At 29.8% G+C, this 66,466-nt stretch overlaps 8 protein-coding genes across 13 annotated transcripts in view; 4 read left to right on the plus strand and 4 right to left on the minus strand.

Annotated features, from left to right (window-relative positions):
- LOC113862740 (transcription factor CYCLOIDEA-like) overlaps positions 1-1,141 on the minus strand; it is a 1,630-nt gene extending 489 nt beyond the window's left edge. The window contains exons 1-2 of one of the 2 annotated variants that reach the window (XM_027495902.1): positions 136-1,141; positions 1-30 (exon numbers count right to left, since the gene is read on the minus strand). The exon at positions 1-30 is cut by the window's left edge and continues 87 nt beyond it. In XM_027495902.1, the coding sequence (XP_027351703.1) occupies positions 1-30; positions 136-967 (862 nt within the window). In that variant the 5' untranslated portion in view covers positions 968-1,141. The other variant, XM_027495900.1, reaches the window with a different exon arrangement.
- Positions 1,142-24,756: 23,615 nt separating this feature from the next.
- Positions 24,757-24,876, minus strand: LOC113863676. Its single transcript, XM_027497329.1, has one exon. It carries the CDS (start codon positions 24,874-24,876, stop codon positions 24,757-24,759), a length of 120 nt encoding a protein of 39 aa, XP_027353130.1.
- Positions 24,877-30,479: 5,603 nt separating this feature from the next.
- On the plus strand, positions 30,480-32,047 carry LOC113862936 (allene oxide cyclase, chloroplastic-like). The gene is made up of 3 exons (XM_027496248.1): positions 30,480-30,928; positions 31,053-31,174; positions 31,498-32,047. The coding sequence occupies exons 1-3, from the start codon at positions 30,688-30,690 to the stop codon at positions 31,897-31,899; spliced, it is 765 nt and encodes a 254-aa protein (XP_027352049.1). The 5' UTR covers positions 30,480-30,687; the 3' UTR covers positions 31,900-32,047.
- A 7,547-nt stretch (positions 32,048-39,594) lies between these two features.
- On the plus strand, positions 39,595-43,376 carry LOC113862563. Its single transcript, XM_027495643.1, has 5 exons — positions 39,595-39,852; positions 39,931-39,975; positions 40,076-40,335; positions 40,416-40,616; positions 43,155-43,376. The coding sequence occupies exons 1-5, from the start codon at positions 39,630-39,632 to the stop codon at positions 43,374-43,376; spliced, it is 951 nt and encodes a 316-aa protein (XP_027351444.1). The 5' UTR covers positions 39,595-39,629.
- Positions 43,377-45,289: 1,913 nt separating this feature from the next.
- Positions 45,290-47,059, plus strand: LOC113861162 (DNA-directed RNA polymerases I and III subunit RPAC2). Of its 3 annotated transcripts, none has more exons than XM_027493788.1 (4): positions 45,290-45,418; positions 45,532-45,646; positions 46,273-46,349; positions 46,696-47,059. In XM_027493788.1, the coding sequence occupies exons 2-4, from the start codon at positions 45,546-45,548 to the stop codon at positions 46,836-46,838; spliced, it is 321 nt and encodes a 106-aa protein (XP_027349589.1). In that variant the 5' UTR covers positions 45,290-45,418; positions 45,532-45,545; the 3' UTR covers positions 46,839-47,059. The 3 variants fall into 3 exon arrangements, with proteins under 3 accessions (XP_027349589.1, XP_027349587.1, XP_027349588.1); XM_027493786.1 differs by having other exon boundaries at positions 45,304-45,438; positions 46,696-47,029; XM_027493787.1 differs by having other exon boundaries at positions 45,304-45,432; positions 45,530-45,646; positions 46,696-47,029.
- A 324-nt stretch (positions 47,060-47,383) lies between these two features.
- LOC113861161 (60S ribosomal protein L30) lies at positions 47,384-53,953 on the minus strand. 3 transcript variants are annotated; one of them, XR_003504132.1, is made up of 6 exons: positions 53,893-53,946; positions 53,660-53,765; positions 53,212-53,313; positions 52,496-52,564; positions 52,311-52,405; positions 47,384-47,395 (listed from the first exon to the last, which is right to left on the minus strand). XR_003504132.1 is itself a non-coding variant. In XM_027493785.1 (5 exons), the coding sequence occupies exons 1-5, from the start codon at positions 53,911-53,913 to the stop codon at positions 52,302-52,304; spliced, it is 321 nt and encodes a 106-aa protein (XP_027349586.1). In that variant the 5' UTR covers positions 53,914-53,946; the 3' UTR covers positions 52,151-52,301. The 3 variants fall into 3 exon arrangements, 2 of the variants coding, with proteins under 2 accessions (XP_027349586.1, XP_027349585.1); XM_027493785.1 differs by lacking the exon at positions 47,384-47,395 and having other exon boundaries at positions 52,151-52,324; XM_027493784.1 differs by lacking the exon at positions 47,384-47,395 and having other exon boundaries at positions 52,153-52,405; positions 53,893-53,953.
- LOC113862564 lies at positions 48,941-50,032 on the plus strand. The gene has a single exon (XM_027495644.1). It carries the CDS (start codon positions 48,941-48,943, stop codon positions 50,030-50,032), a length of 1,092 nt encoding a protein of 363 aa, XP_027351445.1.
- Positions 53,954-56,626: 2,673 nt separating the features above from the next.
- Positions 56,627-59,985, minus strand: LOC113863125 (ethylene-responsive transcription factor ERF113). Its single transcript, XM_027496556.1, has 2 exons — positions 59,647-59,985; positions 56,627-57,501 (listed from the first exon to the last, which is right to left on the minus strand). The coding sequence occupies exons 1-2, from the start codon at positions 59,795-59,797 to the stop codon at positions 56,924-56,926; spliced, it is 729 nt and encodes a 242-aa protein (XP_027352357.1). The 5' UTR covers positions 59,798-59,985; the 3' UTR covers positions 56,627-56,923.
- Positions 59,986-66,466: the final 6,481 nt, after the last annotated feature.

A 66,466-nucleotide genomic window follows, 5' to 3' on the forward strand; every position in this document is an offset into this window, starting at 1 on the left:
GAATGGAGTTGTAGTCACTGTTGTTTACACCTGCGTCCTTAGGGATCACAACGTTTTGGTGAGTGGAAGACATCAAAGATTGCTTCAACTTTCTCTTGATCACAATGGATTCCTCAAAAACGTTGAAATCATTACCTCTTGGTTCTTCACTGCCCACAATCACAATTTGAGGATGTGGTCGAAGGGGTGACCTCAATTGGTGCAGGATTTGAGGATTTTCAGTTTCAGGGCACTTTTTCTTCATGTCTTGCACTTTCTTCGAACCTGTTATGTTGCACAATATCTTGCTACTAGCCCTTTCCCTAGCTCTTGCCCTTGCCTTTTCCCTAGATTCCTTCATCTTTGTCTTAACGCAAGCAGGTTCTTTCTCTGCCCCTTTCAACTTCATCTCTTTCAAATCTACCCGTTGTTGTTGTTGTTGTAGGTCTTGGTGAATCATTGAAACCACTTCAGCCTCCGAAGATGAAGAGAAGCTGTCAACGCTGTGCTTGCTTCTAGTTAGCTCCTTAATCGCTTTCTTGGACTTGGTGAAGAGCCAGTCAAGGGTGTTGCTGGCTTTATCAAACCCTAACATGTCTTGAAGATCAAAGAACTTGCGTGCGATCTCTATGGACAACCTTACCCTTCGGTCCCTCAAACCCTGAGAAGTGTGAATCTTGCTGTGCCTGTCTTTCTTGGTTGATTTCTTCGTTGGTTTCTTGGTAAGGCCATAAAGTGAAGCATTGAAATCTTGATTGAGCATTGCTGCAGCAGCACAATCTGCAACTGCCCAATTGGTTAGTGTTTCAGTGACTGGAACATGGTAATGAGTGGGTATGTAGGTAATAGAAAGTGGGTCATGAAGAAAGGTGTTGCTTGCAGAAGAATTTTCAGGGTTAAGGAAAGTAAAAGGAGGGTATGGTGAAGCAGCAGCAGAAGGGAAACAAGGGTGAGAACATGAGGAGGTGTAATTAGTGGAAGGGAACATTTTTAAATCTGAAGATTTTGTAATTTCCAACGGACAAATTAAAACCCTAGGTCGCTTAACGGATTAAGGACCACACAGAAAGAAGAAGAGGTATCTTATCTGTCTATTTTCCTAGCTAGCTCCTCAGCTAATAGAGTACACCTTTTTTATACAAATCTTTTTTTCTGAGGAAAGAAACTACATGCTAAGTACTATAACACATCCGAGGAAAAAGAAAGTGGTTTAAGAAAGTGAAGAGACGGAGGATTTTCATTTAGGCCAATGATGGAACCGTGATTTGCTTTGCACAGTTTTCATTATACTCCTCCATATTTATCAGGGTGTGCCGCTGCAGGACCATGTTCATTGGTATCAACGGGGTGGGGACTGTAGAGAGAGGGAGAGGGAGAGGGAGAGAAAGAGAGTGCACATAGTAGTAATAATAGTACAATAGGGTATAAGTAACACATAGGATAAGACACACATAATTGGTGGATTGTGTGCCTCATTATGTGGAAGCAACGTAAGCAAGAGAGGGTCAAATCATTCAGCTTTTCAGCTCGTTAAAATATGTGTACATGGGTGTGATTGTCTGGTGTGGATGGGTTGGGGGTACTTGGGTTTAGGGTTATTCTTGGTTCACGGTGAAGAACGTGAAGAAAGAGTAACCTATTTTTATATACCTTAAGATTCCCATTATATATTTATAATAAGAAGAGAGATAAGAAAAGAATGGAAGTTAAAATAAATAATTTAAAAGGTTTGTCTGTAATTATTGTGAAAATATTATTATTTTTTGAAAAATGAATTAAAAACACTTAAGTTTATGTAAACAATTGTGATTTTTTCACACATTGATAACATTTTACAGTTTACATTTTTTATTCATTACGTTACTTATTAGATTTACTGTTATTATTTTCTTGTTTTCCTCTTCTTACATACGATGCTATGGAACGTCAAATGAAGATTATTTTTACAGAAGTATCCATAATTTTATTTTATTTTCTGTAAAAGGAGGTCTATATTATAAGGGGTGGGTCTCGTACTTCTGAAGAAATTAACGAGATAGGGAGAGAGATTGGATTCATGTTACTTTCCCAAAGTCCACGAAGTTAAGAAGCTGTGAACAGTGAAACTGTTTCTTCTGAGCCGGACTTCTATTATTTTTCATTAAAGTTAAAGAAAAGAGAAATTACTATGTCTTTAGGATGAATTACCGCAAGTTTCATGAACATTTTAAAAATTTGTTAAGAGAATTACCGCAAAGAGATCCATCAATTAAAAGAAAAGATCACATGTTATCAAAAGAAATGTTCATAGTTAAATTTATTTATGGAAATATAATCATTTTAACAGAAATTAAATTTTTAATATAAAAAATTATATTTATAACATGATATATCGTACATATGAAAACCTATATAACTTTTATATTAACATAATTTTTTTTGGTATGAAGTATCACATGCATTGTCAGTACAGATTTATAATGCTTATCTTAGCAAATTATTTATTTGTCCGAAAAGATCGTACTTTCATAAACTTGTTTAACGATGAACAATGTTTTTGTCAGTAAATGTATTTTGTTTTATTTTTATTGTTTGAAAAAATTTTATTGGTTGATGGATGATGTTGGACATCTCACCAATTGAACTAAACTCGTAGCCTAGGTATCATTGCAATTAATCTGTTAATCATGTATATTGTATTAAAATAGTTGTTATTTAACGTTCATGCACAGAATCTTGCATTCATCGAATTCAAACTGTGTTAAAATTATATCAAATGAGGATAAAAGACAAATTGGTAATTACAAACATTTGTGTTCTTTTGACTGAGCCGTACCACCTACTGTCATTTTCAGTCTAGCTATAAAGCTCTTTCAATCTGACACAAATTGCTTGGCTGCACAGAGATGTGGGGGTTACTTCTTCCTTATCTGCAGTCGACACAAATTATGAATATTTAAGTAGTCACAATAAGATATGATGATGCATTTGTCTTTCATATATAAACTAGTTAATGATTTCAACTCCACGACTGAAGGGAAAAATATATGTATATATTAATAGTACTATTTGGGTATCCCAACTTGGATATGAAAATCAGCACTGTGCATTGGTAAATGATAGAAATTAACCACTCAACCAACACCCCTCCAATTTCCCTAACCAGCTAAAGAAAGTAAAGGTATGAAAGATTTCAGGTTACGTTTCTCCAAAGCCATCCAAAAACGGAATAGAAATGTCTCTCGACCTCATTCTTTTACCTCCCCTTTTGGTAAAGTAGTAATCGCATTTCACCATTCAATTCAGTGATTCACACTTCACAGGGAAGGCCATGCAGGTATAGCGTGATTTTATATTTGCTAATACATGCTACGAGTTTTTTACGCATTCTTATTGGGATAGTTTTGTAGAATTATGATATTTTCTTGAGCATATTAAAAACTGTAACTTGTCATTTGCTGAACAAGAGGTTTTCCATACAAATACACAAGTACTTTTGACATTTAAGACAATTCATGATTAAGGGTAGAAATATGTTGAGTTGGGGTAGGATTAATAAGGCCTAAACTTGACTCCTTGACACTAAAGCATGCTCGTTTATTTGATATGGGCCATGATTGCTCTTACTTCTTTCTAAAAATTATAATAGAGATGAATTTGTTGATGTACTCCTAAGAATCCACAGTACCATCATATATTTTCAAGTTGTTGAAAATTGGATGTTCTTTGGTAAGGATCTCCCATGATCCTTTTTGTGAAATAATGGAAGCATTCATCCCACCCCCTGTAGGTTGTTAGCTTTGTTGTATGGAGTTTCTCGGAAAAAGCGCTGTGGTGAACTATGTGGTTGTGACATAGATTTTGCTTTTTCTTAATCATAATATTTCTTTTTGTTTTGCCATTCTTCCTGTATTTGTTTAACAAGCCAAGTTTATCGGGCCATCAGTTTTTGTAATTTCTCAATTGTCATGTCTCTCCATTTTATATTTTTTTGTTTCCATATCTTCGACTGGTTTTGTGTGTTCTTAGTTTGGGGGGTTGATTGTGAGTCAGTCTCCTTGTTGGTCCAGAACTGTTTGTCCTGTGTTCACTATATTGAAGTAGAAAAGATATTTCTTCTTTTCTCACAGATGACATGAATGTTCTTTTCTCAACAACATAGATGGGAGAACTTGCAAAAGACACACTTCAATGCTTAAATTAGCGAAGAAAATTTGTGTGTAAATGAACAAGGATTTCATCCTACCAAAGGCGCTTTCTCCCGCGTGTACAGAGTGCAACCTTTTATCATTTGATGAGATTAGGATTCCATGATGAAAAAAGTTTTCTCTTTATTAAGATTCTTGAAAATGTACCTAGAGTATGGTCTACAATAGGACCAAACTAAATATTAAAAAAAAGTTAAATTTAGAAAGGAAAAAAAGTTATTTTTTCTTGCAGTTTTTAAAGTTATTAAAGTATATTTTTTTAAATGTTATTTTGGATATTTTTGTTGTTAAGTTTTGAAAAGTTTAAAAGCTAAAATCAATTTTTAATTTAATCATTTTTGTTTCAAATTTTTAATTTTCACTTCTTTGAATTTATTTGTTGGAATTCAGGATAACAAATAGTAGTATTAACCAAATATTTTTTTTAGCATAACAGTGATAACGGTGATAGATGACTATGATGACAGTTATGAAGACGATAGCAATAATAATTATGATAACAATGATAATTGTAATAATAACAATGGTTCTAAATAATTAGAGCTATTAAAAAATATTAAAAGTAATAGTGGTAATAACATTTTTTAACATAACAATAATTATTTATTATAGTTATCATAGCAATAATTGTGAATAATAACAATATTATTAGTATGATTTATTGATAATGGGCATTAGTGTAGATATTAATTATGATACTGAGAGCATGACAGTAATAACAGTGACAATAATGTAATTGTGATAACTATATCAATACTAATGAAGATAATAGTTGAATAAATAATAAATAAAAAATAATAATAAATATAATAATAATAACAATAATAAATATGAGAAATAAAAATATTGATGATTTAATAAAAAGAATAAATTAGTAATTACATTTAGTAATAATAGTAAAGAGTGATGATTACAATAGTAAAGATAAAAGAGTTTTATTAACCTTGGCCTTTAGAGTTGAGTTTAAGAATCCACAGATAAAAATTTTTTATAAAAAAATACACAGTTATTGTATTGAAAATAATTATTATATTAAAATTATAAAAATACAATAAATATTTTTTTAAAATAATTTTTTACTATTAATAGCTGTTTATCCTCATCCTTAAATTAAGATTGAAGTTATCAAAATTCTAAGATAGAAATTAACAAAATTAAGATAAAATGTAAATATTTTAAAATAAATGAAAATATTGTTATTGAGTAATATTATAAGAAAAGTAAAAATTTAAACAACTTTTCCATTCTAAAAACTAAGTTATTTCATTTTAAAAACTCAACTAACTTTTATTTTAACCAAGCACATTTTGTTTTGAAAATTATATTTAAAAATAAAAAATTTAAAACTTACAACTACTTTAAATGTATCTTAATTTTTCAAGTCAACAGTGATAATTTTATATTTTCATTTTTAAAAATCCACCATAAGGTCTACTTTAAAGGATTAAAATTCTTAATTGCTATATTATATATTAAACGAGCATATACGTGACATTTTTGGATTTTATTTTTTTCAAAATAATTATTGACGAAAGTTTAGAGGAGACAGTCAAAACTGTTTTTATATGATCTAGACATGCAATTTTACTACTTACTTATAACATGTCAACGGAAAACATGAACAAATTTTAAGAAACTTGGTATGGAGCTGGTTAATCTACAAGCTAGCAGAGTCTAGAGCGAATGATTGTCTTACTAGTTTTATATTTGCTACATATTAATTCACGATTGACAACAAAAACAGTACTTTAAAGAGGTTAAAGGTTTGACCGTCGTATATGCAGAGAGTTTGAGTGGGGCCCCACGACACAGCTACCGAGCAACGTTAGGCAAACCTATGACTTTGTTTCTTCAAAATGAAGATGTTGACGTGGGCATTGCTACAAAGCATGCTTTGTAGCCAATTCATGGCTGAGTCTGAATTAAAGGATCCTGATCCCCTGCAAAAGCATAATATAGACCAGCTTATGCAGTAGATCCACCTACACCCCTACTCCATGCCATGCTCACCAAAAGGGTTCTTCACTTAACGTTTGTTTGCCAACTCCCATATCCCAAAATCACTTTTTTATTTTCAGGTGATGCTCTTTCCACTTTTGGGATACAAGGAAGTGCTCGTTAGTTTATTGTTAAAGAATGTTGATTTTTATATATTAAAACTTTAATTTTTTTCAAAATCAGCATCTTGATGATCTTTAGTGGTTATTAAATAATTATATAGTTGATTAAAACTTATCATACGTAACAATGGTCACATCAGTCAAAGATGTCAAATTCAACACTTGCATCAATATAAACACCAAAATAATAAAACAAATCATAAAAGTTTAAGTAAACAAATTTAATGATTGACCACTCAATCATAGTTAGTAGTAAAAATTAATTGTAAATAAAGTAAATTTGAATATAAGAGTACTTCTGTTTGTGAACAATTAACTTCTCTCGCATTCTTATTATATGTCTTATGTTTTGTATGTATATATATATATATATATATATATATATATATATATCTTATTTATTTTTAAGAAATGTGTTAGGTGTGGAAGTTATTGAACATATTCAAGTTAATTTGTCAAATATTCATTACAAGTCGTTTGACTCATTTTGTTGACATCGATTTTATCTAAAGAAAAATAAATATGTATTCATGTTTATGCGCGGTATGATGTATAACTGTGATAATATAATAAATTGATGGTATATATTAATTTCATATACTAATAAAGTTGTGTATTAGTATGGTGTAATATCATTAGTATAAATATACATTATTTATATTAATAATTTTATTTCTGATGAAAAAAGTTTATATTAGTGGGGAAAAGTTTAACGACTACCTATGTATATGAGTATATACATTATTTTCTTTTAGTTTTGAATCCTTCTAAAGAAGCATGTAAAAGTGTATTATTATTAAACACGAGTGCTAATGTACATCTTACTAATATATTAACAAATGAAACTTTTAGAAATGCTTTAATAAAGCCAAAATTAGAATCTATTCATTAATGTTATTCTTAAAAATAAAAGTGAAAGTAATGGCAAACTGTGTGTGGGAGGGAGTACGTACAAGTGTGTGGATTAGATCCATCAATACTAAGAGCCACAATTGGCAAACTTGCATTCGTAAATATTTTTAACAAATGTTAAAATTTATTAATTAAACTGTTAAATCATGTGATGTATATTACTTATTACTTTAAATATTTCAATTAATTTATATTAAAAGATTTAAAACTGTTTAAAAAAACAAGTGTTATTTTAAAGCTATATTTAAGTAAACTTAAAAAGATTAATACATAATTATAACAGTTACGATTTAAAATTTATAGATCAGGTAACTCGTATGTTATCAAATCATTTAACCTAATATGTTAAATTCGATTGATTTTAACACTCCTAAATGTGGCGTCTGATATGCATGCTGAGCAAGAGGTCCCTTTTCAGCTTTTAGCTTTGACAATTAATAAGCATTACACCCAGAAAATACATAAAGCTGGTAGGGTCCCGTGATAACAACTGAACATAATACAAATTGGATCACTGATATTAATTGTACCTATTTAGATGCCACCCTTAATTAGTAGGATCTCTTTCCAAGGCCTAATCATGTTCAAAGCCTGGGTCCTACTCCCACTCTTATTTTTTCCCTCTTCCTAATATAAGATTTAAACTTTATATTTTAAATTTAATTTTTTTGTTAGATCTAATTAAACTCGATATAAATTATGTTTAAAAAATTATTGATTTTAAACACTATTTTTAGAATTTTAAATCAAATAACTTATTTTATCAACTATAATAAAATGAGGTAGAGTTAGGTGCACCATGTATTGAGATGCAACTATAGTGCTTCACATTGGATACATAAAATTGAACTTCAATGGGCATATAATGCTTTTAAGTCAAGGAATCAACTCCTACGATGCTGACAAACAATATTAATTTGTGAGAAAAAGAGGGGAAAATTGACTCTTTTTTTATTACACGTTTTTTAACCTAAAAAGATGACTTTGTAGGCTAGTTGGGAAGCTTGATGCTGCTTAATGCTTGAAATAATCACATAAGATGGATGTTATTAATCGTGTGAGGTCCTTAATTCTTGAATTCACCGGAATCTCTTATAACTACTTCAATTAAGGTTACACTAAATAATTTATTTTATTATAGAGGATAAAAATACCTAGAATTACAACTTAATTAAGGGAAAATTTGATGTATAATTTTTTATATTTGTTAAGAATTATGTTTTTTAAATTATGTATATTTTAAACAAAAATCTATTTTTAGAAGCATTAAAATATATTTGAAATATTTTCAATAATTTAAGAATATTTTTGTCTTAAGTTTGATTTAAATATTTCTTTTTATAAATATTAATTAGAGTACGTTCTTCAGTGTCCAATCATATGTTAAGGACACTGAAGGTGCCCCGCTCAAAACTTTACACTACCTACTAGGCATGTACTGAGTACCGGAAAGCAATAAAAAATTTAAGGATAAGATTTAAGTATAATTTTCAAAAAAATTGTATTATTTTTAATTGAATTTAAAATTTTATTTTAGCAGCTCATGTTAATTTTTTATTGTCTAAATTACTAAAATAAAATTATAATTTTAATTAAAAATAATATTAAAAGTACTTATACATTTATACCTAAATTATGTCCAAATCAAAACTACAACCATTAATTACAACATTTTTCTCTTCCATAGAAAGATAGAGGTCACTACAATCTGAGCAACAATGACTATGCCCAAGAAAAAAAAAAAACACTCAGCAATTTGTACTAATGACACAACTTGATTTTTAAGAGATTAATTCATCCTTGATTTAACAAGAGAGGTTTGTGCAAGAGTATATATAGGTCCTTTGTTGGTATGTATGAATGTCATTTGAAATGTGTATGAGAAGGTAACATCTTAATTTGGATGAAAGGATGCTATTTGAAGGTACATGTAGTGTAACAATACTTGATATTATTGTAAATTTTAATGTGATAATGGAACCCTTTTTATACAGAACTCATTTTGGTGCTTGCCTTAATCCTTTAGCTATCTTTTGCAGTATACTATTATATATACGATCTGAAAGTAGATGGAGATAGTATTTTGAATAAAAAAATTAATATTACTAAAGATCACTTTTCCCATTCTAAATCGTAGTAATCATTGGGGAACAAATTGGCAAACACATTCAACTCTATACGATATATATACATGGAATAAAGAAAGTAAAATCACAAATGCAAATACTGTCGCACTTTGCTAATCATAATATACCGATACATCAACCAAGCTTTCAACCTTCTGTTTAGGGACTTCAACTTCGACTTTTACATAACCAAATACCACAAATTTCACATTCCTATACTGTGTTTTTGCTTAATCTGGGTTTCTATCAACTTTATTGTTTTATACTGATGATCTATTATTTTTTTTCCATCAGTAATCTCCATTTTAATAAAGCTATAAAATCCCTTTAAAAATACGTTACATTAATCTTGAAATTCATGACCACATGTTACATACAAACAGCTTCAATTGTCCACCCGTTACAAAAATTTACAAACCCTTTTTTTCTTGATGATTGTACTATACCATCAACTCTTGAGTCCCGTTGATTCACAGCACCTTATGTAGCCACATGCCTATTATAGCGATAAATTTTATTGACATTTTTAAGGTGTGATTCTCCTTTTTAAAATGAAGCCTGACGGATTGGAGGAAAGAACTGTGAAAAGTTTTACCACCTCTAAATGCAGCTATTTACAGTTGAGAGCAACCACTTTCATAACTTTCATTATATTGTAAAAATACTCATAATATTATATTAATAATTTTTATATTAAATAAATAAATATAAATGATAAACAAATATCTTGTTAACACAAATTTAGTGATAAATAAAGATATAAAAAAATTAGTAAGTAATACATTTGAAAAATAAATAAATTTCTTATATAATTATGACAAACTAATTAATTGAGTGGTGATTTTTCTTATGAAAATGTTATATTGCCATTTAACAATTGCACCAATATTCCAAAGCCAAATGGATAACCATAAGCAGAAAATACTCCAAATGAAAGAGTATGTATGAAACGAATGGGTGATTTGATCTCAGTAATAATTCACCCCGCAATGGACACCATAGCGTCTAAATCAAAGATAATTGATAGCCCACGTGTTGCAGACAACTGCTTGAGATCCATATCCATTACCAATGACAGAATAAAGAGATAAATTACAGTTTCAACATTGAATTAGGATGATATATATTGAAAGTAAAATCGTTCTTTGCATTAGTTTTACTATCCTCTCTTAATTATCAATTATTCTCTGAACATAAAAATATTCAATGCTTTAATAGGAGAATTGATTTTAGTACTATTTTTTTAATTTGATTAACTCTTGAATTTAGCAGGAAAAGGTAACAGCACATTATTCCTAAAGAATACACAAATATGCATGAGTGTTGGTTAGGCATCCTGTATAGTCTCTTTCCATAGGACCAAAATTTTATGTTGAAAAACATATATTCAATTTGATGTTGAAATAAAACTTCGACTCGCAATTATATACAACTATGTGAACATCAAGTTTGACAAAAGTAAATAAGTTAGATAAATTTACCCACTTCAAGAGTTGGGAAATTTATATTTGATTTTAATCATTTTAAAATTAATTATATTTGTGTATAAAATACTACCTTTGTTTATAACTATATTATTGATAAGAATATTTTAGATAAAAATGACTTAAACAACAATGATAATAAATACATGAAGGTAACTTTCTTGTAAATTAACATGATTGAAGGACATTTGTATGCAATTTAGAAAGGTGAAAAATATAAGTGTATATATTATAACAGGAGTGTTGAACAGCATGCGAAATGAAAGGTGCCCAGTGGTCATTCAAGAGTCTATGGAGACATAGCTTAAAAGCGAGTGGTCCTTTTGGATGTGGAGGAAGAGAACAAGTGGAAGACAATGTTAACGAGAGTTAGAACATCTTTCTAAATTAGAAACTGCAGAGGAGAAGCCAAAGAAGCACGGTTTGGTGCATAGCATGTCATGTGCCCACAAGGCTAAGATATTTGGTTCATTGAGAGGTCCATAAGCCATAATAATGCATCAATCTCTCTGCCACTGTTATATGCGTATGACCCACCAAAAAATCCCGCATATACCGCACAACACAGCTTCATGTGCAGAGAAAAAGGCATTTCTCATGATCCGGAGACACTTTGGTACTTTGGGGACTGTCAGGTAGTTGTTTCATCGCATTCATGCTAGCTGGCTTCTTGCTTAATTCATTACCACCCTATACATTATAAATACATACGACATCTTCTTATTCCATTCTATCTCTCTAAAGAAACTTTTGTTTTCTCATACACTTTTAAATTTTGAAAAATCCTTCTAATACAAAGAAGACTTAGATTAAATAAATAATTGTTAAGTGATATAATGTGATAAAAATAATATCTTTAATAATATCAATGACGATGACTCAGTGAACGTCTTGTCGTTCCTTGAGTCATTGTTATTGACATTTTTAATCTCTAAAAAATATTACTAATTGAGTATAAAGTGAATCAATCATTCTGAGTTTAAAATGTGTGAGAGTATATCTAATGTCACATTTTAAATTAACATGAGCAATTTATGTAATACTATATTTAATTTGACTTATTTATATTTTTGTTTCTAAAAACTTATATTTTTTGAATTTAAATTTAAAAAAAGTTATTAAGATTTTGTCCTACTATTTTAAACACATTAAAATTAATTTTAATAATCAACTTAAATATGTTAAATGATGAATTGTGTAATGAAATTTCAGCTCATTGTTCAGTCATGTCATTTATATTTGATAATTATTTTTAATAGTTTATTATTTATAATTTAATGTTATAAAAAAAATTATATTTTTAAAGTCTTAAAGAAGTTAAAAAAATATATAAATCGAACGTTTAACCATTAAATCAATCATAAACTAAAGATTGATGGATCTGATCATACTCTAAAACAAGTGTTATTAAAAATTGAACGTTGAATAAACCAGTTAAATTGGTAATCGATTCTAACGATTCAAGGATTGGAAATTCAATCTCTAATTCCCATAGCAACATGTGATGATGTGATCGTTCCTATTCACTGGCAATCCTTTTAACTTCGTTGATTGATCTCAAATCTTTACAATAATATTAAACATTTGATATATAATTTGAGTTGTTTGCTTAAATATTGTTCCAATTATTAAAGCTTGAACACATTCACAACACAAGAGACACCGTTACACAAGCAAATCACAAATAGGATACAATTAAATGTATGTATTGTATTACACTCATCCAAATATAATAGAAAAATCTTAGGTATACCAGAATGTTTGGAGGAGTTCATGCTCCCCATACTTGCATTTGGAAGCACCAAATCACATTTTATGGAAAAAAAATAAATTGTGTTTAATTGTTGTCTTTATATCCATATAAACTTTTCTATCGAGGTAGACATTATAGATTAAATTTTATAATAAATTATTTCTGTTTAAATATAAAATCACTTTCCTTCAAGTTTAATTTCAAATTTTGTGAAATTAAATCATTTAAAAATATCTAAAATTAAATTTACATTCATTCAATTATTGGACCGAGCTTTGTTTGCAAAATTGGTACATACTTTGCAATTAAAGCAAAACTTTTGAATTTACGTGAAGGTCTCAAACTTATCAAAGTTCGTAATTTTCAACGTGTTGTGATTAAGATGAATTCTAAAGTAACGGTGCATCTCACTAAGTTAGGTTGTGACACCTCCTATACTTGCTTTTCTCTTGTTAGAGACATTCGTGACCTTACCAAGATGTCGAATATAGTTAGCATTTTCCATATCTTTAGAGAGAGAAAATAAAAAGATTGGACCAAATTTTACATATTAGATACTTTAAAAGGTAAATGATTAATGAAATAAGATACAAAGTATTTATATAATGGGTCTCAAGTTTGGACTACATTTTTTGTAATTTATAGTACTCATTTTATTACAGTTAATGTTTTTATTAGATAGTTATTTTTATTTTTACTTAAAAATTAAAATTCAAATATTTTAAAAAAGAACAATATGAAGTAGGTATTATTATTTTAGATGAAATAGTGTGTTTGAGGAGAAAATTGAAAAAGTTTTCGATGTGGGAGTTTTTGAGAGTGATTTGTATAAGGTGGAAATCAATTCCCATTTTTGTGTTGCTATCTATTAGTTATGATGAGAATTTATTCATAGGTAGCCTCAGTCCCAATGGAAAATTTGAGTGGTGCCATAGAATTCAAAAGCCCTGAGACCTATCATTTCTGGTCCAGCTTTTTGAACTTCAAGTGATAAGGGCTTTCTCGCACTTTTCATCCATTGGTCCCCTTCAAAGAAAAATTTGAATAAGAATAACTTCGATGATGCTACTTTCTCTGCACTGGCTATGTACAATTGATCTTTTGCTGGATTAACAATAATTAAAAGATATATAAAAATAAAAAGATTATAGTCTAAATTGTTAAAGATATTTTCAATAAATAAATCACTAAATTTAAAGTCCACTTTATCCGCACACAAAGTGAAAGATTACTCTAAAATCTATATAATTTATATATAAATTCTCTCAATTTTCGTAAGAGGTTTGAGTCAACGAAAAGATATACATTATTTTACTATTATATAAATTAAAAAAAAGGTTATATGTAAAAGGAGAGAAATATATTGAATGTAATTTCTTTAAATTTTTAAGAAGTAAAAGTGTAGTACCAGTAAAAATGATTCTACTGTATAGTGATATTTACAGTGACAAAAGCAGAAAAGCTAATCCGTTCCTAATTTCAAATAAAAATGCATAGGGCATGCATACTTAAATTTAAGAATAATTACATTTGTTTATAATTGGTACAAGAATATATTTTTTGAAATGAAAAATTATTAAAAAAATGGAAAAATGCTAACAAATATCTTTAAAGAAATGCTTAAGAAAGTTTTTTTTATATATAAAAATACTACTAATATATTTTCACATTTAGTGTAATCTTTATATAATTTAGAGTATTATTTGTTTATTTTAATTACTATCCTTAACACACTGAGCCCAGCAATTAATACCAACTCAAAAAAGTCAGTATAATCCCTTTTAAATTTATGATTTTAGAAATAAACTGTTCTCAAAAAATAACTTCCATTTTTTTACTTTTTTGTCTGTAAATTTTATAATCATAAATAAATAATTATTAAATAACTTTTTATATTTTTAAATTAATAAATAAATACATTTTTATTTTATTTTAAAAAATGTAAAAGAATATAACAAAAATGTTCTTAAATATTGTCCACAAATCAACATTCTCCATCACAATAATAACTAAAAAAGAGAGATGTCTAATATGGAGACACTTTGCAAGGTCCACATTCTACTGAACCGTGCATGCTGAGGTAGGTCCTCTGAAATGGATTGAAGTTTAATCCTCCCACCTTTTTAATTCTTAAACATAACAATCATTTATATTCTAACATAATAGTCATTTTTAATTTGGTTCATACACCTTTTTTTTAAAATAAATTTCAATTAATAAATAAAAATATATTAAAAAGTATGTTACCACTCTTCTTCTTGTTACTATTATTATTTGAGAGTTACATTACCCATTATTTTGGTGTGTGATTTCCTACTTCATAGGAAAAAAAGGTCTAGAATTTGGGCTTGTTGACAATCATTTGTATCTGCTTGAGTTCTTCTTTGGGTCATTAGCATTGTCTTTTTTGTGTCTTGGGCCTAGGCCTTTCTATCTAGTTCTTTTTTTTCAGCTTTGACTGAAAATATCTGGAGCCTAAGAAGAAATGTACGCCCTACACTTTAACTTGAATCTTTGACCCAGAAAAAAAAAACCTGAATCTGACAAATATTTAAATGAGTAGAATTTTATAGTATGGCTGTAGAAAAAAAACTTTATTTGGGCTAATAATTACTTAAACACTAAATAACAATATAAATAGTTAAGAAAAGTATCATACAAAAAAGATAGTAGAATCCTTTGGAATGAGAAAAGTTTCTCATTATTATGTAGTAAGAGAGAAAACCCACTTCAATAATCCCTATGCCTCAAGGAAATAATCTTCAACTGTGAGCTAAGGAATATCCTTATTACACCCCAATTTATATTGGGAAGATCAAGTTACTATGTAATTAAGGCAAGCCTCAAATATAGGAGGAATTTCATGATAAATAAGTGATTGCAATAACTTCCAATTGCCAACAAAACATGGTTGAGTATTGTTTGCTTTCTCTTTTGGTCTATTCCTTTCAGTTTATTTGTATTTTATTTTCTTCTTACATGCTCCTTTGTGGAAGGAGGGCCCATTGCCCTGTCTATGTTATGCTTCCCAACACAAGCACCACTTCAATTAGAGAAAGCGATACATTGCATGATAGATAATCATATTTTCGATATTATTTATTACTATCACATATAAAGACTTTGAATAAAAGCTCACTGGGACATAACTTGTTCACTTATATATGGAGTTAAATTTAAAACAAGGAAGAATATTATTAATTTGTTAGTAATGTTCTATCATGTATGCCTGTCGTTACTTCGATGATTAAACACAAGAGGATTTTTAAATATTAGATAAAGAAATATTAATAATTTACCTTTTAATGTATATATTTTTAACACACTTTTAACTATTTGTTAAAACTTATTGAAAATTATAAAAGTATACGAAGGAAACATTAAATTAAGAGTAATATAGGATAAGATTCGCATGATGTTTAATAGTTTTTGATAAATTTTAATTAATTATTAAAAGTGTGTTTAAAAAAGTGAATCGAAAAGTTTGTTACTAATATTCTTTTCTTATATATTTTAATTGATTAACATTCTTCCATAAAGTAACAATGGTTTTGTAACTTGTAAGTATATTTAACTTTCCAAGACAGGGATGGTTGTTGACGGAATGGATAGCTAGCTTCGATTTGAAACCAAAATTATTGCTATTACTTCTATACAATGAAGCGTATTGATAATATCTTTAGTTCGTATATAACTCTGAATATAGCAGAGTCATAACTAAACTCCTTGTCAATGCAAATAACTTTGAAAAAGAGTAAAACATTTGCACTGTTTTTAGTTTTCCATTCATTATACTTTGGAATGGATTAGGTGAGTAACTGGACTCTATCCCTATATCTTCACCTAATTGTTGTTTGTGTTGATTAATGCTGATATGCTACTATTAATAATAAATAAAACATTATTGTTATCATAAATGCACTGACAAAAACACCTTGGATTTGACTCTTGCTGTTTCTTGATGCTCTGACAGAAAGCACAAGTGCAATAAAAAATAATGTGGGTTTGGTTATTTGCTTCTTTGGGATTCCGTGCAGCACCTCTTTAGGGAGATAGAGGTTGATCTAGGAGAGAATGAGGCAATTTACCAAAAGAGTGGAAGCACTCATCAGGGGTCTTCTCTGTGCAATGTTAAAAATGTGAGTTCTGTTATAATTTCTTTGGGATTCTATGCAGCAATTACTTTGCAACGGTGACCAGTGTTAATTTGGTAGCATCTGGAGAGTCCAGCAGTGCATTAATAGTGTGAAACTTATATATGGACTCATCATTAGTACGTGATCATGAGACTTGAAATTTACATGCATACATATGAGTATTATTGGAAATAATGTTTCATATTAGTTAGAAATAAGAGAAGTAAAGGGAATATAAGCAAGAGAAGTACATGGCCAATTGTCCTACTCATAAATCAAATTTTATGATCAAAACCAATTAGGTACTCTTGTTGGTGCAAGACTTGGATTAAACTTGTTCATGAAAATTATATATGTTGGCCAAAGTTGAATTAAAGCAGCCTTAATTGGATTCAAACCCATGATCAAGTAGTCTTCAAAGAAACTTGGTACCTTTGGGTAATGGTTTCAATAACACATAACACCATGTTCAACCTTGTCCAAATGAGATCCCTAGGAGTCAAATTTCATGGAGATTATATGCTAATTTGTTTTTTATATATGCATCTTGAGAATTGATATTAAATTGACACCGTAAGTAGTTTCAAATCGACATTTCACAATGCTCTTCCAAGACTCGGGGGATCATTCACTAGATTATGATCCTCACTTCCACCTATTTATGAGAGTTAGATGGTCAGGCAAGGGTCTAGCTTGTGGTTGAAGAAAGAACACTTCAAATTACAACATGAATGATATTGCATTTTTTTTAATTGTACATTAAATTGCTTCAAACAATTTTGTATACTTACCCTATGGCCATCAATTTGACCTATAGAATTAATTTTCTGTTATTTATCTGTTATGTGGTTTTGCATAGATCAGTCAATTGAAGCATTGAGCAGTACAATAATTTTCCATGATAATTTCTTTAGCCACAATAATGTGCCAGCTATATAATTAAGCTATTGTAGGTAAATTAAATATAGTTGTTGTTGGAAATATACAGCTGCTAGCTTATAAAAGGAAGAATATTATAAGAGGTGCAGGAGGGGCCTGGAAAGCTTTGCATATCAAACTTGCCTTACAACAAGAGAAATGGGTGGAACATTTAAGCAGAAAGAAAGGGTTCTGAATAACCTGCAATGGGACCAGCCTGGCAGTGGCACATTAGGATAATATGCAGGTTATCCCAAAAGCAAACAATTCTGCTCACCAGAGTGTTTCTTTTAAACTGGGATATGCATTGATTGCATTGCATTGCCTTTTTAGCTGCAGATATCCCTGAAATTCTATATAAAAAAAAAAGGGAATAAAAAACAATACACAATTGTAAAATGGTTGCATCAATTATTTCAAGCATTTTAAAATTATAAAATTTTATTAAACATGTATGTATGTGTTATGATAAAAATACAAAAGTATAATAAATATTTTTTTGTTAATAGAGTTTTATTACTTTTTCTTGTTTAAAATCAGTTATAAAGACTAATACTAATAAGATCATTTACGATTTGATAATTTTTTATTTTACTTTTATTGCTTGAATCTCGCTGATGATAAAGGACCAGGAAATCAGCACATGAGAAGTGTCTTGATTTTAAGGGATTGATTCCCATTGTTCTTTTCTTTGATAATGCTATAGATATAATAGCAGAATTAATACATTTAGTAAAAAGCTGCTAAATATTTAGATTTGTGAATTGTGAGAAAAATTTTGATGGTCTAGTCATGTGAATCAAATAATATAGAAATTAGAGGTGCATGAGTGTTTAATTGCTTAATTAAGTTTTTGTAGTAACTTTGGTTTATAAAGTATTGCCATTTACTTTTAATAAAAAAAGGACTTAACTATATTTACCTCTAATTTTGACTGTATAATTTCGATCCTTTAAGTTTTGCCATATCATTGGCATTGGCGTAGAAGAACAGGTTGGCTTGAAGAAGGTTTGTTGGGACTTTATATGTGTTCCATTTTTCTTCCAAAAGGGAGGCATCTCTTCACAACCAACCTCCATGGATTTTGACCATCTGTTTGTCTTTTAGGACCTTATTCGGCCATCAAATAAGTATAATCACTAGATTTAGATTACCCTTTTTTCCTTTCCCCCTTTTTTTTTTCATTGTCCTTGTTCTTGATGCATTTTTTTTCTTCTCTCAAATGAAATCTTTTTCGCTATATCAATAAGATTATCAATAAATAAATAAAAATTCTTTCTTTAACCATATTCACTTTAGTGGGTATAAATACAAAAAGAAAAATTAATTTTTTTATACAGTATCTTTTTTATATAAATAATACAATTGATGTTAAAAACTGTCTCCTTTAAAAATGATACCTGACATTTATCTTTAAGTAATATTGAAATGTAATACAAATATGGTAAAAAAAGATTTAATTACTCATGATGAAAGAGAAAAAAAAAAGCATGAAAAATATTTAAACTTCAATAGTAATATGATAGGATTAACTTTTGATTTCATAAGTTTAAATCTATACAAACCTTATCATTGTAGATCGGTGGAGCCTTAAGGCTTCAAACTAAATGCTCTCTAAAGTGTCAAAACACAAACTTTATTTTAGCATTGGACTAGGCATTAAAATGCTCTCCTAATAGCCAACTTTCTTTTCTTGAAAAATTCACCAACCAAATGATGATGTTTTAATGCTTCAAAGCAAGATGAAGCAACCACTTCTTTTCACGCGCATTCTTCTTCTCCAATTGTCCCAATTATCATGGCAAAAAATGCTTGTGTAAAGATATGAAGATGGAAAAGTTACAAGATTCACATGATATATAACACACATGCTAAAAATGCGTTAAATTTTAATCAAACTTTTATGATTTACACATACATATAATCTGGACTTATCACTCTCTAAACTAATGTAACTATTGCCATATTTGACAATTATTAATTTGCTATCTTGGCCTCACCAACAAGCTAGATCTCATCATTGTCAAGAAGGAGAGAGATGAGTTTGGTGAGAAGATTTTTTTCAAAAATGACCAATGAGTGGGTAAGAAAAAACATGAAAAAAAGATAAATGAGAGGGACAAATAATTTTCTTTCCTAAAAATTATAAGAAAAGGGTTGAAGTCATGTTAAATACATGTAAAATATATTATATTTTAGGAAAAAAAATGTATATTTTTACTAATGTTAAACTTATATTATAACAATACAGGGATTAAAATGACTAATAAAGTGATCTTGGGAATCCTAGGAGTAATATATGTCTTTCAAAGATTTAAACAATCTATTCTTAAATCATATATATATATATATATATATATATAAAAGATGAGATGCTTAGCATATAGAAAAAATCAGGTAAAATAAATAAAACATTCTTCACCCAAAAATATACTTTAAGTCGTTGCTTAATCAAAACTCTTAAGATTATTTAAACTACATTAGCTGCAGCCAATTTTGTATCAATAGATTGTTTGTAATGTATCATATCATTTCACATTGCTAGCTGGTGCTTGTGTTATGGCTTCATGATTTTTCACTCAATTTTATTCTTTGCAGAGAAATATGTGTTTAAGGAAGAGGTAAGGTGAGCCATCTCCATGATTGTAGACAAATGAATTGGGTTGAAAATGGTGCCAATATCTTTAAGTTGTGGGTCCATTCATTTGTATTGTAAAAGAATCAAAGCAGGGAGTAATGGAGGTGGTATGATGAAAGCGACCACAGGTCAATGAGAAGGTGTGAGTGAGCATGTGGATTTTGGGGTGCATGTGTGCATGATAAAGCTGCCACTTTGACCAATCAAACTTTTCCACTGGTTAATTGAATCATGAGGTTCCCTCTGTTCATTGGACCCTTAATAGGAAGGCTCCATATTCTCCCTCTCTACCAATATAATTATTTTTTAAAAATTAAGTTTTATTTTTTATGTGACTAAATAAATATATTTTTGTCTAGCTCAAATGTGAACATATTTATTTTTTAAATATTTATATTTATTCTTAAAAAGTAAAAATAGAGTAAAGAGTGAGAAAACACTGTTTGGAGCCTGACCCATCTCTGATACACTCACACTGCACTAGACTGCACGGGTGCAAGTGTGTTTGAACTTTGATGCTATAAAATTTTGTGTGAAAAATTTCTCCCTCTATGGCCTGTCGTATTATGTGTCTATTAATTTGGGAGAATAGGTGTGCTTTTTCTTGTACTGGGAGTGTTTGCTAAAAGGCAAGCCAAATAAATGTAATATTAAACGAATTAGTAAGGATTAATTTGTTTTAAATTAAAATTTATAAACAATTGTTTGATTAGTGATAATTTAAGAAAATAAAATGAAAAGTTAATTTATATTTAAAATTAATATATATAATTGACTTGTAATGAAATTATTTTTTTTGTAATATAAATATATTAGATATTAAAATAATTTTTATAAACTATTAAGTAATTTTCATTTACATATTTTTTATATAATTCATTTAAAAAGTATTAATTTAATAGTTGAACTAATAAAATTTCATATTTATAAATAATTATTAAATAAAATATTTATTATAAAAAATAATTTTAAAAATATCTTGATATTCATCTATGTGTATGTGTGAACAGAGATAATAAACCTGCACAAAAGTGCAAAAAAGAATGAGCTACTCACTCACTTCTTATAGCAAATATATGTCTGAATTCTCAAATATTAAAATTTAGCTCAAAATTTTAGATGAAAAGCTATAATATTGTTGAAGTTCAAAACTGTAGCTATGATTCCAAAAGAGGACAAAAAACAGTTTAAAAATTTCTTATATATAGAATTCCTAATTAGATGGACATTTTCCAAATGCCACAAGAAAAAGATTGTAGCATTGTAATATTTTTTGTTAAATAAAAATTGAAATACTAATATAAATATTGACAAATTAATGTTAAATTAACAGAAAAATTTATAGATAAATATTGGTATATATTATCAATATTTTAAATGTCTTAAAACATTCATTAATAAAATAATAATAATGAATTGTTATTATAAAATTTAAAATATATTTTTTATAATTTTGAATAAACAATTATTTTAGCTTTTTTAACCAAAATTTTCCTTTAAATATTAGTATAATACATTGTAAAATTAATATGTTTATAATATTGTATTAGTACTATTATAAATAATAGGGTTTTAGTACTATTAACCAATTATAGGAATCATAACTAACTCTAAACCAGACATATGATATTAAATTAAATTATTAATCAAAGCCTATGAAAAAATTACGATTAATTGCAGAATTAAGTATAACTAAATTTTATATTTATGAAATCCTAAACCAATGAAACCCGAGCCCAAAACAAAATTGATCTTCGATATCATAAGATGAAATTTTGGTGGAAAAATACTTTACTTATTGTCATATGAAAAATAAATTGGTCTTATTAATATCCCACGGTCAAAAATACAAAAATAAAAAAGAAAAAAATGATATATAAGAAAACAACTGCATTCTCATTTACCAAAAAAAAATAAAATATATTCTCATAATATATGTTTGAATTTCTTACGTTATCTAAAAATAAAATTAAAATATTTTTAATAAGACTTAAAGCAAATATTTTTTTATAAGTTAGGTTTTAAAATTGAGTCACACAGAATATTAATTTTTTTTTAATTGTGGCATTTTTTAAGAATAGTTATAAAAAAATATCTATAATTAAATAAAAGCACTTTTAAAACAGTAAAAAAAGTTTCGTAAAAAACAAGAGTATCAGAAACAAGAAAAGTTGTGAATTCCTTAGTTAATCCTCAATATTATCAAGTCTTAAAGATATTTATGCAAGTAAAATGAAATTACTTTTTTATTAGTGAAATTGAAATGGAAGTTTAGTTATTTTTAAATTGTTGGTAAAAGAATTTCAAACATAATTACAGAGTAATTTTTTTTTTATCAAAAATGTAATTAGAGAGATAAAATCAAACATCTAAGAAGCTCATACGTTAATTGCATAAAGATGTCTTGGTGTGCATGATCATGGATCTGGATTTTTTTTTTATAGAAACTTGACATCCAGTTCTATTTTTGTTTAAACGAAAAAGTAAAAAATAATAAATTTTTTTAAAGCAAAATTAGTTTAAGCAATTTTTTTGACTTAAACAAATTTTTACAAATTCACTTAAGTAAATCATTTTTACTTAAGTGAATTTTGCATCTTCTCTCTCAATTTTTCTTTTTCTTTCTCCTTCTCTTCATGCTTAACATTCGCTTCTCAACTTCTATGTTCAACCTTCTCTAGCCTCTATATTCAACCTTCTTCATTCTCTCATACCCAACTATTCTCTTTTTCTCCCAACTCCTTTTTTCCTCCACCCCATACCCAACTCCTTTCTTTTTATTCTCACTCTCATCCTATTCTATACTTATCTTTTTTCCTTTTCTCCATACTCAACCCTCCACCCTCCTCTTCCTCTTCCATCATTCCAGTACCATCCGCTCTCCTTATCTTCATCCATTCTTAGTTCTCTCTTTTCTTTATACTTAGCCTCTATCTTCTCAAATGCATAAAATTCGTTTAAGACAAAAATAATTTGCTTAAACAAATCCAATTCGCTTAAATAAAAATAAAACTAAATGTCTAGTTTCTGTCAAAATTGGAGAAAATTTAAATACCATGATTACACATTATGTCCAAGACAGTATATAAATTGATCTCATACATAATGGCCCATGTGCATGATTATAAGTGAAAAACATAACAAAACATATTTTAAACACACCATATACAGTATACTTTGATAAGTTCATTGAGTGTCAAAGAGGAATAGAAATACTAATTATGCGAATTTTTCTAAATCATAATAATGGACTAAAAAATTACAGCAGCCAGTTCATAGGAGTACTTCATACATTTCTTGTTCTCACAAAAATGCCTCAATTATTGTTGACAAGAGAAAATAAATAACAATAGAGAGCCTACATAAAAGACACAACAGTAAGGAGGATAAATTTGTGCTGGTAAAACATGGAAATAACAGTAACAATTCTTAGATGCAACCTACCAAAACACATTTATTCCATGTATATGTAATATACATATATTACAACGAGGAAGTCTTATGAAATAGTGACCCAAAGGAGACAAATCAAGAAGTGGATAAAACGGTAAAAGAAAACAAATCATGTCCAGAAACAATGAAAAAAAAATGGAAATACGAGTCATATCATTGGGCGCACTCACATGTGATGCACGACTTTTTTTCAAAATGCAATATAATGTAACTTTGAGTTGACAAGACCTCAACAAATAGAGCCTACGTAAAAGACACAACACACTTATGAGCTCATAAGCACCCATTTTTGTCCTTCTTTTGTAGGTATATATATAGGTGTTATGCATTTTCGCTTTTCATTTTTAACTTTTACTTTGACCTTTAAAGGCATCATTCTTCTCCATCTAGTCGAGAAACATTCAATTTAGTGTTCTTTTTTTAATCACATGACAAGCTGAAATCTAACCTTGAAACTCACTAAAAAACTGTAGTAACACATCATTATGTTAGTTCATTCTTACTGGACTTCCGATCGCTCCATACTTTTGAGAACGTACCAAACCATATAAAATGAATAAATCATGTCAATTCTAGTTATTCCTTTCATAAAGAAAGAGTTTTTGATACAAAATCAAAAGAAACAAATCTATTCCAACTATAATTCTATAATTGGTCCCCAAGTCCAGATAAAGAATAGGTGTTGTGTTAGGACTTCAACAATTAAAATAAAAGTTATCAAAATCTATACATGAATCACTCATGATGATGATATTGTGGTAGGTGCATAATAGAAACTGAAAAAAATTAATTCACTGCCAATTAGCTTAATTTTACTGGTAGAGAACATACATTTTTGAGGCATGATATGAAGGAAAATTGTCTCTTAACATTTCTTTCTCTGCTATTTACATAGGGAAATAGTAAAGAGCTAGCAAGCAAAATGCTTATCCCTTTTTGTGCATGCTTGAACTTGATCCTTAGTTAGGATTTGGAGGACTCTTGAATGTGCTGATCCACGATATGAGAGAACACAAACGTTAAAAAAGAATGCTTGGGAATTAATTCAAGCTAGTCATGCCAGCAGAGAAGCATGACAACACATCTTCTAATTATATATAGTCTTCCTTTTTGCTCTTTGAGGTACCCTCCAAGCCTTCTGCATGAAACCTTCTTCTTTGAAGCTCTCATTGATTCTTTGCTCATCTTTGTGTCTATGCTCATTTCTTAGTTCTGCTTACACTTTGCAGTGTAGAGAGACAAATGGGCAATGTGTGTGCGCGTGTGTTTTGAAACTTGAAACCCCTTGAAGCAATGTTTCAAAAGGGGCTTCCAAAGGGCTTCTTATAGAGCCAAGTGTGTGGTCCTTAGTTCCAAAAGAAAATGTCTATAGGCCCCCCAATTCAGATTCCATGCTCCTATTCTCCCTCTCTCTCTCTCACTGCACCAACATTTATGTTGGCATCAACTACCAAGATAAGTGGTCGGCCATTGAATTAAACGAAAAAAAATATACTAGTAATAATGTTTAAGTGATCGATGCCTAAATATAAACCAGAGTTATCCTAAATTTTTTAGATTTCCATGGTTTCGCGATAAGAACCTCATAATTAGGCAAAGAAAGTATGAAGCTTCCTTGTCATGTCGTTTGACTATATTATCAAATTATTAGTACACCTACGTTGCTGTGGAATTTCCTCTTCCAATTTGTAATGAGGACATTTGGAAAAGTTTTATGTAACTTATTTAAATTTATTTTATTTAATGATTAAGCTTATGAATGCCTGTTATGACATTTTTATCAGTAATTTTTTAACTTTTGTATATATTTAATTAAGTCATTTACTTACATATATATGTTTTAAATTGTAGATTATTCTAAATAATTGTTTTTTTTAACACGGGGTAAGTATGTTGTACACCAGTTAGGTGAAGAGCAGTACAATTGTCTAGAGTTAATTTTGGTCTTACCCATGTTCCTATTCTCAATTTTATAGGCTCTGTGCAAAACTAACAGATGCCCACTTTCTATCTTACACTAGATCGTCCCAAAACTGTAATGGCAGGCTAATAGTCAAAGTTAGGCATGTGATTTCAAATATGGGATATAAAGACAACGGTGTGTCAGAGAAGGTTATCTTAAAGGACATTAGAGTATAAATGTAAAATGGTTGTGGCTCCACGAGTTATGGCCTAATGTGCTTAATCGTGTGGCATGAGGAAAACTCTCTCAGGGATTGTAAGTCCACAAATATAGTGAAAGATCAACAATATTTAATGACTCTTTTTAATTTATGTTTTTATCTACTACCGTATATATTTTTTCCCGTGTCTGAGCCTACAAACTTGAAGCCAAAAATTGTATGTGAAAGGTAGAAAATATTGTTGAATCTGAAATTATTCCGAGTGACTTCTTCAAACCCGACCAATTGTTACAATATTTAGAGCTTCATCTTAATTTAACCACAAGCATAATCCCACATGTTGTGTCTTGTGCTCCACCCATATCACTTAGACTAGCAGCAATTCCATTTATCTATTTTATTTTATATTTCTCTTTGGAAGTATAAATAAAAGTTTTGTCGTGCTCTATTAGGTCATTAAGTAGCCTCACCGAAACATTATATTATTCCTTTAAACGAACTTCGATCTCTTATTGATGCATAATGTCAAATTAGTGATTGTAAGATTAATATAGCTTATCCTTTTAGGGGGAAAAAAAGAGAAACTTAAAGGCATAATAAGATAGTGTCCTTATATATATATATATAAGCTTGGATTTATTACCTCATAATATATTCACCCTACCACATGATCGAGTCACTCAACTTTGGTTTTTACTAAGGCAATGAGGGTAAAGAAGAAGCGAGTCACTTTAAAAACAAAGTTAAGGGAAAAATCATTGAAAAATGTAACCAAAAAAAAAAAAAAAAAGTTTTAGGCTTGGTGTATGTGTTCATGAGCATGGGGGTGATTTTAAAATGTGATTTTGATGTTGAATATGGGGTCCAAGGAATCCATTGTATTAGCTAGCTCTACCCCAAGGTGTGGGAGAGAAGGGTCTAACCATAAGGGACATGGGAACTTTAAATATGTCTAGAAGGCCTTCACTAACAATTTTGTCTGAGCCATGTTCCTTTCTGGCTTTCGTCTAAGAATATCTTAATGGACCAAACGCAAAGCTGTAATGCACTAAGAAGACATGCCAACACGTGAAATGCTCGTGAGTGGCATGGTTACTGCCTTTGATACTGTAGACAAACCTAGATTTTTTGCTTGGCGTTCACAATTTGTAATTCTCTTGTCTACTTCATGTTTCAATAGAAGTTAATTGTCCATTAACATTACGAAATTCTTTTCCAAATAAAATAAGAAAAACAAAAGAATAGTTGATCTTGTAAATTTCTTGGTTTAATCAAAGATTATGCACATGTAACCATATATCTCATTAGTACGGTTCAGTGTACTTGGTTGCCTGGATTGCATACAAGACAATGTACAAGAAGAATGCTAGTAATTTGATTTGAATTAAACATAGAGAGCTTACTGTATTATCTGTTTATGCATTTTGTTGAGTCTCTTACCCTTTGGATGATTTAAGAATCTTAGAATAAGTTTAAATGAAATTCCAGTGTACAGAAGAACCCATTCCATTTTATATTTTCTCAAAATCTCCATATTATACTATATTCATTTTTCTAATCTATAGTTATGAACTGGCTTTTAAATTTGAATATATTAAGACAAAGCAAAATTTAAAAAGTCTGAATTTAGTAGCTAGCCATGTGTTTGTAATGTTCGGAAGATATGAAAATTTTGTAATTTAGTTTGATAAAATATTGTAAAGAAATTTTAAGATATTTGTAAGGAATGCAAGATCACATCCTCAGTTATTTAGAAGATCTAATCATTTTAAGATAATTGGATATGTAGATTCAATTTTTGTCAGTTGTTTAGATATTAAAAAAAATTATGTTTGAAGTTATTTGTATCTTTTGGTCAGAGGAATAATATGTTGAAAGAATGCAATAGTTAGTAATTGTTGTTTTTGTCATGAAAGTTGAATTTGTGATATATTTTAAGGTCAGGATTTCAAGCTAAGAGGTCATCGAACTTCATTTTTAGATTTACAGTAATCAAATGTTAAGCTATTGGAATTTTATTGTAATATATTAATTTTTTCTTTTAAAAAATTAATGTGCTGCCTAAAAGGTACTGAACGTATGAAATTAAATGCTTAGTTGTTAAATAAAAATTTCAAAAACATAGGCTGTACAAATATAATATTAGCATTGATCTTATAATTATTAACCTTTTTGTTAAAAGGTTGTTGTCATACAACAGTGAATGTTAAATATTACGAAATTTGTTTAGTTTTAATTTTAATGTATATTTGGCACCTTAAACTCATTAATGTCTAATTTTTATTTTTATTTTTATTTTTGTATATGTATGAATGGCAAGTAATATTGAAAGTATGATTTGTCTTTAATAAAGATATTATTGTTGACGCTGATATCAACATATGCATTTTTATTAAAGTGCTATGTTAGAAAATCTAATAGAATACTGTATGGAAAGAATTTTGTTAAATTGATGAAATCTCATAGTTATGACTTATATTAGTTTTTATTTTTAATTAGGGTTTATGATTTACTTAATATAATAATTATTTTTATTATTTTGTTATAATTGATATATTATTAAATGAATATAATTTAAATATGTTGATTATCTAAAAGAAAAATTTACATATTTACAGTGTATTTAAATTAATTGATAATACAAAATAATTTATACTAACAGTGTAATAAAATTATACTCTTTTTTTATATAATGAATAAAATTGTACTCTTATATGTGTGATAAATAAATATGGTTTAATATTTATATAAAGAATCGCGGACATGAAAAATGAATTTTTAACTTTCAATTGTTGGTGCGATCAATTATATATGAATTCAATTGATATATAAGAAACTATTCTTTGTGTCTAATTTTCTATCAAGAAAAGGCAAAGTAAGGAAAGGATAAGAGATAGATAAGAGTTTCTATATTTTTGCAAGTTCTACTATAAAAGAAACATCAACCCTACATAGTTGATAAAGATTAGTGGTCCTATCTATTCTTATTAATGAATATGATGAAGTCTAAAGATCCCTATTTATGTTATTGAATAATGGATGTTCCAAAAAGTTTTATAGGACACTTATAGAAAATTCTAGTTACATGAAATACCCATGCATGTTCCAATTCTATAAAGGAGCATCATTAAAACACACGTGGAAACCTCTTGCTAAAACAAATGGCAAGACATAGATGATGTTTATCCTCATATATTAAAATTCAGTTCTCGTTTTATTTTTAAAGAGGAATAATTACGTATATATTTTTCTTCATTTAGTGGCATTTCTCTTTCTAAATAGTTTTTTTTAACTTTAATGTCAAATTAATTTTTTCTTCTCCTTTAATTAGTTAGCCAATGAAAAGAGATTTTTTTTTCTTAATTTTTAATCAATACTCGAACTTATTCAATCTCATTAGGCCTAATAGAATATTTAAAAATCACCAATCAATTAAACCAAATTTTAATATTTTAAAATAAAAAATTTCAAAACTCTATTAAATAAGTGATAAATTTATCTGACTATCTAAACACGAACAAGGATCATGCAATGTCTCTATCATTTATAGGTAATCATTCAATTATATTTACTCATAAAAATGGGATAATTACCTGTTCTCTTTTGATATTAGTTTTAATTTTTATCATTCTTATAACACCTTTATGACCCAAAGGTAGTCTCAATTAGCTGACACATTGATGGGCCCAAGTGTAGAATGGATAGAAACGGCAGAAGAGAACCCAAAAACATGGATGGGGAGAGACACTATTGGCTGTTGTTCATCTATTGGGCTGTCTTATATTTTTGTCATTATTGGGCCGCTGAATTCCTTTTTATTTCAACTGGAATTGGGTCGTTCTTCAATTTGGCCCATCACGAGATACCCTTTTGTTCATTCATCTTCTCTTTTCATCCACCTAAACTAGTAGACACCTTATTGACAAAAAAAACAAAACAAAACTAGTAGACACCTTCTGTTAGTGATGATGATTCGTGCTATGATGGATAATTGGACACTCATATTCAAAGCTTTTGGTTGTATTTTCAATAATTACAACAAGAATATCGTTAATCTTATGCAACAAAGTGGATTGTATAGATTAATAAGAAAATTTAAAAGAATATGGCAAAGCATAATTTTTAAATAATCAGCAATCTCCTACATTAATTTAAGGTGATTGAATAAGTAATCCAAGTGTATTTTCCCGTGTAGAACGCAACTTATGCAAGATCAGTCAAATCCAATGCAATTTTCATCTTCCTCAAAAAGCATTACTCCTCCATGAATTTGAGCATACTTTGTTTTAAGAACGATCTAAATACATTAATGCATTATAACTACACAAATGGAGTACATTATTCATGAAAAATTTCTTCAAAATGCGCAACACGTTAGAAGCAAAGCTGACACACATACATTGGCCAATTGCAATCGAGTAACACATCTTTTAAAAAGAAAAGAAGGACAAAAAAATGAAAATAAAGAAGAGAACAAAAGCTCATGCACTTATGCAAAAAAATCATCAACACATCAACTCATGTAATTAGTGGCTTAATATATTATTCCCCTCTTCCAAACCCAACTACTACACATTATTCCCAACAAAAGAAAATGAAGCACTGTTCATTATACCGTCCACTATCCCTCTAGCCATTATTGAACGTTTGACCCTCAATTCTCAAATGTGGCTCTCTCCCATTCTTCACATTTCACAAGATATGAATCACATTTTTCTTCCACCGTCCACCCTTTAACCCTGTAATTCTTCTACCTTCTTTCCTATATATAAGTCACCAATGCTTACCTCATTTCACACACTCTTGTCTTGTCATCCAAACATACAAAAACAAAATAAGCACACACTAATCAGCAACCATGGCTTGCTCAAGCTATGCTTTGAAAACCATTCCTTCTTCCTTTGTGAAACCTCTCAATGCCAACCCAAGATCAATATTTCTCTCATCCTCACCAACCAAGGCTTTCTTACCCTTCACTTCTTCCAACCAAACTCTCACTAAGAATCTCAAACTTAACACCACTTTGTCTCACTTTTCCTTGTCTTCAGTTCCCAAGAAATTGTTCACTTGCAAAAGCCAGGCTGAACCTGTGGACTCTGGTAAACACGTCCAATCTTCAAGTTTGCTTCTTTATTCATGTTTTTTGTTTTTTGGCTGAAAAAACGTGGGTTTGACTTGATCACGTGTTGACCCTTTTGATTTCTTTGCTTGATTAATTTGTAGAAAAAGTCCAAGAGCTTAGTGTGTATGAGATCAACGAGCGAGACCGTGGAAGCCCTGTTTACCTTCGATTGAGCTACAAAAGTGTCAATTCCCTTGGTGATTTAGTCCCCTTCAGCAACAAGGTAAGTTTCTCGTTTAATCCTTCACTCCCTCTCTTTAATCTTCACTTTTTTTGCATGTGTACTGGTATGAAGTTTTCAGAAATCAATATTACTGGTAGTCTTTCATTTGTAGCGTATTTACTCTTGTTATGATAATTTAATTTTACATTGCAATAATATAAAGTTGTTACCTTATGTTATAATTCTATGGTTGTTATATAATATATTAGAACCTTACCTTTACCTAAACTTTATAAGCTGAAAAGCCCAAATTCTTTTTTTGTTTTGATTCAATGATGCATATGAAAATGTTTTGGTTGTTGATTTGATTTTGGGCTATGCAGTTGTACACTGGAGATCTGCAAAAGCGCATTGGGATAACATCTGGAATTTGTATTTTGATACAAAACAAAGCAGAAAAGAAAGGGGACAGGTATGAAGCAATCTTCAGCTTCTACTTTGGAGACTATGGTCACATAGCGGTTCAAGGACCTTACCTTACCTATGAGGACTCATATTTGGCTGTGACTGGCGGGTCTGGCATATTTGAAGGAGTTAAGGGTCAAGTGAAGTTGCATCAAATTGTGTATCCTTTCAAGATTTTGTACACATTTTATCTTAAGGGTATTAAGGATTTGCCTAAAGAATTTATTGTCAGGACTGTTGAGCCCATTCCATCAGTGGAACCTTCACCTGCTGCTAAGGCCCTTGAGCCTCATGCTACAATTGCTGGTTTCACTGACTAGGATGAATCATGAATCCCTTTTTCCTAAAGGCTTTTGTAGTTTGATTTGTGTTACTGAATAATAGGTGGAGAGTGTGGGTGGGTTTTATAGTGGTGGAATTTCTATTTCATGAAAAGCTTGACATTATGTAGCTAGTGGTGTTTCATCAAATATGATGGATGAAATTATAACTAAAGGAACTATGTCTGCCACCATGGGGCTTGGAAAATGTGCGTTATTTTTTATTGCTGGTTATACTTTTTAAAGCTTATAAAGACTTTCTTCTTAATTTTATTATCCTTTCAAAATATGGTTGTCTGTGATTTTGTTTTATTTATTTTAAAGCACGTGCTACTGTCCTTGAAAGCATATTTTTGGTTATTTATGGGTATCATCATTAGTAACTTTCCATTTTCTTATAAGTTTGAGTAGCTATTTTGTTGTATACTTTTTAATTATTCAACTATGTGATGAATTGTTTGTGTATATAATAAAGTAGGCTCGTTAGTGCGTGAGCTCTTTTTTTATTGGTCAACAACATGCGTGAGCTTTATTGATAAATTGTTGCATTGAGATTGGGTCTATGTTAAGCTTTCTTATTTTTAATGATGCTAGAGGCTCTCTAAAAGCCCACAAACATAAATAAATTTCCTAATTTTCCCTGACTAAGATGGGTTCGGCCCAAACCCATCCAGAATCTTATTCATAAAAATTATAATAAAAAAAGGACAAATGTTGACCAATATTTTGACCATTGATTATTAAGAAAATGAGTACTTATATAAAAAATATAACAATTCTTTACTACTTGCTTTCTTGAGTAATTTGAAACATTTAATGATATATTAAACACTTCTCAATCAACGTTCATGTAGAAAAATGGAAACTCAAATGAAAATCAATTAAAATTTATAAATTACATTTTTGTATTTCCATATTTTACATTAATTTACTAACTACAAACAATTGTGATCTTCCATTTATAGTATACATATGTCAAATAAAACGATTAGTGGAACAATCAATTTGGGACTAAGACAAAGGCGATATAGTAGTACAACATTCCAGTACAACAGGCCAGTACAATCTTAATGGATTATTTGGTGCTTGTGAAGCAAAATAGCAGTACCAATCAATGAAGGTTGGTTTCTGTACTATATTGTGTGCATATTCCACAATAGTAACAAAATATCAATAAATTATTAAATTATAAGAAATGGATCCAACAATTCCGGCTAATATATTGGTTGCACCTCAACTTATGCGTCAGTAGTCATCAGCATTTCATTGAATCTCCTTGTTGGCTGGAACAAGTTGTGATGGGAATCAATGGCACCAAGAATCCCATAATTTCTTATGGATCAATCTTCTCATGTATCATGTAAATTCATTACTGCCATTGATTCTCATCACAACATGGTCTAGTCTACCCGGGAACCATATAGAAGGTGCTTTCTTTTATTCTACCAACCCAACAACGAATTGAACAAAAAGATTGCAAATACCCCACCAAAGAGTAACTATTGCATTTCATATATTTCTTTTGAATTGGAAGTAATTATATTAGTCATTCTCTTTTTCTGTTGTTGTGTTGTGTTAGGAAAGATCAGAGAGCTTGCTGGAGTAGTTGACAGAACCAGGTACATGTGTTAATTGATGTACTGTTATTCTTTTGCTTAAATTAGTAGCTAGAGAACATAGGATGTTGAAAAAGTTACATAAAATTCCTTCATGATCTGCTTCTACCCTGTTTTCATCTGCTATGAATTGGTATGATTTTCAAGAGAGCAAAAAAGATGAAGTATCATCCTGGAAAAATCCACAATCCACATTGTTCCACTGTTAGCCATAGCCCATATTACATTTGTTGCTCTTCAATCTTCATTCTCGAGTAGAGCTTGTGCAGGATATTCATGCCTCACATAAAAGTTTTTCTTGGTAATGTACTAGTAGATTCGGTGGTTGGTTATTCTGTAAATAGACAACACTTGCGGTTCTAGTATAACATGGACTGCGAACCACACATGTAAATGTAACTTAGCATATCTTAGACACTTCGTTCTCATATTATTTTTAAATCATGAATGTCAAATTTTATCAAGTTTAAATATTTGTAAGGATGATATTTAAAATTTAATATTTACTAATATTTTAAAAACATATATACGATAAAGTATTTATTATTGTTTTTATATAAAATTTTATAATAAAAATCTTTAAATTAATGGTTAGATTAATAAATCTTACATTTTACAAAATAAAGTAATTATCACTCTAAATATAAGGCTTGATGTTGGTCATGCACACACCAATGTACCAGAAACCGTACTACCTTTGCCCCTGTATCACTTTGCTCATCCTATCTCACCAATCACAAATTCACATTCAAAGATTATTAAGGCAAATGCTTTCGCAAGTTGCAACATTGAAATGTAAATGGCAGACCACACTATCGGTGGTGCACAAGCTCTCAAGAATTTTAGACCATTATCTCCAGACAGCATGATGCGACTTCTCAGGTAATAAGAAAGATTAGTGAAACAAAAGAAACTTGATCCTTCAAACTATCAGGTCATTAAAGAGACAGAGAATCAATTTGTTTTTTTATCTTGTTTACATAACAACAGAAGACAAAATTTGCATAAACCCCCTGAACAAAAAAAATGGTACCTTTTTACCAATCCTACAAACTGGAAATGGAAATTATAACAGAATAACACACGAGTTAAAAATCATCTGCACCAACCATTTTAATCGAGGATTGCTATTTGTATAGTAGAACTAAAAGGATATAAACAATAATTAATTTTTTTTCGATGGATAAGATCAGTTGGTTACCATATACAATACATAAGTCATATGTGGGTAGTCACAAATCAGGAAATTCACTTGCAATCACTGGGAAAATTTATTTGGGTCAAATCATAACCTAGATTAACCATTTTACTCAAAAATTGCTACTTTTAAACACTTCAATATCAAACCGATGGATCATCTAATCCATGCCCAACATTGGGAAAAACAACTCACCATCCCATTACCATGGAGAATATAGTTGAGTATGCCTACTAGTCCAATCTGGTCTACGTTGACCCACTTAAGCATGTAAACAAATGGACCAAAGTGATAGATCCGCTTTTAAATGAATCCGTGTATAACTAGCTTGTTTGAGCCTACACTTTTAGAAGTCCATATACCCACTTCTTTTTCTTTTGGTTAAATCTACATACCATCTTCAAATAACGATTTTTTGTCAAGACCCACTTCAAATAACGAAGCGATCCCTTCATAGCTCGATGGTGCTTGGACCGACTTCGGCCACTTCAAGCTTTAGCTCAACTCGAGGGTGTTATACACTTGGACTCGGTCACTTTGTTGCAGGGTACATTGAATTATTCTTTTTATAAGTTGGTATATTTCAATCTTCTATGTAATCTTCCTATGCCAGCCTCATCTCTTTTGAAACTATTTTGGCAATATGCATTTGGCTACTAGGGATATATACAAGTAACGGGTTCTTGGCGTGAACATCAAGTTATCATTGATACAATTTGACGTGATTCCAGAAATATATCATGTCGGAAAAGCATAATCTGACCATGGTTTTGTCATCCACTCATTGAAATGCTTCAAAGTTTAGCTTTTAACCGGATTTTTTTTTCTTCTTTATTGTGAGTTTGAATCTTTGAAAATGGCCTTGTGCACTGGGGCCACTCTCTTCTGGCGAAACATGAGTTGAATTTTGACATTTTTACTTTTTTAGATGTGAAGATGAATTGACAGATTCTACAACTCAAGGGTCATGAAGAGCCGCATTTGTTGACTATTTATCAACTTGTTTCATGCTCTTATCATGCTTGTTTGCCAGAGAACAAATCAGGATTTATAGAAAAGCCACAATCTCCACCTAGTTACAACACCCTGTCTCTAAAATTGCAATTTCTTCAAAGAGATTCTTGGGGGTTGAGGGTGCCTCTAGCATGATGTAGATGCATTATTTATAAAAATTAATCACACGTTAATTCTAATTCCTTAACTTGATTATGATGCCTAGAATGGCTTACCTTTTAAACTCGATTATGATGAATATATGCTTTTATCTATGGGAACAAAATATTATATGCAATATATGTCTAGAAGAATGCATAGATATGTTATGGTTGTGACAATGAATGGTTGATGTTGTGGTTGTGGTTGTGGAAATGGATGATATTTCTGAAAAGAATCATTGGTAATTAGTAATGGCTATAAAAACTTTGTTCCAAGGAGGATTGTTGGGCATTGAGATTGGACAATTCAAATGGAAGTAGTTTGTGGAGACAAAATATATGTATATCAGATAGAAAAGTAGAAAAACTTTAGAAAATAAATGAACTAAGTGGACCCAGAAGCTGGCAAGGAACAGAACCTCTCTCTTTCTTGATACATACAATGCATACACATCAGACAAAACTGACGGCTATGATGAGGTCCAGAGTGGGACCATAGTCTTCCATAATGTGAAGGCCCCAACATCACTCATTTTCACAATGCAAAGACAAGAATGTGACATGCACGTGCTGAACCCCAAAGACATTCTCTCACTCACACCCTTCACCATCCACATCCACCCTACGCTGAAAACAACCCAACACAGTACAAACTCATCATATTCTGCTTTCTCATTCTCAACTTTGAAAACCATTCCCTCTACTCAATAACAGTGATTCTCACATGGATTCACCCCCCCCCCCATTGGCCTTTCACTAGGTTCTCATATTTGGTGTAGTCATAGGAGGGAAACTTCCGTCACTTCCATTGTACTCTTTCAATTTTATATTTACAAAATTAAAATCATCATGCATGTTACTTACTACTCAAATATGCTAAATTTAACCATGTTCAATCATTAAGTTGTGTTTGGATGTCTACAAAATATAAAGTCAGCGATCAGGGACGTCTCTCATCATAATATAGAGTCTTTAAACACAAGTTATTTGGATTTTTTATTTAATATAAAAATTATTTAATTAAAATTATATATATATATATATATATATTTTATTAATTATCCAAATACATGCAATGAAGATATCTAAACAACTTTAGTGTTACTGGTTGATATTAAAATTTTAAATCTGCACCCTTAATTCATCTTTTATTCATCTTTTATCTCTTCAAATTTCTAAATAAAGAAATTCCTTGGAATCAACCATTCATTTATGCATGGTTTAAGTTTGTAAAAAAGTACAGCAAGCAAGCGTAAGCCTTCAATGTCAGCCTCTATCAATCCAATTTCTATAACTATAATAAATGTTGGCCCACTAATTGTATGGTCATTATTTTTTCTTGGCTACATTGTTTTGTCACTTTTTATTCATTTACCTGATCAATTAATTAATTGTATTTTCTTTTATATACATTAGGGAGTTGTTGTAACGAGTTTAAGATTTCTTATTTAAAAGCTCACCAACCCTAATCATTCATGTTGTTGAACTCGTGTGATTACTACAACCTATTAGATTGTATTCAATCATCCAACCCCATTAAGCTCTGATGTTCTAATAATGAATTAAAAATTCCATCTAAATTGTATTTAATTTGAAAACTTAAATTAAACATGATAAATTATCATTGAATGTGGATCCAAGGAAGGCTATAGTGTGGAGGCTTTGACCATCCCCTCCCTTTATCTAAATATTTTATACAGTGTTTTTATCCAACAATTCTTAATTTTATGCTACGTTACTTAACAAGAAAAGAAAGTGAGGCAAAGTTGATTCTATAAACAAACTCAAACTTATTTTGAAAAAGTGAGACCCGTAATTGTTTATACATGAATTATAAGAGAGAGAATCAAGCAACTAAAAAAGAAATGCAAGAATAAAACTGCTCCTATATTTGTATATAAAAATTTGTGGATGACCAAAAAATTATTTTTTTTATTAAAAATTACATCGAGAATATATTAAAAATGAAAGTAAGTGTACATCAATTGTATTTTAATATACCTTATTCAATACTTTTTGTTAAGATAATAAAATCTCACAGCACTTTTAAGACAGTTTCGCATTTTCTTTATTTATTTTTATCTAAATTACTTTGACCTTCTCAAATAGAAGCACACTATCTATCCTTCTTCTTTTAATTATTTTAGAGGTATGAATATTGGAGCAATAATTAATCTCATTCTCAAAAATCGAAAGGAAATTTGTAAAAGAAAAAATGGTTTATTGCAGTTTTCTACATAATTTTATACATACCACCTGATATACAGCATTAAGCATGTGAAAGACTTCTTTTTCATAACTTTTCAGTCGACGCCATCAAGTTCACACATCAATTCGGCATTGTCTTAATTGACTAACTATGCATATTAGTAAATGTGACACATAATTTGGTGATGCAACACTTATTACTAACATGACAATGATATGCATTTTGTAAAATCCACATCAACAAAATGGATGCCACGTCAATGTCCATATATAAGGGAATTGAATTTAAATGCTCAAAAGGATAATTTAATTGGTTTCAATTCAGAAGTTGAAATATAAGTTTAAGCTAAAAAAAATTAAAGAAAAATTTATTGCCCGTGTTATGGCTTCACAGATAATTTATTTGGTTTCTCTAGCTTTATTAGGTTTTAATTTCCTTAGCTTTAACATATTTTAGATAAAATTTGCTCTTTTAATATGCCTTGTTAATCCCTGAAAACGCTTGCAGCCTATTCCCTCTTCTATTATGTGAATCTCTCCCACTTCCTCTGTTTTACATTTTCTTGGCAAATCTCTATGGTATATATGTGATGATATTGCTTATTTAGTCCTCAGATCTTACATTTATTGTGGCAAATTTAAACTGATGTAATAGTTGTTAACTTGTTAATTATGAGTCTTTTCATCATAGTTATAGCATTGTTTATTATTTCCTTTCTCGGGTCCAAGTAACTCCTCCTTAATTTTAGATTTTGGTATGTCAAATAGCTACTGTGAACCTCCTAAAGAAAATGTGAAGAACAATCAACCAAAGTGACGTTAATGCAAGGACATGGAGCAAATCCATTATTTCGTGTTGTTTTCTCTAATGTGAATAAAATGGAAATTCACTGTGAAATGTCTAGCAAATGAGAAATTCTTTCTTTCTTTCTTTTAAGCTTTAAAATTGTCTCCATGTGAAACTGAAATTGTGTGCTGGATGGATTGTGATATCCACGACTTTTGGCATGGATTAGAGCATCCTAATTTTATGGAACAAGAAAGGAAAAAATGGACAATTTTTCATTGTCTTTGTTCAACCAATAACCACAAAAATAAAAAGGGACTAACAGTTAGTGTCCCATGATTCACTTGAAGATTAAAACTCACCTAGTGGTCTATGATATTAGGGGCCAAAGAATAATAAAAGTTACTGAGGGAGTCCATTGAATTTAATGCAGAGGCCAAAAAAAGAAACAAGATACTTGTAATATAGAACGCTATTTGAGGCATGCCATTGCATTATGGAGATTCAAAAAGTGAAAGAGCAAAAATTAGAAGAGACAGACACTCCTCAAAGAACTTAGGCATGCCTAGTCTTTGAATTGATACCAAAGGCACATTCCACCTACACCTTACCTAGACAAAAAGCTTAAGCTTCAGAATCCTCTTTTTTTGTCATGTCTGCACCTGCAGCACCCACTTTCAATTCAAGCCTGTACAAATTTGTGTTGAAGTGAGAGTGACTTGAGCATTTACAACAACATTCCACTCTGCTGAATTTCTAACTCATTCATGGCCTCAACAGCTGAACCATTTTCTTATAGCTCAAGAAGAAGAGATGATTCAGAGTTTAATTTAACAGAATGGGCAGTGAAAGGTAGAATCAATCGAGAGAACACCAACTCCAGAAGGTACTCAGGATCTTATATGAGAAGCTTTAGAGAAGACACAAGGTCTTTTAGATCAAACATAACCATTTCTAGCACTGTCTCTTCACCTGGATACCACTTAAAAGGTACATTTCTTTTTCACTACAATTCAAAGGAGTTGGTTTTACCTTCCTTTTCACCTCAAATTATCTCATTTATTGCAGATGAAATAGACCCTTCAACATATTCTTTCACTACTGCTCTTAAAGGTACATCATGTGAATGAACCACTTTGATAAATAGCAAACCAGGTTTATTATTATTTATTATTTTTTAAGCTAAAGTCAATTGAATGGTGGTCCATTGCAGCATTGCAAGCAAGGGCAGGCTATAACAGTTGGGAATGCTTGTCACCAGATGGGTTTGCTTTAAATTCCAAATGGAATGAAGCAGAAAGGTATATATGCAACCCTCTCTCTGGAGAGGTACCATTGGAATGTTTATCTGCAAAAACTCTTAGTGGAAGATCATTTAGAAACTCATCGAACAGAATTACCATGTCAGCACCTCTAGTTTATTCTTCAAGATACATACAAACAAAGCCAGCAACTAACACACAAGAAGATGTGGTTCTTCAATTTCCCAATCCAGGTTTCTTATTTAGCCATGTTCTACTTCATTTCCTTTTTACTCGTAGAAACAGTTCAAGTTACTTCACAATTCTACTTTGCCTCTCTATGCAGAAAAGAAGAAAGAGGGAATGACAAGAGATGTGGGTACTCAAAGTACACCCCAATACCTTAGTTCAAGCAGTCCTAGCCCTGCTTCAACTCCGTCCATCATAGAAAGATCAAAAACTAGAGCTGTTGACTCACCTAATTCAAATGCCAAAACAAAATCTGAGGAAGAGGTATCTGCTACATTTTTTTTACTGTATACTCTTTTTAATGAGTTTGTTAGAATCTTTTATATATATATATATTCTAATTAAGACCTCAAATATTTTAGATTCAGATTTTCCTTTTCATTGGTGCTTAAGTTATGACCTATGAATGCTATTATTAAGTGAAGAGAAAATACCAAGACAAGAAAATTTGCCAGGGTTTTAAAAATGATGTAATTTATTTTGCTTCTTTTTTTGTTAATTTGTTATTTTCTTCTTGTCTGACAAGAAATAAATTTTAAACTGAGGAAATATCCAAAAATCTGATACAAAAGTCAATTTCATTTAAAATTTTCAAAATTATTCAAAACCAAAGAAAAGAAAGAGAAAACTACCATAGGCCAACAGTGGTATTTCCAAGATAAGAGAATCAAATCTAGTTGTCTAGATTATAACCTTCTAATGTGGGGCAGTAATAGATATATTGTCCTTGTGTGTTTCATGTTTAAGTGTCTCTCTAGTTCATGGCCCCTCCTTGCCTTCCCCCTACTAGGATACTTTCCACTACACGTACAGTTACACTTGTCTGTGTCTTTGGGAATCAATTTTCAGCTCGTGAAAGTGTTATCTAGTATGCAAGAATCAAATTATTCTTAAACTCTTTAATCGGTTCAACATAGTTCTCCTTCTCGAATGATTTCAACATGGCAGTATGGTTCCTTTTCAACCTGTAATATAGCTCTTCCCTTTGTCTCATGTGAAGCCACTCAAGATTCTGGAATCAAAGTACATTTTTTTATTTTATGGGTACTTCAACAAAATGTCTACTCGCTGTCATGCTACGTCCTATTTCTTCATTAGGATTACATACAAAGGAATAAAGTTATGAATGGAAACTAAATTATATAGCAATATTAATATCATCATAGAATAGTCACATTAAGGAAATATGGCACTGATACTTATTTCAATTAAGAATAACACAATGGTTCCATAAACAGTTGTACTGTATTGTGCTACATTTCTATTGTTTTCCAAATGGTACATTATATAGCCAACAAAGTTGTTAGAGATTGAATTGTTCCACTTTCCACACGTTAGCTGATTTGGAATACAAAAAGGGTAGAGAAGAAAGCTTATTATTTGTTACATATTATGAAGTCATAAATAATGTCTTCTATTTGTTTATTTATTTTTATGCAAATGAAACATTTCTGCTTTAGTTCAAACTTACATGAATTTTCTAAACGATATATGTTGGCCTACTTCTCTATCTGTGTCAGAAGAAATTGTCGGTTCTTGGCATCCAAACAAAATTGGCATGTTAGGTAGAAACACAAAATAAGTGCATGAAATCAAAAATATTTTTCATTTTACAATATTTCAATTTAATTTAAAATAATGGGTATTTAGATAGGATCAATTTTATTTATGTGCAGTGCCTCGTTGGCCGAGCTCATATCTAAGAATAATTGGTTCAACATGGATATTTTGTTGTTGAGGTAGCTATAGTTACTAGCCAACGTTGGATTTGATTTGATTTGGAAATATTATTCATCTTGTTTATTATTTGCAGCGATTCAATTCCACTCCGAATGTACAGGCAAATATTAACATATAAATTTCATGAACATAGTTGTCCCTGATTATGGGTACAGTCTCACAATGAGGTGTTAGGGGTAGGGAAACCAGATATGAATACGAATTGAAATTGATTTGATTTGATTTGTTGTCACTCTTTTTTTAATCCTTTGATTAGCATACGAGAAAACTCTTACATTAGTCTTTTTGAATTGTACGAACCAAATATTTTAATCTTTAAAATTTTGGAAAAAAGTTATTAATTTTTTTACCTTGCAAAAATAATATCAAAATGACTGGGGTCTTACAAAATTAAAAAATCTCAAAAAGGAAAATACTTAACCTATGTGATTTTAAAGACCTATTTAAAAATAAAACCTAAACTTTTTCAGTTTAGGATATATATTATTTTCGATTATATTTTCTTTCTTTAAAAATTAAAATGAAGGAAAACTTCTAAAAAAACATTGAATTTGGGAATTTTGAAAAAAAAATGATGTGGAAAGTGTTTTCCTTAGAAACGTACCGTCAATCAAGACTTTGTTTGATAATATATCAGTCCTATTCACTACCAATTTTGTTGGCTTTAAAAATGGAAGTATAACATTAACATCGATTTGTGTTATATTATACATATATGTGATTACGATAGCTACTTTAGAAAACTAAATTTCAAATTTCAAAAACTAAAATTCATTAATGAAACAATATTATATAATAACATCAATTCAATTACAATGATAATTAATTAAATCTTTTAAAATGAGTATTCTGAAATCAATTTACTGGGCAGATTATTTTGGGTTTGTAACTTTGATATATGACAAGAAAATCATAAATGAATGTTTTTCCCATGACAGATGATTGAACTGATATTGTTGACTAATGTTTCCTAATATAGTAGTACTGTGAATTGATTAATGGGTTTGAGAAGAACATGGTAGGAAGCATGACATTGATGTGAGAGTGGAAATGCATGTGCAGGTGGAAGTGAAAGATAAAGAAAGATGGGCGACAAAGGAAATAGAAAGAGAAAAGAAGGAAGAGGGGCAACTTTGCAACCAAGGAGGGTGCTTTTCATGGATGAGAAAGAAAAGGCAAAGAAAGAGAAAGAAAGACAAAGAGGGAATAACATCTTTCTCACTCACTTCAAAGGTGGCTAAAGATAAAGAGGCTGAAAATATGATAAAGGGTGTACGTGCATGATATATGGTTGGGATTCTCTCTCTCACTTGAGCAATTTTTGCAGTGCTTTACCTAAAATAGAAAAGTTAAGAGCCATTGCAAATTGCAATTATGAAGGGATATGGACTATGGTGTGTTTCTGTCACTCTCTTTCTCTCTCTCTGGTCCATTTTTTGTGTTTTTCGTTAAAGGGTAAGTGATGGCATGTTGGGTTGTTCTTCTTGTGGTCAAAATTTCCCTGACAGCTTGGCCTTCACGTGCATGCTTTGTTTTTGCATTTTGAATCCGTAGGTTCTTATCCTTTCGCCCTTACATGTCACTTGTTAAGAGAAAAACATTTACAAGTTTTTGTTGATGCAAAATTCACCGATGATATAATATGAATAATATAACTAAACGATGGTTATGTGTACATTTGTACAAAAAATTATTAATGTGCTTGTCCACACTCCATGTTTTATCCCATATAGAGGAAAGGAAACTTTTAAAATTCAAAATGCGTTTTTTAGGTGAAAAGAAAATAAAGATGTTAGTAGATTAAGAAGAAAATGTTTAAACATCATTTCTTTTTTTCTTTTTCCTTCTCAACCTTTCTACTCATTTCAAATTTTAAAATTTTGTCTCTTTTATCCTTTTTGTAAGTGTCTCTTCTCACTCTCATTTGTTAACACATCCTTGGACCATTAAAAAAAATGAAAAATTGAAGCCATATTACTTGGAACTGTTCATGTATGTGTATAACTAAATGCTTGGAATATTATTTATAAGCTCAATCACGGCCTTCCTCTAGTCATTAACTTAATGTTTCATATTAAGGTTTTTCATTAAAAATAATGTTTGATTGTGATTTGTGATAGCAACATACTAAACAAGTCTTTGTCCATTTTTGTTTTGGTTATAAGTATTTGTATAACTTGTGAAAATTATAATACGCTCTTGATATTTTATTATTTAAAACATTTTTTAGTATATTAGTAATAGCTATTTTTTAATGTATTATTATTGAGTTTAATATTTTAGAAAGCAAAATAAAGTTTTAAACACTTCATCTAGTGACTTTGAAAATTTATCTAAACTTTTTTTTTCTTTCAAAGTTGCAAAATTAATAATAAATATTTAAAATTAATTGCCAATCATATCAAAAATCAAGATTGAAGAAAAAATACATCTTAAAAGCTCATTAGTCATATTAAACAACCTTAAATGTAACACATTTATCTCTTAAAAAAATGAGAATATGTGTTCCAAAATAAGAAGGAAAAAAAATTTATCTTAAATATAAAGAAAAAGTTAAATTTACTCCAAAAATATAAATACATCTCGTATCATGAAAATAAAAATAAAATAAAATATTAGAATCACTTTTTGAAAATTTAACAATTAATGACTCATTTTTATTTCATCTGTTTTTTTATAAGAATTTTTAAAGATTTCTATTGATGTTTATAATATAAGGTCCTTTATAAAAGCTTATGAGCATCCACTTTTTTAACTTCTTAATGATTAGTAATATAATAATAAGATTTTACTTTAATTAAAAATAAATTTAGAATGTTGTAATTAATTTTTGAAAAACTAATACATTAATTATTTCTAAACAAATTAATATATACAATTTAATTAAAAGAATCTCATAAAAATTAAAAAAAAATGGTATAAAATATGAAAATATCATCTTTCTATAATTAATTTTTTTTTATAAAAGTACTACAATTTATTTTTAAAAAATAAATCAAACATACTCTTAATTCGTTTACACCAAAATTTTTTACATCTATTACCTTTTGTTTATTTATTTTAAAAAGAAAAAATGAACTAAAATTGTTCGAAGTGTGTTATCTAAAATAATATTTGATAAGTATTTTCCATTAGAAAGGGAGTTTTTCCTTTTTCTTTTTAATATATATAACCATTATGTGTCTTTAATTTTTGGTGCTCTGCGCAACGACGTCGTTTAACTTGGGCTAGTGGCTACACCCAAACCAGAACCCTTTCTTCTTCTTCCCCAACCCTTCGCCGCCGCACCCTAATCCCTTTCACCATTCGTTCTCAACGGCGTGGAGGTACAGAAAAAACAGTTTTTGTAATCTTTTTCTTTTTCAATCCATTTGTGATTTCGATTTTCGTCATTGTTTACTTCGACTTGCTGTTTCGAATGTGTTGTATTTGATTACAGATTGATTTTCGGTGATGGAACTTGGATCATACTCTGATCAGAGTAAATCAACATTTTCTCTCGTAGATGAGGATCACACTTTTGCAAATGCTGTCAGATTCACCTTGAATCAAGAGTAACTTATTTCCCTCAGTCTTTATTAGTGTTCTTCAATATATCATCGTATGATATCAAATTGAAATTTTTTTGGTGAGAAAAGTGTAAAATTACAACTAGAGGAGGATTCTAGGATACAACGAGGAACATGAGAAACTCAATGTTGCACGATCTATGCATATATGAATTCCCTTGAATTGAAACACTTGTGATTATCCTCCCATAACAAGCTTAGAGGCTGCAAAACAACTTTGACACCTCTCATAAATTTCAGTTTAGCTGTTGTTTTCCATAAAACTGCTCCAAAGTAGAAAGCAGTGTTCGTCAAATCATATTTTAGTTAAAATTGATCCTTTTTGTGGGCAACAAATTGATTCACAATCAGAAATTCCCCTCCTAATTATTCCTTAGGGAGATAGAAGAATACCTGAGATTAAGACAAGAAATTCCTATTGATATTGATTTTGATTCTGTTAAATAGAGATTGAAGGGTTTTTCTTTTTGAACCTCCCATTATAAAGTGTAAATGTCTGTTTTACCTGGTTATTTCATAGCTCTCTTACTATGCCCTTCCTTTCCCCTATCTTCATCATCATTGTCAGTAATATATTCTGATGAGTTGAAGTTATTAATGTTGTCTTGCAGTCCAAGAGTGACATTTTGTGGGTACAGCATTCCTCATCCTTCAGAAAATCGTGTTAATATCAGAGTCCAGACAACAGGTAACATATGCAGTGTCATGGTGGATATAATGTAATTGGTTACAAAATAACTTTTAGATATAGATAGATTATAAGGTTTGGGCGATATATCTAAAAATAATTAAACAAACACAATGTACAAAAAAAAAAAAAACTTTTAAATGAAAAACATCATAGGACAATAGTTGATCATCCACAAATATGTTTTTGCATCCTGAATAACATGAATATTAATGCTCCCAGATGTATTTGCATATACTTCGTTTTGTATTTGCATCCACAAATAAATTTGTCTCATGATTTGTGTCTACTGAATGTCACTGCATCAGTAACTTTCTGTTGAACGTGTCTCTCTCTGCATCTGTAGGGGATCCTGCACGCGAGGTGCTAAAAGATGCATGTCAAGATTTGATGCTTATGTGCCAGCATGTTAGGAGCACTTTTGATAATGCAGTCAATGATTTTAAAACCAATCCTCCGAAGGATAAAAAGAATATGGATATCAAATAGTGTGCTAGTTATAGTTTTAATTTGTATTGAAGCTGATTTTGCTGCGCATCTTTGGTTTTTATTCCTGTAGAGAGACATATCTTCTAGTTTTATATTTTGCCCACGTGGCAGCTACACTGAAATATGATGAGCATGAAAAGGCATGTGCCAAACTAGTGTTAGAATTCGTAATCAAATTTTGAATTTACTTTCAGGAAGCTAACTTAATTCCTGAAAATTCTAAATCGTCAGTGTTGGTTTGAATTTTATGATAATTTATTGGTACTCTGGGTAAATGTTCTTTTTAAAATGTTCGAAACTACCTATCGACGAATTCTAACTTGTAAAACAACATGTGATGGGTGCTTCTGCATTCAAGTCTTCACCTCTATTTGTTCTTTCATACCAAATCGAAGACGAAAATATATTTGTCTATATTAGATCTGAACAAATGAACAAAAAATTCAGTTTTATAAGTTCAATCTATAACTAGTCTTAAATTAGTTTAAAAAATTCAGATTCATATTAAATTAATTTTTTTATTAACTATATTTATGTAACTAGTTTAGTGTCTAAATCTATTTTTTAAAATAAGATTATTTATTTATTTCTTTAAATTCATATGTACGAAAATACTATTTTATATTTTTATTTATTAAATTTTTGCATTATATAAGTTTATAATATTTTATTATAATTATATTTTATTACTAATATTTTTTATTAATTTTAATTTTTATGATTAAAATTAAATATTTAAAATAATATTTTTAAAATAATTACTACTATTATTTTATATTTATGTTTCTTTTTTAATTTTTAAAATATTATAATATAATAATTTTATTATTATTTATATTATTAATTTTTATTTTTATAAGTTTTAATTTAAACTTTCATCATAAAAAAATAATAATAAATATTTTATATACTTCTATAAAATATAATTTAATTAATAAATATTATTAAAATCTTTTTGACATGCACTAATTTGATGAAAAGTTACAAGTAACAAATTAGTTTTACTTTAAAAATAAAATTCACATATGTATTAAAAATTAATTTTGAATTAAAAATTAAATTTAAAATTGAATTTAAAATTAATTTAACATAAAATTAAATTTAAAACTAGTTTTAACAAAAATTAATTTTAAACTAAATTTAAATTTTAAAAATATATTTAAATCGATTAAAAAATAATTTAAAATTTAATTTATATAGTTAGTTTGTGTGATAGATAGATAATAAAAAGTAAAATATATTTAAATATTTATTAGTTTAATAAAATATAAAAATAAAAAAAATATATTACTAATAAATTAAAATATATATAAATATTCTTTTGCCATGTATTGTTAAATTCTGTAAAGATTAATGAGTTAGAATATTCCTTATATTCGTATTTTATTTTTAATAAAATGTTAATGTTTAACAAATATATATATATATATACAAATATAATGTTATATTAATTATTATAAAATTTAAATTTTTTTAATATAATAATTTAATAATGATATAAAAAATATTTATAACATTTTTATTAGATTTAAAATCAATTTTAAACTAAATCTAAATTTAAATTGATTTCTAAAAAAATTAGAATGAATTAATTTATAAACCAATCCATATAATACGCTCGAAGTTACTACTCGAATAACACTTGGTTTTCTACGAGATGGTTATTTTTCAATCTTTTACTCAACTCTACTTTCGTTTTGACATTACTTCTCCATGGCCAAGCTACCAAATGAAGCAATGTCATCCTCCACCGTACACAAAATAACGGTGAAACTACACCCTGAAGGCATAATTTGACAAATATTTATCATATATTTATAGTTAAATGTCATTTTTTACCAGTAAAAACGTGGTGACGAGCTTTAAGGATTTCTCAAATACCAGTGGCATATCACTTATGCATTCTTATAGATAGATAGATATATAACATTATATAGATGTTACAAACATAAATCTTAGTCAACCCCAAAATTGCTCAATTTAGTTAGAAGCATGAATATTTAGTCAAGCCATCAATTGCTAAATTTGTTTGATTTGGTTCTGCTGTTTCCGTTTTCTTCTCCATCATGCACTGCCTAAGCAAATGCCAACTACCATACACAATGCCAATGTTACCACCCAAAAAAACCCTCGGCGTAATCATCACCGTCACCATCTTACTCTTATTGGGCCCAGGCCCAATACTCGCTCGCAACGCTCACGTCATCAATTTCCGTTCACCCAACCTCTACCCGGAGTCCTTCGCTTGGGACCCACAGGCCCAGCACTTCCTCGTCGGATCCCTCCGCCAACGCATCATCGCCGCCGTCTCCGACGCCGGCGTCGTCGAAACCTTCATCTCCGACTCAGACCTCCCCGCCGGCGCCTCCTTCCTTGGCCTGGCCGTCGACTCCCCGCGCAACCGCCTCCTCGCCGTTGTCCACACCTACAATACCCTCCCCCACTTCAACGCCCTCGCCGCCTACGACCTCCGCTCCCGCCGCCGCATCTTCCTCTCTTCCCTCCCCTCCGACGACATCGACGCCGCCAACGACGTCGCCGTCGACCACCGCGGCAACGCCTTTGTCACCAACTCCGCCGGAAACTTCATCTGGAAGGTCACCACCGACGGATCAGCCACAGTGTTCTCCAGATCTCCGTTGTACACGGCGGCGACAAACAATCCGGTGGACGGCGCCCTAGGTCTAAACGGAATCGCTTACGTGAGCAAGGGTTACCTGCTAGTGGTGCAATCGAGCACGGGGAAGGTGTTCAAGGTGGATGCGGTGGACGGCACGGCGAGGTACGTGTTGCTGAACGAAGATCTCGTCGGCGCCGACGACATCGCGGTGAGGAATGACGGGTCAGCGGCGATGGTGTCGCCGATAAAGGAGATGTGGTTGCTGAAGAGCATGGATAGCTGGGCTGAGGGAGTGGTGTATGACAAGTTGGAGATCGACGTGCGGCGGTTTCCAACGGCGGTGGTGGTGGGAGCAAAGGAAAGGGTTTATGTGTTGTATGGGCATTTTGATGAAGGGAAAACGGGTGATTCGGGGAGACACAGTTTTGGGATTGCTGAGATGACATCCAAAAGAGAGGCCGAAGATGAAAGTGTTTGGATCTTTCTTCTCATTGGTCTTGGCTTTGCTTATTTCTTGTTTTGGAGGTTTCAAATGGGTCAGCTTGTCAAGAAAATGGACCACAAGATCAATTGATTTAATTTTGTATACATTTTTGGATTTTTGTTTTGATTCATTTTGCAATTTCTTTTTAAAAAGGGATTTTGAATTATAACCCGTTCTAAGTGTAGTTTGAGGTTTAATTGTACCTGTTTATGTTGGCAATTTTGGTTAGATTGTTGCCAGTTATAGCAATGTTGCATTCTTTGTTGCCTTAAGCTTTCCCTATAATTACATCTCAAAACTAACAGTAGTTCCTTGATGATTGGATTAGAACTAATGGATACATTTTTGAGTTTCCTGTGTTTTATCACTTCAATGGTTTGGAATGAATGAATCTAACAATGAAAGGGGGTTATGGACATTTTGGCCGTTGAAGTTGGCACGTCTTTTTTAGTGCATGGAGCTCTTATTTGTGTGTGTTATCAAGGGAACATAATGTGTTAAATATGCCGACATTTGTTATTTGTAACTTGCTACGTGTTCTTGTTTCAGAGGAAATGACTTTATTGATCAGTTCTCATCCCTCGAGAGCTTTTTAACGTTACGTCATTATTCAGCCTGCATTCTCGATAGGGATTTTTTGCATTTGTAAAACGTCTATGTATGTCGAGTTTACTTTATCTTTACCATGAGCTTTCTTCAAACATCATTTTCTTTATTTCAAATGTAAAAGATTTTTGGGCTCTCTGAATTTTGGTACCAAGTAACTTGATGGCTTATAAGTTTGAATCGAAAATGTTATGTGCCATGGGATTTGGAGAAATGTCGGCATTACTCGGAAAGTATTTAGGCTAATTAAGTTAGAAGTTTAGTCTTATTATCCTAGTACCTGTTCGTATTTGAATTTAGCTATGCAATTGACCAAAATACACTTCTTTAAATTGAAGTTTCTCAAATACTTCACATTTATAAGAAAGCGTGATCGAGAATATGATGGTAACTGTTCTTGTCATAATTTATTTTGTAAACCTTGGCTGGCTTTATATCTACTTTATTTGTCGCAAAAGTTCATATAAATTGAACTTTCTTTTCATCTCCTAATCTCAATATTTTGAAGGTTGGATGTTCAAATCCGTCCTTCAATATCGAAGAGGAGTGCCAAGTGATATTTTTATACTAATTTATTTCATTTTGTTATTCTCTTCATATTTTATATCTGAAATAACGAAAGCTTTTTGTTTTTCAGATAACATTTAGAGGCATTGATCTTATGGCTTGATTGAATGTCACTTTTTTGTCTTGAATGGGAGAAGCCTTTCTTTTTGCATCAACAACTCATGGTAACAGTCAAAGGGAATGTGCTCCCCATTCCTCTTGTCCATACACACAAGTTAATCAATCGTAAGTGACAACGGTTATAATGCAAAACCCAAATTTGTGAAATTCACTTCCATTTTAAGTAGTTCATAACAGTTTTAACACGTTTGTTAAACTTCAAAAAATTAAATGTTTAATTGGTTAAAGAGAAAACAAATTTAAATAACTTCTGAGACATATTTAAGATTTTAAAATAATATAAATATACTTAAAATTAAAACTATATAACAGTTTTAAAATCCAAAAAATATGAATATATATATATATACACACAAAAGATCACATTTCTAAAGAGCTAAAGTTGTCAGCCTCACCACAAATTTTTTATACCTCGGCATTGTAAACAACGCTACAGGGTTTTCCATGACATGTATGTTTCGAGGGTGCAAAACTTGAACCATAAGTTTTATACGTTGAAAATTGCCTTTATTTCCGTTGGATGAGCGTTGAAATCCATCTACATCTAATTGAAATCATAAATCGCACTCAATCTGCTTAACGCTATTCCAAACAGGCTACCAGATGGATCTCATCGACTTAAGCACCAACCCCCAAATTCCAAACCACATCTACAGATTTTAATGCTAGTAGCCCTTTTATTCTGAAAAACAAGTGGACTACAAATCAATTATTCAACCTGTCACGTCTTAATAACAGACTGGATCCCGAACTTGGTGCCAAGTGCCAATAACTCTAACTCAGACAAAGTTGAACAATGTTACCGGGTCTTTATTACAAAAGCGAGGGATTATCCCTCTCGTTATGATTTTTCGATATTCACACTGCCATATATTTTTGTGATTGCCGTGCAAAATCCGATCCGATTGTCAACATACTGGTATTAACAGCAAGCACGACCAAACTAGAATTAAATTATCTATAGAGCAGTTGGCACAATGAAACAAGAAAATCTAGCATAGTCAAAATTACTCGATGTGAGCTAGAATACCCAACCTTACACCAGAGTCTACAACTGAATCAGATATCATTCAACAATGTCTGAATCAACTAAAAACAGAAAATATGAAAAAGGGATTTCAACACTACTTTACTGTTCGCCAGGTAGTGTCTTAATGATATCCGAATCACCTGAAAACAAATAAAGCATGTCAATATCAGAAAAAGAAAAACATAAAGCTAGCTGCTAATACTGAAATAGTTCCAAGATGTATCTGATACCAGGATCAACAATGCTGAGGCAGCACACTCTATAATATTTTCCGCATGCAGTGCCCAAATCCACATTGTCTATAAGAAACAATAAATATTCGGTTAGATATGTTTCATGAAAAATATATACTAAAACCTTGACAATTGACATCAATAGGAAAAAAACAATTCAGTTTGTGCAACAATTTAAACAAGAAAAACAGATAAAGTTTATATCAAGGTCAGCTACAAATATCAAAATGCACAACAGATCAAATAAATCCATCCACGAAGGAAATTGCCCACCACATGCTTAAAAAGCCAAGTCAATTGAGAGCAGTGTACATGTTTCTATACAGAACTATCAATCATGCTACTAACTCAAGCATAATGCTTCATTCCACGTGACTTCTTGGAGCCGTACAAATTTTTAGACATAAAAATCTAATATCATATAATTAAGACAGAAAACAATAGATCAAATATAGTGATGTAATAAACATTAGCATGATGAAAACCTCAACAGGATCAACTAAGTACTACCCACAATATCCTAAGATAAATCCAACAATATTAGATAGTCCTAAATTTTTTAAGGTTTGCAGATCCATATCCCAACCCAGAAACGCAGCAGTTAAAGAGACAGAAATGAATCAGATATGAAAGATTATTTTACCTATCAATTAATGCATACTTTATTGAAAAAAAAAAGACAAAGCAAGAACAGCATTGGATTACGAACTTACTCCCATTGTAGTGATGAACTCCAACCTTTGCCAACATAGCATAGTATTCTATTTCGGACTTCCTCAAAGGGGGGCAGTTATTGGCAATGATAATCAGTTTCCCTACAAAGAATTAAAGATCATTTACAAATTATTCACAGAACTAGCAAAGCATCAACAACAAAAGCAAGTATATCCACAACAATTAAAAACAGAAAAACATCAAATCGATCAACAAATAGGACTCTCCAACAACATTTCTACATCAGCAGCACAAAAACAATGTGAAATTAATCAATGCAAACCACTCCTAGACTAATGATATTAAACCAAATTTAAAATTTTCATAAACAGTTAAGTGCCACCTGGTCCTAGCAAAGAAAGCATAACATGCTAGAAATTCCCTTAAAAAGAAAGACAAACCAATAAACAAAATGAAAATAACAGAAAAAAGAGAATCAATCAGTACCTTTGGAACTCCTTAGAGATTTTAGAACGGTTTTATAACCGAGGGTATATTTTCCGCTCTTCATAACAAGAGCGAGCCTGTTGTTAATGCTCTCATGGGTCTTCTTCTGCATTTATCCATAATACGAAAAACATCACAGAATAACATTAAAACAAAGTTGAGAATCTGAAAGCAATTGATAAAGGCGAATAAATGAACAGATCAACAATGCTAAGTGGAGACAGAGAACATACGGTTTTCTTGGCGGCAACCATTGTTGGTGAGTTCTGTGAAGTGCGAGCTGCAGAAAGAAGAAACCCTAGATGCCGCAGGCATAGAGTGAGATTTATAGTTGGTCACTGCCACTACGGATTGGGTTGGGCTGCGCTGAGCTGGACCTTATGCTCGCACCATTAATGGGCCTCAGAAATGTCTGGAGGCCCAGTATTAATATTGGATCAGATTTTACAACTTCATTCTTGCATACTTTTGATTTTTAATTTTTAGATGAATGAGGATTAATTATATTTTAAATTTAAAAAATAGTCAATAAAATCATTAGATGACAGTTATTTTCATATTTGACATTGTCAAATGATTGTCGTTTAAATTTTCAGTATCACAAAATAACTTATTTTTACTAATTAATTTAAATTATTAAAATGATATTTTATAACTTTAAAAATTAATTAGAACTTATAATTTTTGTAAAATTGTTTTTTATTTTAATCCTTATGTTTTAAAAAATAATAATTTTGGACCCTTTTATAAGTTTATATAAATTATAATTAAAAACTCACTATAATTTAAAAGACTCAATGCATGTTTAACTCTCTAATGCACTGTTTCATGCATTATCTCTAAAGAATTATTTTGATTTCTCACATGTATAAGAATTCATTATTTACAATAAGCATACACTTTAAGCTACTATGGCATTTACATGGAAGACCTTAAGCTACCATGGCATTTACATGCTCTAAAATTATATTCATTTATAATTATATGTTTTTAGAAATTATTGTAATTTAAAATATTTACTTTACATTTATTTTCTTTATTTAATTATATCATATAAAGTACTTTATTATTAGTACAAAAGATAACTCTAAAATTTTGTTGGTTGTTTTTATCAAAGTGCCGTACTTTTTGACTGCTTGATACAAAGCAAGATTGGATGTACCCAACTTACCAAAAAAAAGGTGGCAAACCCCACTCTTTTTCCATGCGCGTTTTCTACACCCATTTCCTTTTCTTTTTTTCTTTTTCTTTTTTTTCCTATCAAATGTATCCCTGATTTCAAAAATAATTCCTATTTTATTTTTAATAATTATGTGTTTTAAAAATTACATTACATAATAATTTAGCAACAAGTCGTGATTCTTGACATTTCAATATTTTTGGAGATTGATTTTCATAATTTAAATATAGAATTTAAGAATACTATATATCAAAACATGAGATTTTTAAAAAATTATGAAAATATCCATGACTTTTTTTATGCAGGTGTAAAAATTTATAAAATGAACAACTGAAAAAATCTAAAAAACTTAAAAACACCATTAATGTTTTTTGGAAAAAAATCATAAAGTTTTTTGATAATTTTTGGAAAAAAATATCATTCTAAATTTTTTTAAAATTATATATATTTTTTTTCAAAATCTCATATTTTAGAATTTATTTTTTCCCACATAGAAAAAAATCACATTACTAAAAATGACCATAAACAATTATACGAGAGGTCGAGTTTTCTCAGGCATTTATACTTAAATGAATTGAAAAATCTCATACTGATAATAAAAAAAATTCTAATTCTTATACACTTACACAGATTTTATACTTTCTTTCACTCTAATTTTTTATCTCTTCTCTCATTAATTATATCATTTATGCTTTTAATTTATTTTTTTTCTTAAGTTTTTTTGTAATAAATAAAGAAACAAAAATATTAAAGGAAAATTGAATCTGATGATTGGTAGGTGCCACGTCTGAACTCCAAATACATAAAGCCATACTCTATAGAACTTTCCGTATCAAGCATGCGACATGATTACTGCTTCATAACATTGGACCAATATTTCTATATCTCACGTCCTATGCTGTACTTCGTATCATAAACAGTAATATAATTAAGGAAGCATGCAAAGGAACAGGTCAAAAGATACTTCAATCAATTCACCACTTTAATTTCTCGAAACTCAGAGTTCCGTCTAATGAACGATTCATTAGGTTTTGTTTATTGGAAAACAAAGCTTGTACCTATCCATTTGCATGTATACATCTGGAGTGAAAAGACAGAGAAAAAAAGAACAACAGATATTATATGTGGGTGAAAATTAAACACAATATTTATTTGTAGCATTTAATTATAAAGAAGGTTCCTTTGGGCCAGCTAAACTGATGAGATACAAAACAACTTGCCAATGGGAGTAGTATTCTCTTTTTGCATGATATTTGGATTGGTGTGAATGTTTGAGCTTATTCAATACTCAATATAGCTCGTTCAATATCTCTGAGGATAAAAACACTTTAATATCTTTAATGGGTAAGTAGATCAATGCTGTGGCTACACATATTGGATCAATCTTTCTGCTATCCATGTCAAGAGCAATTGCGATGATTTTTGGAAGTGGTGGATGGATTATTCTACAATTTTTTTCCCCCCAGAGCTTTCCTTACTTTAAATTAAGGTACGATTCCTTTACATGTAGATCTATTTTTTTTAAGTACAACTTGCTAATCACAAAATATTGAAAAAAACATAACATTTGTGATACAATAATCAAATTTTCATTAACAAGTTTAATAACAACTGAACCAACTAAAAAAGATCATAAATTAACAGGTTGATAATATATTAATTTCTGTTAATATAACTCTTGTATTACATTATTATTATTATAAAAAAATTTTCTCACAACACTCTATGGCTTTTGGATGGATTAAAAAATAACACGAAGCACTTCTCAACAGGAGTTATCCATACCGAATAGCTAGCATTACTCATAATTAAATATGAAACAAAATGTGGGGTCCATGTCTCATGCACGCTTAAGAAAAATACATTAATCCCTGACTCTTTCTACAGCAAAATTGACAGATACACAGCTCTTATCAAGGTTTTGCGGTTAAGGTTACTAACACCTAAAAAATCTTGATTTTGGAAAATTGTGAACAATTGTGGCCAATACGGTCAATGTTATTGGAATGTGATTACAAAAGACCTCAAAAAAACGGTAGTATTTCAACCGCAATTGCAATTATGGGCCACAAATTAAAACCATGCTAGTGATCTGAGTGACCATGCCCTTCATCATCATAATGTTGTTGCTGGTTGTAGAAGTAGGGTGATTGAGAATTGAAAGGTTGTTGTTGTTGTTGTAGTAGTAGTTGTTGTTGCTGTTGTAATCGTTGATTGAAAAGATGGGAAGTGTAATAGGGGAACTCAGCATCATCACTTGAAAGAATTTGTGCATATTGAAACAGATTTGGGAAAACTTGGTGATCATGTTCATGTGTGGACAATGATGATGAAGTAGGAGCAATAGCATCAACAGAGGAAACAGACCCACTAGCACAAGTGGCAGTAGAAGTTGCATGGAAAGGGAAAACGTTGGTGTTTTCTGAAGGTTGTTGTAAATAGGCAACATGAGTGTTACCTTGAACTCTTTCAGGGAAATTGAGCTTAGCTTTTGTGCCTTTGAACTTGAGTGCTGCTTTGTCATATGCAATGGCTGCTTCCTCAGCTGTTTCAAATGTTCCTAACCACACTCTAGCTGCTTTTTTGGGGTCACGAATTTCTGCTGCCCATTTACCCCAAGGTCTCTGTCTCACTCCTCTGTACCTTGGTTTCTTTGTGCTCTCTTTACCAACACATGCAAATCAATAAAGGGAGAACCCCAAATTATTTTCACTACAATTTAATCGTTGTTGCTTTGCAACCATAGAATATGTGCTCTTCTGCATAAATATATTATAATGTGTAAGTTTTACACGTGTCTAAAAATAGATTGAGAACCCTTTTCAGTCATCATGGCAAAACATCTTTAAAATTACAATAATAAAAGATAGCATGTGATATAAGAAAATCTTTTATATACTATTAAAATTAGATATTTTTTTGCCTTTTTTGGGGAAGGTGATGTGTTCATATTAAGATAGAATAAGTTATTTATCTCACTTTAAATAATGAAACTCTATAATATATTACTAATAATATGGAAATGTAAAAATATCTAGACAAGGTAAGAAAAACAAAAGTTTATTACGTTGTATTGTTTCTACAAGACTGGCTCTGCCCACAGAACCCATAATTATAAATGTGGAGTATGCAATTCCTTAATCCACACCCATGCATTCTATGCATAAAGACAAGTAGAATCAAATGCATATAAAAAACACAGCAACTATTAGTTGGCACCCTGGGATGTATATACTAATAATGGTAGGTAGAGATAGATAAAAAAATAAAAAGAGGTAATGTGATAACAATAAATAAATAAATAAAAAGAGTTCAAGATAGATAAAAAGTATGTGACCAGTGCCGCTTGGAATGACAAGTGCACAAGTTTTTATTTGAGTTATATTTTTCATACTTTATTTTTTTAACAGTTTTATTTTTATAATTTTCATTTTTATCACCTTGTTTATTTTTCTATATTTATTTCTTCTTCTTTTTATTCCTTTTCCATGTGTAAAAAATTTATAAAAAAAATTGTGTGCAAACATAATTATTATTTTGTTAAGTCAAGAAGTACTTTTAATTTGTTTCAATTGGCGTTGATGTTACCTTCTCATCAGTATTCCTCAGGTGCAGATAAGAATTAAAAAGAAATGTCACGACGACTTGAATATGGGATATGCGTTGAATTTCTCTATTTACTAAAGTTTTCCAGCTGTGCCTCATACTAATTGAGAAGGGTTCTCAGTTTTGATTTTATTTTATTTCTAAATAACATCAATGTCAGAAGATTATTATTATTATATTTATTCGCTTAATTATGCAAGCTTCCAAATAAACCAAACAAAATATTAATGAAATTACTAGCTATAACATTTTTCTTTTAAAAATAACTTAATATTTTATTTCCCGAAAGTGATCAAGCAACATATGAATTATTTGGTATGACATTAATTTTATTAACGTGATATGTGGAACATCCAATACATTACTTGATATCTATAAAGGTAAATTAGACATGTATTACATGGTATAAAGAAGTACTACTGTATCAAAACTCTGTTATTTATTTATTGGAAAAATGATTAGCTTCTTAAAATATTTTATTTCTATTGAGAATTTGTGTGTGTTCTACTTTCAGTTCTTTTAGGGTCAGTTTTTATTTTAGAAGTCTCAGTGTTGTTTATAATAAGTGTGTGTGAATGCAAACTATTAATTTTTCAGCATTAAAAGGTGATATGAAGATTTTGGATAAAGTCTCAAATTCAATACATTATGATGATCTAAAATTATTTCCATTTTTAAAGATCTAAAGTTGATAGCTGGGCGTTTAAAATGGGGTTTGAAATGTTTGTTTTTACATTAAAATAAATTGAAATGAACACATTTCAATTTTTTTTTTTAAAAACACAATTTGATTTTTCAAAAGTATATATAATGAGAGAAAAATAATGTAACTTGAGCATCTTTGAAAGAAAAAAAAGTGAACTTTACCTTATAGTTATTAGGAGTAAACATCACAGATCGTTGTTGGTGGATGAAGATTGTGACATATATTGTCATTCGTGAGGAGATTAGGATATACTTGTTTGAATTTAATTAACAAGAATGGATAGATCACAATACAACAAGAATACAGTATCACAAATTCCAAAAAATTAGATTCTTATAAGTAGTAAATCTCCACCACTTCCATTGATGAAATTTAAAGAAATAATAGAAAGTGTTCCTTTTATAGAAAAAAACAAAAACGGAGTCCCACTATAACATAAATTATGTCACTTTAGGAAATTAAACATGGTAAATTGAAATAAAGACAAAAACAAACCTTGATCTGGAGCAGGTTGAGATGGGTATGGATGAGGTTCTTCTTTGACCATTGAAGTTGAGACAGGAAAAGAGGTTGTTGTTTGTGGCATGAGGGGGTTCCGATTGGTAGTGCCCATAACTTGAGCAAGAGCAGAAACCATGGCAGACATGTCAGTTTCAGAAGACCAAGAAGATGCATAAGCATCAAACTCATCTACTGTGTCCTCTTTCGCCTCTGATGCTTGTGAAGATAGTGGAAGCTTTCCATGCCTTCTTGGATCCACTTTTAGTTTTCTGCTCTATGCTCTTTATGTTATGAATATGATCTTATGGTCATATTTCTGCTGGTATATAACCCACTCATACCAAGTATATTTAAAGGCTAAAAATAATTATTTTGTTGTGATTCTTAAATTAAAGATTTGCTCTTTTTCTTTTCCCAACTTTATTTTTTTCATAATTCATCATGATTGACTCTCGTTTGAATTTTTATTTAACATGTTTCTTAACTTATATTTAAAAGAACGTAATAAAAATTATTATAATTCTTTATTAAAAATTATAAAATATCACAAAATTAGTGCATTATATACAAATGGGATGTTCACTTTATGGTAGTATATATGATTCAAATTCCTTTACAGATCTCACATCTATTGCAAGAGGAAATCCATATCGCATGCCATATTCTTCTACCCCAATTGTCTTCGGAACAAGTGGCTTCATAACGTTTAAAGAATAATGATAGTGACACAATTATACGTGGCCAAAAGAAAGACACACCTCTTTGTTTATGTAGTTTTCCTTTTTTTTCTCTATTTTAAATTAATTATCATTTTAATATAAAAATATTTTTCACATCAAATAACATTTTAAGATTTTAATGGAACAATAATCTTTTATTTCAATTCTATCTTCAAATAAATAACAAATATAATATTTTTAATCAATTTTTCAGTAAATAGGAAAATAAATAATAAAAATATTTTAGTTAAATTATTCTATTTATTGAAATAGTTTAAAATTTTATTTCTTATACAAAGTATTGAATGTTAATCAAATAAAAATATTAGATTAAGTGACTTTTCAATGCCTTTAATATGGGGGATTAATAACATATCTTTGAAGTTTTATTTTTCCTAATTAAATATACACTTTAATTGATTACTAAGACCAAACTTACATTTGTCACTAGAGTCATCTTTATAAATTCACTTGTAAAAAATTACATTACGTTATATTGTATGGTATTTTCCTTAGAGTTTTTCCTACACTTAATGTTAGTCATCTAATTTTCATAATAAATATTACGGGAAGTATACAAATCGATAATGCTTTTCAGAATTGTACTATTACATCTGTGAATAAACTAGGTGATTAAAAGTTAATTTCTAAGAGGATTGATGAAGTCAACAAGGACAAGTATTTTAATCGTATTTTTAATTGATGTCAGATGGTATAACATATCCTCAGTTATTATATACGTAATCTTCTTAGCAATGGACTTCATAAATGTTTATGTTTCCCCTAAATAATTTTTTAGATAATTTTTAAAACATATCGTCACCATAACATGGACTTAGATTGACGAGCCAATCGACACTGGAGTTGGTTTGCCTATGAATGCAACTAGATATCTAGCAAACCATTAATTCAATTAAGATTAATATTGGAAAAATGGTGAACAACACAGTGAGTAATCATTGTTTGTCTCCATAGTGCACCGTGACCTGAGAACTATTAATTGCTTTCAAGGATCAATTCACTTGTCTATATCCCATATGTTTCCAATTTGCTTCATTCATTTCAATCTCGATCTCCAAAGTGGATCAGTCGTGGATGAAGGGCATGCACCACCTCAAGATTTAAAGTATGATGAGAAGATTTTATGAATAATTAAAAAATACTTTATAGTTTTTATAAATTGCTTTTAATTTAAATTTATAACTTTTTTGATAAATTTATAAAAACATTTTAATACATTTCATTAAATTTATGATATAAATTATATTTAAAATAAATTATGTATCTAAACACACATTTAATTTAGTTTTGTTGTACGCCGCATGCATGCAGGATATACTGTCCTCATTTGTCCCTGAATTCACGCATGATCATAGCCCGTTCCATCAAAAATATCTTCTTTCAGTTTCGTCCCATGATTGAACTCATCTTTATGATTCATTGTCATGAGTGATGACTTGAACCTATGGCCTATCCTTATATCCTAAAACAAGCCGAGCCAAGTTTTGTGACAGCTGTTTCTTTCATTCAAATAGTTAGGGAAAAAGAAAAAGAAAAGAGAGATAAGTACAAAGCAAAGGCATGATCACAAATAATTGCGTGGTGTAAGTAAAAAAGAAAGTGTCATAAACCAATTATTTGGTGATTTGAAATTAATTTGAATTGAGCTCTGTGGTTTTTTCATGATCTGAAATTAATTGTTTTAAAAATGTTTCATAATTTCAATTCATCCAAGTTGCATTAAAATTCAACTTTTATTAAAAAGACGATGGCGGTGTTATTTTATGTTATATTTTACAAGAATGGTGTATCTTTTTACAAAATTAACTAGTGAAATTATGTTGTTCATGTAATATTTTTACAAAATATGTTTTAAATCATATCACTTATTTTATTTTTTTCTTCAGTATATACATTATAAAGATGACATAAATATAAATTATTTGACGTGGGGGTGACCAAGTCAATTTACTATAAAAGGGGATTAACATATGATGAAAAATGGAAGTAGTGGTGTGTGGCAACATCAGCATCATGTTTGTATCTTCATTTTTGGGTTGAAAATTGCAGTGAAAGTTCTAGGAGCTTTATTGTTGGAATAAAATCTGGTTTGAATCTTATCACTATCATGTCACATGCTGACATATATGTCTAAAGTTGTGCGGTTTATGTGGCTTGTATTATGGCTGCTTTATGTGGAGCATTTACCACCTACTGATACCGCTAAGCTAGCTAGCTCCCATGCCTTTGTTTTTTTCTCTAGTCAACTGTTTCAGCTTAATAATATGCAATTTTGAACTAAATTAAAAAAGTTTATAATTTAACTAAATTCTGAACATGGGTGAAGATATGATTAATGGTAACTTAAAGGGTGACATCCATAGAGCATGAGTGGTACTAAACTTTTCACTGATAATGGTATGGGGCGTAATGATTATGTATCTGTAACGCGAGCAACATTGAAAGGTGTGGTGCAGTGAGAAAATCAGAGAACAAAGCGGTGAAAAAATGGTTTGAAGGAACGTTCAATGAACGCATTTAGAAAGGAGAGATGAATAAGAAATGTTAAGAGTAAGAGAGAGGAATAAAGCAGAAAAGATGGGTGTTGGCGTGCAGATGAATTGATTGATGGAAATTGCATAACATGTGAGCCGCAAAGGAGCAATTGCAAGTTGCATGGGAATAGGATTGCATGCGCATGCATTTCCATTTCCATTTCCATTTCCATTTGCATGTGGGCGTCACCACTGTCACCTTCTTCTTCTTCTTCTTCAGTTCTTCTCTCGCATGCTATCACCGTCCTTTCATGTGCCACCTTCATTATAGACTCTGTCAACGTCACTTTCACATGCTTCTAACATCCCTCCAATATATATAATACACTCAATAAATATTAACTAACATCCCACAAAATATGTTAGTTACGTAATCTTGTAATGCTTTTTTTGCCATTTTATTAATAAATGTAGTTTTGTGTCCTTTTGATCAATAGAGAGTGAGAATCAAGTTATTTGGTAAATAAATAAAAAATATTAATTTCTTACTTTATATACATGTGAATGGGAGACTTTTTTTTTACATATGATATTTTTAGAATTTATATATACTGAAATATAATATTTTTTTAAAATTATAAAAATATGAAAATTTAAAATTGTAAGTAACAATTTTTAGTGTAAGTACAGAAATTTAAAAATAAAAATAATAATAAAGTGTCAAAAAATTATTAATGACAATTTTTATAAAAAATATTAAAAATTATAAAAAAAACTATCAAAATCTCAGTCGACGATTTTTGGCCTAAAATTGTTCATGATGAATTTTAGAATCATACAACAAAAGAAAGCCACTTAAGAGGGTTGGTTATATTTTTTATTATTGTACTTCACTTTATGTGTGATTTTAATTTTTTACATTTAGTTTTTATAGTTTTTTTTTATCATCGTCATTAATTTCAGTTATTCACTATGAGTTATAGTAATTAACATGTTTATACTAAAAGTATAATGTAGTATTAATTTATATAGAATGATAAAAAAAAGTATTTAAAGAAAATAAAAACAAAAAGTAAATGCTCTAAGTTATCACTTTAACATTTAATATATTATATAACTGTTATTTACTAATATATATATATATATATATATATATATATATATATCAATATTATGATATGCTTTATTAATTATGAGATAAAATTTAAGATGAAGGTGCAATTTTCAATAATTAAAAATTTACAAGGGATAAATAAAAACAAAGGATATAGAAATTAAAATATAAAAAATAAATTTATAATTAGGTTTATATTAAAAAATGTGTTAATATGCAGCATTTGCCTCCTAGCTATCTCTAAGCTATTTTGTCTGTAACCATTGGCCAATACCTGTCAATTCAAACATAGTCTGGCCCATGAATTTGGATAGGTCTATTTCAACCACTGATATTCTTTATTCTCATTTTAGATATGTGAGGTACACTCAAAAGATTGAAGCTGCTAATTATTTTTTTGAAAAAAAAATTAATCAATTTTCAATGATTTGTGACTAGATGCACCCAATTTATAGTTAACAATAGCTAAGAAACTAATTTATTCTTATAGAGGTTTAAATTTCTTAATAAAATATAAGAACTAAACATATTGTAAGTTTTTTTACACTATTTTTCCCAACAAAATAATAATAATAATAATAATAATAATAATACAGCATAGATCACCACTTCACAAGAAGATTATGCATAGCTTAGGTCAATTGAAAACAGACAATGCAAGTTAAACAATATTTTAAAATTATTTAAAGAGATTTTTCTTTAAATGAATAATCTTTCCTTAAAAAAAGCTTTTCTAAGCATTTATGAGTTCAGGGATGAATGTTATAAAACTTGGAAGAAAATCCGAAAAGTAACACTTCTGGTCAAATCATTTTCTTTCATGTTGAACACTCACAAGTGCTTCTGTTCTTGATTTCGTCACCGTTTGAGTCTTTTGCTGTTTGGTCAACTGAAATTCAATTAACATTAAAGGTGGCCCAAAAGGCCAAGCCCAGTTCAACAGAAAAACGGGCCTAAGCCCTGAAAGAGATATACAGCTTAAGGTAAAAATAGGACAAGGCCTTAACATTAAAAGGGTACAAAACTAACGTTTCTGTTTGAATCTGTGCTTTTCTATTTTTGGTCACAACCAATATTGGGTTTTGGGGCCTTCGGGTTTTCTTTCACGAGCCTTCCTTTTTGTAACTCCTGACCAAAAAAAATCAAAAATCAAAAATCAAGATATACAAAACCGTGTAACACAATTTAATAATATTTTATAGACTTTTAAATATTTTATATTGTTTTAATTATTATATATATTAAATTTTATATAATTTATACATTTGTAAATATATTATCAAAAATTTAATATTTATTTGTATTTTAAAATATATTATATGTTAAAATAAAATAATATTTTATCAGTTTTATTTTTGTATAAAACTTATTTATCTGATAAAAAACTTAAAATCAATAATTAAATTAATATTAAAAATTGACACCTAATGTTAACTAATTTAACTCTGTACATATTAATCATATTTAATAATTTAAAATTATTTTCATTAAAATTAAATATAAATTGAGTCATGATTCTTCATGCCATACCGATTTAACCTCAATTTAGGGTGCATTGTTGTGCTTATCATTTTTAATTTGGTTTAAAGGGACAACAAAAATTGAAGCATTGGGTCAAATCTATTCTTCAAATATAGATTAATATTTTATGGTGCATTAATTGTTAAGAAGACTAATAATATGCCTTTCATAAATTGTATTGATTACATTTTATAGTTTTCATTGTTATCCTTTAATTTCTCTAGTTTACTATATAGAAGACAGTCTCCCATTAAAAAATGTTATAAGTCAATGAATACATAATTGTTCTAGTTCCTACAATTAAGTTGACAAAGTTATTCCTTTAATCAGTTTAGAAGGTTAATGATATTTTTAAGTAGGTTTTTGTTTATAATTATTTAACGAATGACTAACATTTGTTTTAAAATAAACACATGTTAAATATGGCATCCAAACATAAAACAGTTTATATGACCAATACTTGGTAATTGAATAAGAAAATGTGCACTTATTTAGTATTTTTTTCTGAGTGTCACAACTTCTCTCAAGTGTTCACTGGATTAAAAAAATGTGCATTTAGTATTTGTTAGTGTCAAAACTTCACAAAGGGTGTAGTAATATAACCTTTTGGTTTTATTTTTTACTCTTTTAATTTAATTTAAGTTTTTTTAACTCTACTTCTTTTCTTTTCTTTTTTAGTTTTGTCTATTAACTTTTTTAATTAAAGAACTAAAATATTAAGTTTACCTTAATAAAAATCAATAGACTATATCAATATTTATCATATGAAAAAACCATCGGATGCTCATTTTTAACCATTTCTTCTTGTTTTTTTTTTCTTTTATGTTTTTTGGTTTACTTTGAATGTATTTGATAACTAAAACTTATACTAATTATTTTCTTAGGTAATAAGTTAACAAAGTTGTTTAATAAAAAAATAAATAACATATTTTTTAAAAGGAGTTAATTGTTTTAAAAGTCAACCT

The sequence above is a fragment of the Abrus precatorius genome, unplaced genomic scaffold (assembly GCF_003935025.1).
Source record: "Abrus precatorius isolate BTA unplaced genomic scaffold, Abrus_2018 Scaffold3, whole genome shotgun sequence".
NCBI lineage: Eukaryota > Viridiplantae > Streptophyta > Magnoliopsida > Fabales > Fabaceae > Abrus > Abrus precatorius.

Bases quoted from the DNA above. Each gene is read 5' to 3' on its own strand.
- LOC113863676 (XM_027497329.1), bottom strand. From the start codon at position 24,876: ATGAGAGCTTCAAAGAAGAAGGTTTCATGCAGAAGGCTTGGAGGGTAC.
- LOC113862936 (XM_027496248.1), top strand. From the start codon at position 30,688: ATGGCTTGCTCAAGCTATGCTTTGAAAACCATTCCTTCTTCCTTTGTG. The intron at 30,929-31,052 runs GTAAACACGTCC...ATTAATTTGTAG, and splicing joins GGCTGAACCTGTGGACTCTG to AAAAAGTCCAAGAGCTTAGT. The intron at 31,175-31,497 runs GTAAGTTTCTCG...TGGGCTATGCAG, and splicing joins TAGTCCCCTTCAGCAACAAG to TTGTACACTGGAGATCTGCA.
- LOC113862563 (XM_027495643.1), top strand. From the start codon at position 39,630: ATGGCCTCAACAGCTGAACCATTTTCTTATAGCTCAAGAAGAAGAGAT. The intron at 39,976-40,075 runs GTACATCATGTG...GGTCCATTGCAG, and splicing joins TTTCACTACTGCTCTTAAAG to CATTGCAAGCAAGGGCAGGC. The intron at 40,336-40,415 runs GTTCTTCAATTT...AAACAGTTCAAG, and splicing joins CTAACACACAAGAAGATGTG to TTACTTCACAATTCTACTTT.
- LOC113861162 (XM_027493788.1), top strand. From the start codon at position 45,546: ATGGAACTTGGATCATACTCTGATCAGAGTAAATCAACATTTTCTCTC. The intron at 45,647-46,272 runs GTAACTTATTTC...GTTGTCTTGCAG, and splicing joins AGATTCACCTTGAATCAAGA to TCCAAGAGTGACATTTTGTG. The intron at 46,350-46,695 runs GTAACATATGCA...CTGCATCTGTAG, and splicing joins TATCAGAGTCCAGACAACAG to GGGATCCTGCACGCGAGGTG.
- LOC113862564 (XM_027495644.1), top strand. From the start codon at position 48,941: ATGCCAATGTTACCACCCAAAAAAACCCTCGGCGTAATCATCACCGTC.
- LOC113861161 (XM_027493784.1), bottom strand. From the start codon at position 53,913: ATGGTTGCCGCCAAGAAAACC. The intron at 53,766-53,892 runs GTATGTTCTCTG...GGATAAATGCAG, and splicing joins TGGTTGCCGCCAAGAAAACC to AAGAAGACCCATGAGAGCAT. The intron at 52,565-53,211 runs GTAAGTTCGTAA...TGTTTCTTATAG, and splicing joins AGTTCATCACTACAATGGGA to ACAATGTGGATTTGGGCACT.
- LOC113863125 (XM_027496556.1), bottom strand. From the start codon at position 59,797: ATGTCTGCCATGGTTTCTGCTCTTGCTCAAGTTATGGGCACTACCAAT. The intron at 57,502-59,646 runs GTTTGTTTTTGT...GTGTTGGTAAAG, and splicing joins TCAACCTGCTCCAGATCAAG to AGAGCACAAAGAAACCAAGG.